Below are 72089 nucleotides of genomic sequence, written 5' to 3' on the forward strand. Positions count from 1 at the left end.
AAACTTCAGAACAAGCCTGTCTTATCATGGAATTCTTTACATCAAAAATAATCCTATGCCTAAAATATATTCAATGCAAGCCACTCCAAGAAATTTCTCGAGTGAGTATAAGGTAGAGTTCACGCTCACTGGTGCTTGTTATTTGGAAACAGTGGCAAATCTAACTTAGAAAATTTTTGTTCACCAATAGAAAGCCTCCCTCTATGAAACAGCCTTGGGATTTGTATTTTATCTTTTACAAACTAATCTTAATACTACCTCAACAGAGAACCAATACAAAGTTTCCTTTCTCCTGCCATATGCCTTTATGAATCTCCATCATTCAGTGCCCAACAGCAAGTTAGCCTCAAATAATTCAAGATGAGAATCAGCCCACAATACAAACATGAAGAAAGCTATTTTTCCTTGTTTATTACAGAGGACCAAACAAAAGGTAATAGCAATGATAAGTAATGAGGAAGCCTTAGGCTGTGAAATCTGGATTAGGAAGAGCTCCTACAAACACGCACACATTTCAAGCATAAGCACCTAGTGCCTGACAATAAGGGCACACAGTTGAAACATTCTTATGATGAGCTCAATGATCTTAGAAAAACATGGAAAGACTTGCACAAAATAACGCAGAGTAAAATGAGCAGAACCAAGAAAACATTGTATACAGTAACAGCAATGTTATTTTAAGAACTTTGAGTGACTAGGTCATTTTATTATAAACACCCAAATTAACTATAAGAACATATGAAGAAAGACACTATCTGCATCCAGAGAAGAAACTGATAAATAGAAGTACATATAGAATGATTTTACATATATAAGTGTGTATATATGTGTATGTGTATACACATACACTTCTGTCTAATGGTAGTCATCTCTAAGGCTGGGGGCGGTGGGGAAGGGGAAAGAAAAGAAAAAAAATTACATGACAACTGCATCGTATATTTAAAAGGAATATAGCAATTTGCACATAATAGATTTTCAATTTCACATGCAATCATCTTTTTGTTATACTGTTATGGAAATGTTTGTTTTATTCAATAAATTAAAAATAAAATAAATAAAACTAGAAAAAAGTGACAACAAAAAAAGAAAAACTCTGTGCACTTCATCTCTAATCAAACGAGTATTACAAGTTCACAAGGACAACACCTATTGAAAGCAGAATATAACTTGTAATTTGACTGCCTTTAGACAGACATCTCTCCTGATGACTAAATTCACCATCTACTGTCTGACTCAGACCACAGTGCCCACTATCTTCAGATCATCTAGAATGGTCTGTGGGTGTAGCATTTGTGTGCACACATACAATAAGTACAGTGAGGCATTTGCAGAAGTAGCCTCAATTCCACAAGATCTGAAACCTAATTCCATGAAGTTTGACAAATCACTCTCCCTTACCTACAGAGGAAGGATGAAAGAAAGAGCCCAAGTATTATGGAGTTCAGATTCCTAAAACTTTGGAGGACTATGATTGGATGATCATTGCTTCATTCTTAGCACCATCAAATGAGAGAGAAACAAACCTGTTAAAAGTTCACTGTGATGTCCCTAACAGGAAAATAATATTCTGAAGTGGGGTGGGGATAGGAAATAGCATTTTTTAAAACAGAAGGGAATAGAAGAAAAGATTGCATAAGCCCTTCATATAAGGCACTAGACATTCCAACAGATATCCCAACCACAAAGACAAGGTAAGGTACCTGCCAAAATTCTTATAAGAAATGGATAGAACTTTGACCGAAGGATCATAGTACTGATCATATACTCTAAGGAGGTCCCATCCATTTTTACCAAAACAATTATAATGTAACTTTTTGTAGTAGTGAAGAACTGGGAAAAACTATAGATACCCATTGATTGAATAATGGTTTACAAGTTGTAATACTTTAATGTAATGCAATATTCTCTGCCCAACTCTTTGTGACTCCATTTGGGGTTTTCTTGGTGAATACACTGTAGTGGTTTACCATTTCCTTCTGCAGCTCATTTTACAGATGAGGAAACTGAGGCCAGGATCACATGACTAGTAAGTGTCTGAGGCTGGATTTAAACTCAGGTCTTTCTGAGTCCAGGCCTGGTGCTCTATCCATTGCTCCACCTAGTTGCCCTAGAAATATCTTTACCCTAAGGTAAAGACTGGCAAGTGCTTGGCTAGGATTACCATTAAGTGTCTTCAGGACTTCACCTCACTCTTGGCTTGATTCACTCATTCTCTGGACTCCACCTTCCTACTTGGATCTTCCTTTTATGTTCCATCTTCTGTCAATTAGAATGTAAAGACATTAAGGACAGGAACTGTTTTGTTTACTTATATTTCCATCCCCAGAGTGCCAGGAAAGAGCCCTGGATTTAGGGTCAAAAGATCTGGGTTTGAATCAAGCCTCTGACATTTATAACCTGTCACCTTTGTCAAGTTCCATAATCTCTTTAGGTTTCACATTTTTTATCTGTAAAATGAGGTAGAGATAGGCAAGGTGACCTCTTTGGTCCCTGTCAGTCAGTGCTGAATCTATGATTCTATGACCTTGGAATATGGAAGGCATCTTTGACAATCCAAGTCAAACATATTTATGGTCTTCTATTTATGATAGGTAGAAGAAAGAATGAATGAATAAGAATGTGTGAAGGAAGGAAGGAAGGAAGGAAGGACGGATGGACGAACATTTCTAGCATGATAATCCTAAGAAACTGGGGTGGGAGTAGTAGAAAATAAATTTAACAATGCAGCATTAATCTTCCATTCCCCATGACCACTTCAGTGCCACTGGTTTGAAGAACAGAACCTAAACCCAAACAAATATTGCTCAGTAATGAAAACATTTACAAGAGAAGGAAAGTAAGAGTGTTTGGAAAGATGAAGAAATTTCAAAACGCTAGTGGCCAACTCCAGGCTATCTTCAAAGCACATGTACCCCAAGGTGCCTAAAGCACTTAACTCACAATGGCTCTGCTTCAACGCTATTCAGTGTTGCATCCTCATAAGGTCAGAGGTCTAAGAGCAGCTAAAGGGTCTAGAACCAGGAAGCCTCAGACACTTCCTAGCTGTGTGACCCTGGGCAAGTCACTTAACTTCTGTTTGCCTCAGTTTCCTCATCTGTAAAACAGGGATCACAATAGCACCTGCCTCACAGGGATGTTTTGAGGAACAAAGAAGATAATATTTGTAAAGTGCTTAGGATGACCAGCCCCTAGTTGGTGCTTAATAAACAATCATTCCCAGCACCTAGTTGGTGCTTAATAAACATTTTTTCCCCTCCCTTCACCCAAAGAAGACAGGTTAGCCACCCTGAAAGTTTTCAAATAATGGACCCACAAGAAGAAATTCCCCCACCGGCTGCAGGAGCTCAAGAAGATAGGATGAAAGTAAATAACAGTACAATAAAGTCCAATAAAGAGACTGCTCGAATTTAGCAATTTACTAAAATAATTTGTCATTTCACTAACCTAGAAAATTCTTTTGAAAACTGAAACCAGAAATACCCAGTTTCAAGCCTACTACTCCCATCCTTCTTTTGAATCACATTTCTGCACAGCTCACATTTTGCCTATAGAAAATAATATTACAAGTACTTAACCTACCTACTTCCTAGGGCTGCCTAACCTTAGAGTCAGGAAAGGACAGCCAGAAGAACAATGGCTACAATTACATAAATAATAACAACCTCAAACAAGACTTAGAGAAAAAGAACAATGAACAGTATTTGCCCTAGATTATTAAAGCACACCGTTCTTTCTTTTTAACAAATAGCAAAATATTTATGTGTAAGGCTATGTGTACTTTGTCAATCATAAAGATGCTATTATGCTTAATTAATTGTTTGGGGGACTGTATCTTGTGGGGGATGAACCCATCAGAGATGGCCTGGCAACAAGAATGCCCAAGGAAAGCCAGATGGAGGGAAGAGAGAAGGACAAGGATTCTCCCCTCCTCCTTTACATTCAGCCCCTTCTGTCCCTGTGAGCTCACCAGGCTAGATGAAATCAGAGTTGATTCTAGGCCTTCCCAAGTGATGGAAGCCTACTAGGCCTTAGTACATGCCAGGCCGCTGTGTTCTCCTAAGGCTCTCCAGGACTTAATATCTGCCCAACCTCTATACCCTGGTACTGGCATCTGACCAACTGATATCCCCTAAAGTCTTATGGGCCTTGCTGCCATTGGAGGCCTAACCCCTCTAACTTCTGAACCATTAGCCCACTAGCTGAACTTTCGTTTATGTATTATATCTCCCAGTTAGAGTGTGAGCCCCTGGAGAGCAGGAAATATTTCATTTTTTTCTACTGGTATCTCAGGGCTTACCATAGTAATCAGCAGTATTTGATCAATGATTTTGCATTCCTTTGTGCTTTTCATTGAGATGTACACTGTCACAGGTAAATTTATCAATAAAAAAGATCCTGTTTTCATGATGTCTGATGTTTATGAAATGACTCAAAACTTCTCTAACCAAGTTGAAAGAATAAAAGCAATAGCATTCGGCAGTATTTGCTATATGTTTTCCCTACAGATACATACCATGATGGTGAAAATGTTCTGAGCCTTGCCACACAAGATAAGTCACTCTTGTGCTCTGACTGACTTAAGATACAGTTGGAAAAGAATGAAAAATAACCATGTACCCAAAATGGCAGCAAGGGCTTTTAAACTTAAGTATCTTCCACATTTGCTGGTTTTGCTGTAGGAAAAATTAACTCTCTACCTAACTTTAGACTCCATAATCAACTGATTTTCATGTTTCCTGGCCACCCTTTTCATAATATCAGAATATTTCTCAAACAATCATCAAAAGTTGCTTGCAAAATGAAGGTGACATTTCACATTTTATCACTTCCCTTTTAAAGAAACTTAACGACAAGAATTCTTGAGCTAACTTCAAAACACTGGGCCAAAATTAGTTGGCAGAAAACTTCCAATCACAACAGCAGTAGCTGTAAAACTGATGAGATCCATTTTGTTAAAAGTTTATCCCTGTACTTCAGCTGAACTTCACCAAGACCAAATCATTAACATTGGAGTTGCAGAAGAAAAAAAAAAAAAGATCTTTTTAGGCTTCTCAAGTTTCAAAGTTTTCTTTATTTTTTTTTAAACACCAAATACAGTATAGATACCAAGTTCTCTTAAAAGTAGGAACTATATGGTTTTGTCCCTTAATTTAGTCTCTGTCTCCAACAATCTTTCACTTGTATGGTGCTGGATATACTATGATTACTCAATAAAGAGAAAGGAGTTTGGAAGAAAACTTCTCACTTGTCAGATTGAGATATATTACAGTTAGGCATTTAAATGCAAACACTAAACATTTTCCCTTGCTTTATTAAGCCCATAAATGGTTAATTAATGATATTTTGGGACACCTACCATGGGAAAAGCAGGGAGTTAGATGTTACAAAGATACACAAAGAAGAAGGAAGCATATTTCATGCTCAAAAACACTACAACCTAGTTGAGAAGGGAAAACCAACATAAAAAAAATTTAAGACAATATCAATTAGACCAAAAATACTGTAGGCATCAAAGAAAGAAAGGTCATTCTTTACTCTTTTATATTAAAAAAAAAACAACCTCCACCTCCCACCCTTATTTATCAATATTATTTTGTTGCAAAATGCTTGAGCTGGAAGGAACTTAAGGTAGTCTAATCTAGCAGTCCCCAAATTTTTTGACCTCAGGATCCATGTACACCATTAATTATTGAGAATCCCCCCACAAAAGAGCTTTTGTTTATGTGAGTCATATCTATTGATGTCTGTCATGTTAGAAATAAAAATATCTTAGTAATATCATAAAAATAGTTTTGACCTCGGGAACCCCTAGGTATCTCTGGACCACACTGCTGATCTAATCCAACCTTTTTTATTTAACACATGAACAACCACCACAAAAGGTAGCATTTATGTAGCACTTTAAACAAAGCATAGTATTTTTCACTTTATTTGGGGAGGGGTGCTTTTTCTTTTGGTCTGTTTCTTCTTTTACAACATAACTAACATGGAAATACATTTTACATGATTACACATATATAACCTACATTAAATTGCTTACCTTCTTAGGGAGGGAGGGAGAAAATTTGGAACTCAAAATGTTTTTTAAAAAATCTTAAAAAATGTCTTTACATATAATTGGGGGGAAATCCTATGCGAACAAAAAAGGGTTAAAAAATCTATATGGCACTTTAAGGTTTGCAAAGCGCTCAATATAATCATCTTACAAAAGAGGAAACTGACTAATGGAAAAGCTAAGTGACTTGGCCAAATTCACATGGTTCACAGGTATACTGGATGCCCTCATTCTACTGAAAACAGAGTATCCGAGAAACACCTGGCCTGACTTCCTAATTTCATCCTTCAAAATGGAAATCATGAATGCAATTGATTCTAGGACTGATTCTAACCAATTAGAGGGAAATGGTTGACAAAGCATACATTATAAGAATCACGAAAGGAAGGTGTTAAGGTATTTTAGAGTTCATGATAGATAATAAAGAGAAAGCTGTGCACACCCTGATAATAGTTCCCACTTTAGGAAATCAGATTTCAAAGAGTTCAGAGGAAAGATAAGGATCCTAAATGATTCTATTGAGGACAAAAAGGAGCAGCAGTCCAAAGATCCTGAGGTGCCTATGGAGGAAACTCATCAAACCACTCAAACTTTAAAATACCTACAGAAGTCGGCAGCAAGGTCAAGTAACTAAAGATGAATACAAGAGGGGAAAGCCAGAGAGAATTGAGTTTTCATGAATGCCAAGAATAAGAAGAGGTGCTTTATAAAGAAAGCTATGTTGAAAACTAAAGGAAAACCAAAGTAAGGACAGGAACAAAATTTGAGGTGGAGGATGTTGAAAGGAAGACAGAGACATAGAACTAGCCCTGGATCTGGAAGTCAAGGATCTCCATTCTACTTCTACCTCCATTCATTTTTACTTATATGACCTGGAAAAGATATTTAGCCTCTCTTGGCTTCAATTTCTTCATTTGTAAACGAAACCATATACAGTACGATTGTAATGAACAATCTTGGCCTCAGAGAAGAGTTGGAAAAAATGCATTTTCCTCTCTACAATGAAGAGGTAAGGGGCTAATGGTATGAATTGGTTTGATTGGTATGATTAGAATCATACCATGAATGGTATGAAATATTGATGTTGGTTTAATTGAGCTGCTTTTAAAAAAAAACTTTTAAAATCTTTGTCCTTAAGGGATAGCTCCCTAAGTAGGAGGACAGAAACATATGTTAAGGAAATGAATATGATTTTAAAACAAAAGTCAAAAAATTTTTAATGTCCCATATATGCCATTTTTTTGGGTGGGGGGTGGTTAGTAAAGAACAGGAAAATAGATGTCCATTGTTTGAGGAATGGCTAAATAAAATTAGCATACAAGAATGTAATGGAATATTACTGCACCATAAGAAATGGCAAAAATTATGAATCCAAAGAAGCATTGGAAGACTTAAACAAACTAATGCCAAATAAATCAACAGAGTCAGAAAAGCAATATACACAATGACTACCACAATGTAAATGGAAAGAACAAAACTATCAAAACTGAATGTTGCAAATTTATAATGACCAAGTTCAGCCCCAAGGAAGAGCTTTGTACACCTTCCCCAACCTTGTCTGCAGAAGTAGGAATCCACAATGACGGAATTTTTCATATCATGTCATACTTTTTTTTTAACATATTGGTTAGTTTATGGAATTTATTTTTTCATCTTTTTTTTTACTTTACTGTAAGAGAATTCTCTGGGAGAGTAAAGAAAGAGGATATAGTTAGAAATATAAATTATATAAAACAAAATATATCAATAAAATTGATTTTTGAAAAGGGATTCATAAAAGAAAAGAAGCAAATTATCCTAGAGCACTTTGTCTCAATCTCTTTAGCCCCTATAACTTCACATTGCATAACACTTGTCTGTGTGTATACAGCGTACCTGTGTGAGTGTAAACAAGTTACTTAATTTCTCTGGGCATCCTCAGCTATGGAATAAAGATGACGAATAGATGACTTCTAAGATCCTTTCCACTATAAATCCATATTTCTATTACTCTCATCGTTCTGCTGCCTTGAAAGGAGGCACCTATGTTATTTTTCATTTTTGTTTCCCAAGCATCTACAAGTGCCTTGAACATAGTAGACGCTTAAATGTGTGTTGAACTGAATTAATTACATAACCCTCAGAGTGTTGAAATGGTCCATGCTCAAAGCGGGACAGGACAACAAATGGTCTATTCTCTGTTGCTATCAATCAGAATTTCAAAGGCCACTGAAGAGAAGCAGTGTCTGGATACAGAAAGAGCACTGGTTTTAGAATCAGAAAGCCAGGGCACCTTAATTTCTTGCTCAACAGGCACTAGCTGTTTGAACCTGCATTCATTCGTCTTTTTCCCCCTCTACTTTCATCTGTAAAATGTAGGGGTTGGACTAGATTACCTTTAAATTTCGATAAAGCTAGGTTCAGAACGTTTGTAAGTTGGTTTTCTAGAAATAAAAGCAGTGTCCAGATCCAAGAGATAGATTTATTCAGTAATACCACAATTCTCTAGTAGAGTTGAAGACATGTGAAGAGGTTCTGCTGGATTACATTTTCCACTTTACCAAAACTTGTCCACCTCCACCCACCAGTTAGTCTATTATGGAAACTTCCCTTGAAAGTCTTTTTGGATGCTTAACTGGTTGGTTTCTAAATTGTTAATTTTTAAACATACTTAAGTCTTAAAAAAATACAAACTTCACCTAAGTACAAAGGAGAAATCCTCACGAAGAGCTGAGAAATGATTGATATTTCTAGATGCCATTTGATTAAAATTCTAAGAAGCTAAAAGTGCTTCTGAAAAATTATGGCAAATAAAAAAGCATTTTATAAGACAATCTACTGATTTTTTTAAAAATATATCTCAGCTTCTGCTGGATAGTTTAGCTACAAAACGAACAAGCCTAGATTGAATTTAGGATGAAATAATAAGCTAAAAGTTTTAAAAGTTCTTGAGTAATGAGAGGGAAATAAATGCGGTTTCAAATAACTATAGCTTCTAATTAACCTAAACTCAGTCCCTTAACAATAGCTGAAGTCCATCCTATCCCCAGCTAAGACTGCTATTAGTCTCTTAATTAACAAAAGTCTTTCCTGCTAATTTTGGGAACTGCTTTTCCTTTAAAGGCTTCAGAAAGGCAGTTTTTAAGTACAAACACTCAGTTTAGGCTTTCTCCTGGCCTGGGGCTCCTTAGGATCTTGTCTGAGTGCCTCTAAATTCTATCATTGGGCATTTTATTCCCCAGAGCAGAAGTGGTTATCACCTTAACAGCTAAGGGTGAAATGTTCAGATTATTTAGGACTCCCTACCAACTGTCCAAAATATATTTTAGGGAAAAGAGGAAGGAAAGGGAGAAAGAACAGGAAGGAGGGAAGGAAGGAAATATTATCTTATTTGATGCCCTATGATATGAAGAGAGGAAATAGAAAAATCACATTCATCCCAGCTAACAGCAAGAATACAATGTCCTTTACCTCAATATAGTTTCAAAATTTAGCTGACAAGAGAGGAACATTAAAATGAATCATTTTTCAAGGATTCCAAAAGCATCAGGAAAGCTGTCAAAATAGTACCGCTACATCCTCAATTACTATAATTAAGAATATTCTTATCAAATCGAATTTTATTTGATAAATCACCAGCAAATTCTGTGGTGGGTCACATACAAAGTTAAGTGAGTCTGAAGTGATTTTAATCCTATAAAAGCCTGACAAATTTTACTGGTTGAGGGCATCCCAGTCCCACTTGGGCCCCAGAAGAGTTCACCCAATTCCACCCAGAAGTGACCTATTTCTACCATTTTCTACAACCCCTGCTGCCTTTCATATTCTAAACTGTTATTCACTTTTTTTTTAGTAGGGTCTGACTCTTCATGACCTCATTTGAGGTTTTCTTGGCAAAGATATTAGAAGAGTTCGCCATTTCCTTCTCTAGCTCATTTGACAGATGAGGAAACTGGCTGGGGGATGGGGTGGTGCAAACAGAGTTAAGTGACTTGCCCAGGGTCACACAGCTAGGAAGTGTCCAAGGCCAGATTTGAACTCCAGAAAATGAGTCTTCCGGACTCCAGGCCTGTCACTCTATCCATTGTCCCAACTACTTGCCCATTTCATTGTAATACAAATGGTTCTACTTATAAAAAATTGGCAGAAGCTAGAGCTAAGCCTTTTTCTTAGAAGACCATTTCTACCACACTTTATTTTTTTACCAGTCATTTTGCAATCATGTCTGATTCTTCACCCCGTGTGGGGTCTTCCTGGCATAGATACTGGAGCGGTTTGCCATTTCCTCCTCAGCTCATTTTACAGATGAGAAAACTGAGGTAAATAGGGATAGGTGACTTGCCCAGAGTCACATAGCTTGGAATTGTCCAAGGCCAGATTTGAACTCATGAAGAGTTCCTGACTCCAAGTACGTCCCCTCAATAAGTCTGACTTCCTTCATGATCTAGTTGTGTGCTCTGTGCTTCCTAGTACTAGCTATCCAAAGCATTCTTAAATCTGCATGAGACCATGGGTTTAGACAGGAGGCTTTTAGTGTTGTCTCTACGTTTGCAAATATTACCTTTATGGTTAAATCCCTTTCACAAATGCTATCTGATTTTTAAAAACTGTTGATACACTGAAATACTTTAGCAAGTACTAAGTCAGCCTTAAATTAAACTTGTGAAACATCAAAATTGGGCTCGTTCTAATGAGTCTATGTGAGACCAAAGGGTTATTTCCCCCCCACACCCTACCCCCAAAAGGTGATTGGCTGTTCAGTTTTCATTTAAAGAGGACAGTTTAGGGGCTTTCTTTCCTGAGATGTCATTTTCTTGGGAAACTTTCACTTAACAACTTATCACTTAAAAGAACAGTAATTTCCCTGAAAAATCAATTTTATTCTTTCTAAATTAAAACCTCTTATGTGGCAAAAAGAGACTTTGCTCAACAGAATCTTCATTCAGTTTGACCCTCAGGCAAATGTTCATTCGAATGAGTTTTTCAAAAGGCACCCAGGAAGCCTCTTGATGACTGTCTTCTTGCTCCTCTGAGCAACTAATTTTCTCTTTGGTGACAAATGCCTCTTTATTTAAGTTTGCTTTTTTTTTTCCTTCTCCCAATGGTGCTATTATTAGCAATGGTGAATGTGCTCAAGAGAGCTAAAGTCAGCCTGGCCATCCCAACCTGCACTATCACCCACCCTGCTATAGCCATCATTCATGTGAATTGCAAAGTGCTTCACCACATTATCAGGACTTTCCTCTAGGTGATTGCTCTGACTCACTGGGAAGGGAACAGGGGAAGACCTGAAGGAATTAAACCTATGGAACACTACGCTAAATGAGTTTTCTTTTTTTGTGCATCAAAGACAACTCATATTCCTTTAGTCTGCTCTTCAACCCTGTTGACCCCTCTGCATCTCCGCTCTCCATCATACTGTATGCACAGGAATGCTTCAGGGTTCCAGAAGAATAATTCTCACATAGCAGAATATCCGGATTTTACTAAAATAATTCTCATTGACCATTCCCTTTTAGATATATGAAAGTTATACTTCAGATTTTGCTTGAATCGCTGCCTTCTTCCTCACCTTTTCTTGATGATTTTTAAAAGTACATAAGTATTTTCAATTCTGCTTTGGTCTCCCACAGCTGACTTTTATGATTGATGGGGATGGGATAAAATTTCAGAAATTAAGTTTTTTTTGACTTTGAAATTAAGGAAAGAAGAATCAAAACTGTGTCATAGTTTACACATAATGGTTGAGTTTTTCCCCTATCCCAGCTCTACTTCCAATTCCCCAGACTTTGCCACCATGACGTCTCAGCTTCTCTCACCCTGCGTCCTCCTTCAGAAGCTCATGGCAGCCCCCTTCTCGGACCATTTGTGAGTTCCTCCTGGGGCTTTGATGTCCGGGAGGGGCCCAGGTTGGCAGCCTTCATCCATCTCCGTGCTCTACAGACCTCAACAATATGCCCCATCCTAGTAATTGATAAATAATAAATGTCAGGGGCAGCTAGGTAGCACAGTAGAGAGAGTGCCAGGCCTGGAGTGAGAAAGACCTGAGTTTGAATCCACCCTCAGACACTTACTAACTGTTGACCCTGGGCAAGTCGCTTAAGCCCTGTTTGCCACTATTTCCTCATCTATAAAATGGGAATAATAAATAGTATCTACCTCCCAGGGTTGTTGTGAGGATCAGATGAGATAATAATTGTAAAGTGCTTGGCATAGTGCCTGGAACATAGTGCTATATAAATATTAAATAGTAAAATAATAATAAATTAAATATTAAAATAATAATAAATTTAATATTAAAATAACAATAAATTAAATATTAAAATAATAATAATAATATGCGGAGAGGACCTTAACAAATGCCACATCGGCCTTAAAGCAGTGAGACATAAAAATATCTCTCAATAATAAATTAATACAATAATAATAAATGTTAATAAATGTTGATTGATTTTTAGTACTGTCTTTCCCCACTTCCTTGCAGTCAGGAGCTGTGTTCATTTTTCTTGCATTTACATTCCCAATGCTTAGCATTGTCCTTGGCATACAGCAAGTGCCTAATAAATGCTTGTTGCCTTGTTGTGTCTTCTACATCACTACCTGTATCCAACTGACCTTCCCAGCTTTACTATACATTGCTTCTTTCCAAACACGCTTCTTTCCCTCTATACTATTTTACTTGGTGATCTCAATAGCTCCCATTGTTTCAATGACCATCTTTATGCAGATGACTCATAGATCTATTCGCCCAGCCCTAAACCTCTCTCTAGATATCCAGTCTTGCATCTCCAACTGCCTATCAGACATCTTGAACTGGATATCCCATAGACATCTTAAAGTCAACATGTCCAAAATTGAACTAATTATCTTTCCCCCAAACCCTCCCCTCTTCCTAATTTCCCTATTACTGTAGAGTAATTGCCTGAGCTCCCAACCCTGGTCCTCTACTCCTCACCCCCATTATCCAATCAGGTAGTTTCCAAGCCTATTGTTTGTACCTTAACATTCCTCATATATTCTAATCGTTCTGATACTGCCACCACCCTGCTACAGGCCTTCATCACCTCACTCTTAAAATAGCTTGTTAATTGGTCTCTCTGCCTCAGATGCCCGATGCCCTACCCCCCACCCCAATCCATCTTCCATTCAGTTATCAAAGTGATCTTCCTAAAAAGCAGGTCTGACTATGTCACTCCCCAACTCACTAAACTCCAATGGCTCCCTATCACTTCCAGGATCAAATATTAAAACATCTGTTTGGCTTTTAAAGTCCTTCATAACCTTTCCTACCTTTCTAGTTTCCTTATACCTCACTTCCTCTTCCCCCCACCCCCAGTACTCTATGATGCAGTGACATTAGCTTCTTTTCTGTTCCTAACACAAGACAATCCATCTCCAGACACTGAGCATTTTCTCTGGCTGACCCTCATGCCTAGAATGTTCTCTCTTCTCCACCTCCTTCTGGCTTCCCTGACTTCTTTCAAGTCTCAGCTAACATCCCACCTCCTCCAAGAAGCCTTTCCTAGACCTCCTCAACCTTAGTGCCTTCCCATTGAGATTGCCTCAGGGGGTAATTTATCTTGTTTCTATCTTATTTGTACATAGTTGATTGCATGTTATCTGCCCTATTAGGTTGTAAACTCCTAGAGGACAGGAACTAGAATTTGCCTTTCTTTGTATCCCCAGTGCTTGGCACATTGTAGTCATTGAATAAATGCTTGCTTATTCAAAGAAACTTGGACACAACCAGATGTAAACACAACCAGAGGAAACTGTTTGTAGCTTATCCTAGAAATGGAATGGTTTAGAATTTCACTTAGTTTGATCCCTCTTGTTATCATAGCTTTTCATGCTGTCAATGCAAATTAACTGACAGCCAATATGTGGAATTATAGGAAACAATTTGTACTTAAGCTAAGAAACTTACTAAATGTCCATATTGTTTGACACAGCAATTCTTTTGCTGGGTATATATCCCAAGAAGGTCAATGATAAAAAGAAAGGTCCCATGACACACCCAAACATTTAGAGTGACAGTATTTTGATTGTAGAAAAGAGATGTAAAAGGTAGGTGCCAATCAACTGGGGAATGTCTCAGCAAATTGGAGTAAACGAATGTAATTGAATATGACTGAAAGAAGATTCCTCAGGACAAATGGGAATTGTAATAATGACAACCACTTTCCCACCATCCAGGGTTCATATAGGAAACACTGAATAAGGTCAAAGTATATTTACTAAGTTTGACCCCAAAGAAGAGACATGGGAACGTACCATTCTCGTTGCAGAGGTAGGGGATTGAAGTAGGAGTGTCCCAAAAGTCTTAGTGCAATTTAAAATTATTAAAAGTTCTGATTTCAAACCTGCAATTTATAACAGGGATTGTGAGTGTAGAATATTTTGTGCCATAATGAACTTTGTTAATATGTAACTCTTTTGGGGAAACGTAAGTTATGTAAAAACCAAAAATATTTATAAAAACCTTTTAAAATAATACAAGCAATCATAGTAGTGGATCTAAGATTTTATACAGAGTGTACTAGCAGAGGAATAGGAAAAAAACCAAGAACTTCTACTTTAATATACTTTGCAGACTTAGAAAAAAATAAAGTCAAGAGGTGGTGATAGTGAGCTAAAATCTGTGTGTGTGCGTGTGTGTGTGTGTGTGTGCGCGCACCTAATTTTCTCAACTTCTTGGAGAATACCTTAGATTTCTGCCAAAGGCTAACCAGTTGCCCCCAAACTCATCCAATTTTAGTCCCTGGAAAAAGGCAGAACTGAACTCTGATTAAGGCACCAAACATGTTTCACATGTTTAAAAAATTGTATTTTCAAACAACCCTAATTCCACAGAAAAAAGGATAAAGGCCCAAAAAGTTCACATGAAATTGTGCTAAATACAAATATGTCAAATATGGCCTGCTACTTATACACACACGCACACACATATATATATATACATACATACACACACACACACACACACACACACCACTTACCAACCATTCATTTTGTCTCTAGAATTTGACAAATTCAAATTAAGATAATTAAATTTTAAGCTGCTAAAAGGAAGCCACGAATTAAAATCTAAAATGAAATAATTGTGGACTAAGTCAATCTCATTCAGTGTGATTTTTTTTAATCTCAGTTCCTTTCCTTATCTGAGCATTATTTTGCTTCTAAAAGCAGAAGAGTTGAGATGAGTTTAGAACAGTAGATTTAATGAATGACAAAGGCAACTAAACTTTGCCTTGTTGTTGACCATTTAATCTGATGGTATTCTTAATTTTAAAACGTTCATCTCCATTATAATGTATGAAAGGCTAGCAGTACATAGGGGATTGCCATTAAATACACAAGCGCACTCATAATCATATTCCCATTTGACTGGAAAAGGAGATTGAAAGAATATCAATCCAGTAAGTCAGCATCTTCTCAACAACAGAAGTACTTTGGTCCCCACATTTTGGTAGACAATGGCTCTGTTAAGCATCAGAGACACTGGAAGGGGAAGAATGACTAAATGAATTTTCCTGGAGTATAAATCACAGGGCAAAGACTTGCCATTTACAAACCTGCTTCTCACAAAACCTTGTTCCTCTGAACAAAATGACTTGTCACAACCTTTGAATAGTTATGGCAGGAAACTATTTGCAGGAGTTGACAAAGAGCATTTTCCATCTGACACTTGTATATGTTTCCATATGCAAGGAAAACATCATCCCCTCTAGACATTAGTCAAATTTTAATGTCTCATCCAAATGCCCATCAGTTCAGTGTTCTTGTGGTTATTGGCACCATTTCTATTGAATTCCCACGTGATCTGATCTTCTGCACAGACTTTCAATACTTTAATAACCACTTTGTTCAAGAACTCAAATTGATGTCAGATTTTCAGTGCCTCAAAGAAGATCATTAGTACATGCCAAAAAATGCTTTGTTGATTGCTAACAATGACATAGACAGAAAATATTGAATGATTTTCCATGTACAATGCTCTTAACAGTTCTCATCTCCCTGAAATTGGATATGAACAACTTCACCTCATTCAGGGGAATGACCGAAGAGGGGATGGACCTATGGTTTCCTGGGTACAGAGAACTCCCAGTAAGGAAACTCCCTCCACCAATGCAAATCATTAACTATCCTGCCATTAGAAAAATCTTACATCTCCAGGGCACTGTTAGGTTAAGTGACTTAGAGTCACAATACCATGTCAAGCCTCAGGACTGTAAGACCAGCTCTCTATCCTCAATGTATTATATCTCTAGTCATTTAGATGACATTTCCCTAGAGTAAGCCAGTGTTTATGTTGCCATATTTTTCTTAATTTAACATGTTATTAAGAATAGATGTTTTGGAGAAGTAACACAGTATATTGGACAGACATCTGGCCTTTGAGTTAGAATCCCTCTGGGTTGGGTTCCTAACACACACACACACACACACACACACACACACTCCTTCTCCCTCCCTCCCTCTCTCCCCCTCTCACCTCCTTCTCCTTCTAAATCAACAGGGAAGATAATAATTACAGGAGGGAAGACAGCCTAGCTAAATGAGTCCAAACATCTCTGAATTATTATTGCAAGATAAAGGGAAATTAATCAATATCCAATGAAGCAGAAAACCCTGCGGATTTCCAAAGGATCATGTAGTAAGTAGCAGGATGTTCCCAAATGATTCAATAGAGAAATAATCACAAAAGCAGAATGTATGACCCACACAGAAGAAATTATTGGCAGAATAGGAAAAACTTGTATCCACATTTGTGTGTCTCAACAAAGAAACAAAAAGGAGAACATTTGGTTTGGAATACATACACAGAATTGAATGACAATGTAAAAGAAGAAGAGCAAAAAACAATCACATTAAAATAAACATGATCTCTATATAAGCAAAATACAATAATCTTAAAGTCAGGATGCATAGAGAAAAGGATTATAGGTTTTCCAAAAGAACACATGTCAAATCTCAACACCAGAATTTGAGAAAAAAAATACAAGTAAATCACCCAGACCTTCTAAACAGCAAAACCAAAGTGCCAATTGAAAGAATCCACTGATGAGTACCAGAAGAAGTAAAAACAAAAACTATGCTGCAAACTCCAAGATACACAGTAATTAACTTTAACAACTCAAAAGACAAAACCAAATTCTGCCTCTGGTTTTGTAGCCCAAGGCAAACCACTCAACATCTTAGTAGCCCAGGTTATTCTGAAAATAAGTTAAAAAGCTATGTCTTTTGGAAAAGGGAGCATCTTTCCAGGAATTTCTTACACTGATAAAATCACAGGTCTGGTCCAAAAACTTTTTTTTAAAAAGGATAGGCATTTAATTCAGTTAGCCTTAAATAAAAGTACTTCGATTTGCTCTAAAATATGGATAAACACTTGTTAGGTGAGTTGAAAAGTTGTCTGTAGCTTATCATCTGCAACAATCTCTTCATAATTAAAATATAACTGTGAACATAGTGACAAGGGTGATTCAATCATCCAATATTTACTGATTGACTACCAGCACTAATGAAATAAGAGAATACAAGAAATATTGAGAATAAATATGAATATTAAAAATAAATAAGAATCTTCATGAAGGACTGGCTCTGAAGAAACCTGACTGAAGCTTTGTCACATCCTTCCTCTGACACTTAATGACTGTGTATCCAAGTTTCTCCATCCAATCTGTCCTCCATTAAGCCCTCCCTCACTATAATCCAATTCATTTGCAAGTCATGGCATCATCTTCCTGATGTCATGGTCCTCTTCCAGAAGGAAGGACAAACCACACAACCATACACAAGTTGCCAAAGAGATTTTCTTGAAAGACGAATCTGACCACGTCATTCCTCTAAAGCAATGAATTCACACCATTCTCCCATTGCCTCTAATAGAAAGTGTGTGCTCCACTGTTTAGCTTTGCCACCTGGCTCCAATGTATCTTTCCAGCCACAATTTATATTACTACCTTTCCTGAACTCCACTATCTAACCAAACTGTCTTTTGTTACTCACACACAATGCTCCATCTCCCACCTCTCTCTGTTCTTTTGCACTGGCCACCCCGTCCCCTTCACGAATGAATTCTCTCCTCAGCCCTGCCTCATAGCATTCCTCTCATCCTCTAAAGGTGGTGGAGGTGGAGGTGGAGGAGGAGGAGGAGGAAGACGGGGAGGAGGGGGGAGGGGAGGAGGAGGAGGAGGAGGAGGAGGGGGAGGAGGAGGAGGAGGAGGAAAGGAAAATAAGCATTTACATAGTACCTACTATGTGCCATGCACTATGTTTACTAAATGCTTTATAAATATCATATCATGTGATCCTCAAAACACTGCTGTACTGTTATTATCCCAATTTCACAGCTGAAGTAACTCTTGAAGTTAAGTGACTTGCCCAAGGTCGCACAACTTGTTAAGTGACTGAGCTAAATTTGAACTCTGGTCTTCCTGATTTGCCTAGAACTCTATTCACTGCATTACTTAGTTTTCTCCAAGTGCAAGTACTAGCTTTTATTTAAAAGAAAAAAAAAAGACAAAAAAAACAAAAACAACTTTTTAATTTTTTCCTAGTGCCTCTTTCCCTAATTAACCACATTGTATTTTTTCAATATAGGCTTTTCTGTAAATATTTATTTTCTATGTACTTAAATATGTACATAATATTTTCCCCAATAAATTAGAAGCTCCTTCTTTGTGTCTTCAGTGTTTAGCACAGTGGTAGGCACATCGTAAGTGTTTAATAAATGTCTGTTGATAAACTGAACTCCAACTTCCTCTTCTGCAAGATTAGAAAGCTGGATTACATGGCCTCTGAGATTTCTCCCAGCTCTAGATCTATGTATTTCTACAGCAAAAATAACCTGGGGGTGGGGAGAGAAAAAGACAGGTACATGGTACAATGACTACACCACTGGACCTGGTGTCAGACAGACTCAGGTTCAAATCCTGCCTCAACCACTTATTAGCTACGTGACCCATCTCTTTCTGTCTCAGTTTCTTAATCTGTAAAACGAGAGGAAATCATAGCACCTGCCTCTCAGAGTAGTGAGTATCTATAAGGATAATGTATATAAAGCACTTTGTAAACCTTCAAGTTCCATATGAATGTCAACTATTACTAAACAGACTTCTGGCCCTGTTCTAGAGTGAATGCACCCTTCAGCTGAGCTCTGAGCTTTTGCCTGTGACATGCACAGGTCCCCCTGAAGTGAAGCATTGCATGGATGAGGAACAATGTCTCTGTGTCTACTTGTGAAATCATGCCAAGGCATCTCCCAGCACAAAATTATGAGGTAATTTAATACAAGACTGGGTGAAATGCCAAGAGAACAATTAAAAGCCAAAACACGTTTAGAAAGGAAAGGAGAGGAGAGGAGGTAAGAAAGGAGAACAATCTCCTATGACTGTTTTTTAGGGGCTTGGTAAAAAGATATTCCAACTTCTGTTCTTGGAATAAGTGAGAGTGCTTATAATTCTAAATGGATTCTCAGGCAGAGAGAAACGAATTGGCAAGTGGTGTAACCAAAGAGAACCAGAGTTATATGTGTTCACTGAGCTTAGTGTAAACTAGGCCCCCAGCATCACTCTGAAATCAGGAAGAATTGGACATCAACTTAGCATGCAAAAAACCCTGGAGAAAAAAAGCATCAGTCTCAAGGGGGGGGGGGCGGGGTGGGGAGGTGGTGAGGGGTGTCACTAGCAATTAATGGAAGAGCCTTTGCATCAGAAAGAGAAGGCAGTGGAGATGTACTCTGACAACCTTGAGAATGATGCCAAAGACAAATCCAGTTAGAGCCAAAACATGTGATTCCAGTGATGGGCCAGAGACCAGCTGGACTAAAGAAAGCAAAGAAAGATACCATACAGCATAGAAGCCGGGGAACAGAAAGCCGACTGAAGTGGGTGACAAATTAGTGCTAAGATACCACAAGCAGTGGGCTTGTTTCAGCAGCAGGAAGATGTAAGAAGGCATTTCGGAGCTGGTGGAGTAGGCAGGAGTTTGGGTAGTTGCTGAGTTTTATTTTAAAGCTAAAGCTGTTTTTATACTAATGGAAACATAGGATAAACTGAAATCTTAAACCTAGTGAGGAAAATGGAGCAGAATCCTAGACCAGAGAAGAAAAGAATCAGACATCAGGGCAGTACATTTCCCTACAGACAGGAAGTATTACTGTACCTTCTAAGGACTGGAAATCAAATGGCCAAGTTGTGGTCACAATGGTGTTTTAAGTCTTTATGGACACATGTGGGAGTTGCCTTCAGATGGCTTTCAAGAAGGCAGCAGCATGGCTATTCTTTCCAGGATGACTTCTGAAAACTAGTTGCCTCAGGCTTACCCAAGTACTCTTCATACAAAGAGACACCGAAGATCTCAGGCTAGAATTGCTATGAAATTCAGCCCACAAACCCTTGGAAATCAATCAAAAAGCATCTTGTCCAGTTCATACTTTATCTTTCGTGCCATCCTTGGTGTTGTGGGGGAGACAAAAAGAAGACCCAAGAAGCTTGTCATCTAGTTAGAAAAAGTATAGTAGGAGTTAAGAAATAAGTTCAGAGAAGGTATGGTTTTAGTTACAAGATTTAGAGGTGAAAGAGACCTTAATTATGATTTATCTACTTCAAGTCCTTTATTTTATAGATGAGAAGTCTGAGATCCTCAATATGTAGTAAGTAGCAAAATCAAAAATTTGACTCTAAATACGAAACCAGTTTAGATGGCTAAATTGGAACCAGACTGTGATAGGATTCAAATGCAAAAAAAAAAAAAAGATTCTATTTTATCGTAGTAGGAATAGAGAGCCCCTGAATCCCATTGAGCCAGGGAGTGACAACAAGCTCAGATCTATGCTCTAGGAATATTGACCTGGATATTTGTAACAGCAAAGAACTAGAAACAAGGTAGATGCCTGGTGACTGGTAAATGGCTAAACAAATCGTGCTACAAGAATGAAAGGTAATATTACTGTCCTTTAAGAAAAAAAAATGAAAAACAGATAAATAGAAACACAAAATGCTGCAAAGGGAAAGAAACAGCCAACAAGCATTCATTAAGCACCTACTATGTGTTGGCACTGGAATATAAACACAAAATTGAATCAGCTCCTGCCCTCAAGGAACTTATATTTGCATATATGCAAAACAAATACAAAGTAACCCAGGAGAGCAGAGGAGAAGAAGGTGAAGGCACTGGAGGCTTAAGGGGACCAAGAAAGGCTACCTTAGTTAATTTCAAGGATCTCCATCAATTGGGGAATGGTTGAACAAGTTGTGGTGTATGGTTGTGAAGGAATACTACTGTGCTATAAGAAATGATGAGCTTTGTTAAGCTGAATCTTGAAGGGAACCAGGATTCCAAGGGAGTGCATTTCAGGTACAGAGTATAGCAAAGACATTGAGATGGAAGATGGCATGTCTCATGTGAGGAAAATCATGAAGACCAATTTGAGTATGAAAATAGGAATGATGAGTCTGGGAGATGATTTCAGAAAAACCTGGAAAGACTTACATGAACTGTGATACACAGTGAAGTGAACAGAATCAGGAGAACATTGCACGCAGTAACAGCAATAGTGTATGATGAAGAACTGTGAATGACTTGGGTATTCTCAGCAATGCAATGATCCAAGACAATCTCAAAGGACTAATGATGAAACATACTATCTACCTCCAGAGAAAGAACTAAAAATATCTGAATACAGACTGAAGCATGCTATTTTTCACTTTCATTCTTTTTTTAGTCTTCTTATAAAAAATAACTAATATGAAAATGTTTTACATGACTGCACATGTATAAACTATATCAGATCACTTATCATCTCAGGGGAAGGAAACAGGAGGGGGGTGGGGAGGGATAGAATTTGAAATCCTAAACTTTTTTTAAAAAAAAATTTAACATTTAATTGGGGAAAAAATAAAATATTATATTTTTAGAAATGAGTCTGGGGCCAGGCTGTGAAGAACTTTAAAGTCTAAAGAAAGAAGTTTAACTAGTTCCTAGCGGTAATAGGTTGTCACAGGAAAATGAGGGCCTCTTATTACACCAAGGACAATGAGGTCTCCTTGAGTTCAAGAAATTCAAAAATGGGGAGACATCCATTTCAATTTCTTCATTTGGTGGTAAATAAATGCCTCTCCTAATCAATGATTATGTGGTAATCCAAGTGTTCACACAAGGGAGGGGAAAAGGAAATGCACAATAAGACTTTCACGTCCAAAGGAGATTTATTAAAGGATATTCTTTATGATCATCTGTGGATGGAAGTGGGATATTGCAAGCCTCCAAATCTGCATTCACACTGGGGTGATGTTGTGGCATTTCCCCAGCTCCAAAAATGACTTCCGAGGTTTTCTTTCTGTGCAGAAAATGTCCCATCCCTGATGTATGTTAAAAATGCTTCCTCCACTTCAGGGATTCAAGGATCCACGATGGTGGGGAAGCAAGGTGCTAATCAGATCCATACTTGTGGATCTTTTTGCATAGTAATTGGTTAAGAGGGATGAGGGCATGAAAATTAAAGTTCCTTGCTTTATTCAAGGTCGGCAAACATGGGGGTGAGGGGGTGGAGGTCTTATCTCTAATGCCAAGTGCTATGGAGTCCATTAGGCCCAGATAAACACATATCTATGAAATTATGTGGCAAAGAGGAAGAGACTTTTTGCAGTTGGTTTAGGTAAAAAGCAAGAGATAGGTAGTACTTACAGAATATATGGTAAGAACATGGCAAGGTACCTGGGAAATACTACAACATGACCTTGGATTATTTTCTAAAGAGAGCACTCAAACACCTCAAAGAGTGATCAGTAGGAGTATGATTTTTTTCCCACTCTGGGATTCAATATAAATTATACTAACTCAGGTGCCATAGAAGAGGAAGAATAAACTTCCCATGCACAAGATCTTATTTAGGAGATTAAGGCCTTACTTATTAATGTAGCTATGTATAAAATTGTAGAATATTCATCTTATAACAAGCAATATTAATTGGTTTAGATTCCTTTGAGAAAGGGCTCTTAACTTTTTTTTGTTTCGTTGACCCCCTTGGCAGTCTGGTAAAATCTATAAGCTCCTCAAAATGTTTTTAAATACATAAAAAACAAAATACATTAGATTTAAAAGGGAACCAATTATGTTACAATATAGTGATAAAATGTTTTTTAAAAACAAAAATTCATGGACCTCAGATTAAAAGCCTTTAGGCGTGATGAAGGATAGCATTTGCTGTTGAAAAATTCTAAGAAACAAAATTATAACTTTATACAGATAATAAGAAGGCATCATAGATATTACAAAGACCAGATATTATAGAATTCAAATTTTGTGGGTCCTGCCACACTTCAAATAGAAGAGCATAGCATCATGCCTGGCATACAGTAGGTTTTTAATGAATGTTTGTTGTACTTTAACCTCTTATTTTGTATTTGCACTCAGTTTTTACATGAGTTATTAAGTTCATTGTTATTAAAATAATTTTAATCTTAATATTTGAAGGTGAATTTTTTATTAGTACAAAGTAGCTTAGACATGCATGAGGACCTTTAGATGGGTAGCTCAAATGATCAAAATGATTGGGGTAATTTGGCATTCTGTAAAGAAACTACTGTAAAATTTCCCCGATATGGGACACAGCTTGTTCAAAGTTGCTGTTATCTTCCTCTGAAACTCTCCACTAACACATAGCAACAGCCTCTTCTTTTCATGTGAATGTCCTTTTTATTCATCTATAGGCTTGTTTTCAATATAATGCACTCCCCAAAGAAAAGCATCATTTGATTGATATCTACAAAAAGTCTATTCTCCAAATTCTACTAAGAAAACAATTACAATTCTTTACAACTAACAATGGCATAAAAATGCTAAGTGTTGTCTGTTGAGGGCAGCTCCTATTTTAATTTTCCCATTAGAGTCCCTATTATTAGATTACTAAGTGTCCTATTTAAAAGGGCCTTTCTGATGACTTCTCATGAGTGTTTAGCTTCAGTAAGAGAGAAAAAATAATTAGTATCTTTCCAGAGTCCACTGATTACTGAAAATGTCCGCTGGATGTTTTGCTTTCATCTACTTCTCGACATACTCAAGACAAAACTATACTCATCATATTCCCTAAGGTTGTGTCTCTTTGAATTCTCCATTTCTGTCAAGTGTTTCTTCCCCCTCTGACTCAGGTCTGAACCTTTGAACTCATAGCTCTATTTTGCCCCACACCCAGGCACCAAGTTCTGTTGATTTCTTCCTCTAAAATGAGTCATCTATTGGACCCTTCTTTTCCATTTTCCACTACCTACTCCACATGCTCAAGCCTGTATGACAGTCCCTCTCTTAGCTTCCTAACTTTACCAGAATCAGTCCTGAATGCTAAGGTCATGATAATCTTCTTTCAAGATCACTTTTTTTTTCAATTAAGTCATTCTCCTCCTTCAGTGGCCTCTTGATTTTTTCTCCTCCATGAGGTCTTTCCTAAACTCCTCCTCTGACATATGCTCCATCTTTTCCAAGCTCATTTATCATTACTCATCATAGTATAGTAGCAATTGCCCAGGGCCAGGAATCAGAATCCTCGGGTTCTAGTTTTAGTCCTATTTTTCTTTCCTTTCTCTTTTTTAGTTTTGAGGCAATTGGGGTTAAGTGGCTTGCCCAGGGTCACACAGCTGGTAAATGTCTGAAGTCACATTTGAACTCAGATCCTCCTGACTCCAGGACTGGCACTCTATTCACTGAGCCATCTAGCTGCTCCTAGTCCTACTTCTTAATCACTGTGTTTCCTTAGGCAAATCACTTCAGCTGTTTAAGCTTCAATGTTCTCATCTATAAAAAGGTGCTAAAATGAGCGTCGTATTAAAGAATTTTACTTACAAGAAAGTGTTTAACATGCAACTATCTTTACTCTAAATAGATTGGTTTCTTTACTGTCCCAAGAAAATGTGTCTAAAATGGAGCTCAATGTTTTCTTTCCCCTGCCCCCAACAAACCCCCTTCCTAACTTTGCTCTTTCTATTGAGGACCTTTTTATAGATCTTGTACATCTCTTAACCTACACATCCAATCCGCTGCCAAATCTTGTTGAATCTTTTTGAGGTTTTTTCCTTTTGTTCTGTTTCTTCTTTCAAAACATGACTAATGTGGAAATATATTTTACATAATTGCACATGTATAACCCATATCAAATTCCTGATTGTTTTAGAAAGATGGGAGGGGAGGGAGGGAGAAAAATTTGGGACTCAAAATTTTGTAAAAATGAATGTTGAAAATTGTCTTTACATATAGTTGGAAAAAAGAAAATACCATTAAAAACAACAACAAAAAACCCCTAATATTCCTCTCTATAATCCAGTCAAACCAGACTCCTAACTATTCATCATATATGGTGCTCCATTCCCATTTCTGTGCCTTTGAAGTGGCTATCTTCCATACCTTGAATGCACCCCTTCCTCCTCATCACCACTTCTTTGAATCCTCAATCTCCTTCAAGATTCAGCTCACAGGCTATCTCCTACATGAGGTCTTTCCTAAATATGCACATGCTATCTCTGTAAGGGCAGGAATTGTTTTCATTCATTGTTCCCCCAGAACCTAAAACTGAGCCTGGTCGATAGGAGATCCTAAATATTTGTCAAGTGATTAATTGTAAACAAAAAAAAATCCAAGCACAGAAAATGCTTCTGCCCTAGGTCCTCTTCCAGATATGAAGTTATACATACCTTAGATCCTATTTCTCCTTCCTATATTAGAAATCTTCCAACCCACACATGAAAAATAATTCCATACCTAATGTATCTAAGACATGGTTATTCAGTTTTTGCTTAAAGACCTCCAGCGATGGGAAGTCCACTAGTTCCCACAGCAAAGGCAATATGAGGTGGTGGGCAGAGAGCTGAAGTAGGAGCCAGGAAAACCTGGCTTCCAATACTCTATCAGCATCTATTCACTATGTGACTCGGGGCACATCATTTAACCTTTCTGGGCCTCAGGTAATTCATCTATACCATGAGGAGAGTGCACTACATGACTTCTCAGATGGAGTCCATCTCTAAATCTCTTTTCTTATAGTTTCCCTTTTCTTTTCCCATAGTTGTAGTCAAAGAGTGTATACAGTTCTGGTTCCATTCTGTTCATTTGCATCACTTTGCATAGCTCATTCCATTATCTCCATTATTATATCATTTTTATTGCATCATAATGTTCCATTACATTCATACGCCATCGTTTATTCAGCCATTTTCCAACTGCTGCACATATTCAATGTTTTGGTATTAAAAATAGAATGAGTAGGAATGGGTATTTAGGTAAATTCCACTATCTATTTCTCTTCTTTTTCTTTTTAAAGATAATATCCTAGCAATAGAACAGATAGGGGCAAAAGACTGAGTTTTGTCTTTTAAAAAATGTTTTAAAGAAAGAAAACTCATATGCTTTCTTGTTTTCTACTGAGTGCAAGACAATGCCAATTTTACCTATGTGTCATTATCATATCAGAAATCAGCAAACACATCCAATTTTACTACCTTGGGTGCCAGAAATTAAAGAGACAGTTGGAAAACTTAAAAACATAATTATAACTGGGAGATTTTGACAGAGGGTTCTGATAACAATATACAAAAGAAGTGCTAAAACTGCAAGAAACCTAAGAGAATGTTCTGAAGCAGTTAACGGGGGGTGGGGGGCCCTTTTGGGCAAAGCCCTAGAAAGACTTTAAGATCAAACACTAACTGAGCTTGATCACTTGTGGCTAGATCTCTCCTACCTGTAGCTCAGTTCAGAACACCATTCTTTATTCCAGAACTTCTTAAACCTTTTCCACTCGTGACCCCTTTTCATGTTTCCCAGAGTTCATTGGCATTGTGTGGGTTGTATGGCCTGAAGGCATGCACAGTGCAAAGTGCACATGCTTTGTGTTCAGAACCCAGGCTACAGTGAAGTCACTGGATGCAACACGGGCAAGCGCTGCCAGAAACATTTTGGATTCATTATGCGTTTGATTTTGAATTAATTTTTGCTTATTGTGCCTTCAGAAACCTTTTTCTGCTGCCAGATTTTTGGCAAAACGACCCACAGTTTAAGCATTGCTATTAAATGGATACTTAAGAGTGATCACTGAATCTCTGTGAAGAATACAGACATACCTCACATAAAAGGAGTCACAAGAATTTTTTGATTTGCTAGTGTATATAAAAATTCTGTTTATACTATACTGTGGCCATTAAGTATGCAATAGTGTTATGTCTAAAAAACAACGTATATACACTAAATTTAAAATATTGCTAAAAATGCTAACCATTATCCAAGCTTTTTGTTGTGGAGCATCCTGCCTCGATGTAGATAGATGATGACTTATCAGGGTGGTGTTTGCTGAAGGCTGGGGTGGCTGTGGCAATTTCTTATAATATGGCAACAGTGAAGTTTGCCTCAGTGATTGATTCTTCTTTTCACTTGAATACTTAGAGGCCATTATAGGGTTGTTAATTGGCCTCATTTCAATATTGTTGTGCTTTAGAGAACAGGGAAGCCCAAGGGGAGGGAGAGAAACAGGGAATCATTGGTGGGTAGACCAGTCACAGCAGGCACAACATTTTTTTTGATTAAGTCCATGGTCTCATATAGGTGCGGTTTGTGGGGCCCTAAAACAATTACATAGTAACCTCAAAGTTCACTGATCACAGATCACTATAACAGATAATAACTAAAAAGTCTATAATATTGTGAAAATTACCAAAATGTGACACAGAGACATTATGTGAGCCCACGCTGTTGGGAAAACGGCACCAATTGACTTGCTCAATGAAGGATTGCCATAAACCTTCAATGTGTAAAAAACACAATATCTGCAAAGTGCAATAAAATGAGACATGCCTGTATAGTAAAGAAGAGAAAGCGAGAAATCTTAAGAGGCTGACCATTTTGATGCTAGCTGACTTTCCCACAAGTATACAAGCCAAAGAAAATACTCTGGGACCTCTTAATAGGAAATTGTCTGAAGAAGAGTCTCTCTTCTGAACCCAGTAATTATAGGGGTGACTCTTGAATGATGTCACTGACTGACATAAAAAGTACAAAGACATAAATATGAAGGGAAGATAAGTGAGAAGAGATTTTCTCAGGACTAGCCCACTCTCTGGCTGAGTCTACGGTATATTAAATTAACAAGCAGTTATTAAGTGTCTACTATGTGCCAAGCACTCTGCAAATATTACTTCATGTGATCCTCACAATAACCCTAGGAGGTCATGGCTGTTATCATCCCAATTTTACAGATGAGGAAACTGAGACTGACAGGTTAATCAACTTGCCTGGGGCTTGTCACACAGTCTGTAAGTGTCTGAGTCCAAACTTGAACTCAGATCTTTACTGTATCCACTATACCACCTAGCAGCCTTAATCCATCAAGACAATTTGTATGAGGGGCAGGTCTGAAGATGTTGGAAGATATATTACTATCTCAGGACCATCCTGGCAAGACATAGACATTAACCTTCTGTAGAAACCTCTCCAGGAAAATAAAGGCAGAGGGCATGAAATACAGTTTCAGCAAAATATTATGTCTGGAGTTTGGTGATCAGTATAGCACAAGATAGAAAGAAGAGCTCTGCCTCAACAAATTGGCATCTAATCACAAATTATCCAACTGTGGTAAGCCATGAAAAGGACCAAAATCCCACAAAGGTTTCAGGCCACCCATAAACATCAATTTAATTGCTGTTACTCTGAATGTGAGATCTCTGTTCAACGACCAAAGAATTGATAAACTATGACAAGACCTGAACAAGAGCCATATTGATATTTTCACTAGGAAAAACAACCAGAAGTTGGTGCTGACCCAAAAGTTAGCTTTCAAGTTCCCCTCAAAAATGCAAAGAAATGAATGGGCAGAGTTGGTTTCTTCTTGGGCACAATGAATGTCCACAAAGACCATCCTGAAGTTAACTGTACCTTAAATGTCAATATCTGTTGCACAGAAATTTATGTGAACTTGATTCTCTTAAACCAAGTCAATGCACACCTTTTAAAACTATGACTTTGTTGCAAAGGGAGCACAAGGGTGATAGTGAAAAATACATGCAAAAATATGGTTCAAATTAATCAGTGAAAATTAATAAAGGCTTGTAGATGATTCAGAACCCTGTTATCTCTGTATTATGAATATGGTAAGTGTCCAACATTATCAGAAAATATGACATTGACATGACATAAGAGGCTGGAAATGATTAGTTACTAATGGGAATCATTTCAGAATCAGCAGTTTGCAAGATTTTTCTAGGTGGTACAGTGGATAGCACACTAGGCCTAGAGTCAGGAAGACTTGAATTCATTCAGCCTCAGACACTTACTAGCTGTATGACCCTGGGTAAGTCATTTAACCCTATTTGCCTTAGCTTCCTCATCTGTCAAATGAGCTGGAGAAGGAAATGGCAAACCACTCCAGTATCTTTGCCAAGAAAACCCCAAATGGGTTCACAGAGTTGGACACAACTGAAATAAATGAACAACAACAACCACTACCACCACCACAAGTTGAAGCAAAGATTAACTTAACAGATTAGATACATGGACAAAGCCACACTAGTACAATCCAAACTACTTCAACAAGCTATTAACTGGGGGGAAAGGGGAAATGGATAAATGTAAAGACATTAGCTCTGATGATCACAATTTTTTTTGGCCAAAAGAGCCACTAGAGGGCCTCAGCCAGCAATTTCTTTAAAAAGATTTAACTGGGAAGAAACAGACCTGCCATTACTTTTTCATCAGTCTATTCTCATGAAGACGGTGAAGCCATCCACCACAATTGGACTAAATAGCCAGTGTAAAGCATTTAGCACAGTGCCTGGCACATAGTAGGGTGATATATAAATGCTACCATTATCATCATCATCGTTTCTACAAGAGATGACAAGCAACAAATTAACAAAATAGAAAATGCAATGAATGAGACGGTCCAAGCGCAGGCTTGGAGAAGTGACATTTGAAAGCAAGAGAGGAGCCAATAAAAAAAAATTATAAAATTCAGACACAAAGACCTAGTTAAGCAGATCTGGAGCCATTTAAAGAAGAGAGAGAGAGAGAGAGAGAGAGAGAGAGAGAGAGAGAGAGAGAGAGAGAGAGAGAGAGATGATGGAGAGAGAGATATAGATATATGCCCATAGCTCTTGAAGACATCACTATGTCAGCATTTTACAATAAATGAAGTTCATAGATTTTTTTTTACATTTCAGTGCTTAAAATGGCAAACACTTAGCTGCAAAACTTATCTCCCCAAAAAGATTCATTTCTATAGGGTTTGATATAGCCAGGGGTATATTATCACCCATATGACTAGCTTGGCTACCTGACTCCACTTTCCTTGGGCCCTTTATAATAATTACCAAGAAGAGGCTTCCCGGAGTAACTGGCACAAGACATCCTCACGTAGTTTTAGTACTTCTAGGACCTCACCTGGAACATGTTTATGTAACACAAGAAAAAAAAAATAGAGAGCATCTAATTCATGCAGAAGAGCCACTTGAAAACCCCAGAGATGTGTTTAAAGAACCTTGCCCATTGCATAATTAAGCTATAGGTCACCATCTGTTTCTAAGTCCTCATAAAACTAACCATATGTTGTTTTCAACAGTTGCTGAACAGGAGTCATACCCCTTTGTCCAACCAAAATGCTACAAATGTGCACATTTTGTTCCCCAAATATTCTCAAGATGGTAGTGGGGAAGGTGGGGTAAAGCAAGAGAGAGAAATAAATGCTGGGTAGCTTCAATTTCCAACACATTCAGGAGTTCACGCTTTCTTGTTTTTCTTGTTAAAGAATTTAAATCAAGCTCTGATTTGGTTTGTTCCATCCTTAGAAATAACTATATACCCTAGACATTGCTACTATTCATAATCCAGAAAAGTACACAGGAAAATAGCCATGTAACTAACATTTTGCAAAGATTTCCAAAATGTATACTACTTAGGCCATTTATTTTTGAAGTTTGTTCAGGATAAACTTTCAAGTTGGGACAACAGAGAGAATTTCATAGAATTAAATCAGGTGTCTCTTCTTGGCCAAATAAAGTCTAAACTCCTTAACCTAGCATTCAAAGCCTTCCCTTTTTCTACAGCCTTATTTCATATACTACCCTGCCATCCCTAGATATGTTATGCTCTAGTACTCTCCCAATACAAGGAATTTCCTGCTGCCATATTTCTATTTGCCTGGCCTCCACACCTCTACTCTCATTTCAACTGATTGAAATTCTACCCATCACTCCCAATGCAAACGCATTGGGTACCTCGGTCAGAAATGGTATTTCCCTCAGATCAGCAAGGTGCCACAGTACATAGAACACTGGACTGGAAGTCAGAAAGAACTGGGTTCAATCCCAGGCTCAAACGTTACTTTCTGGGTGATTCTGAGCAAGTCATCCTCTCTCGGTCTCAATTTCCTTATCTACAGGAACACTCCCAGGGTTGTTGTGAAGATAAAATAAAATAATATTTGTAAAGCACTTTTTAAACCCTAAAGTTTACAAACCTTAAATGCCACCTATTACTGTTATTATTATTATTCAGATCTCACTTAGCACTTCCAAATTGGTCTATTTTGTAACAGAGTTATTTATGTATAGTTTTGTCAAGCATTTAGACAGAATATCAGAGATTAGCAAGAGCCAACATGACTTCATCAAGAATAAATCATACTAGACTAAATTCATTTTCTCTATTGATAAATTTACTAGACCAAGGGAAATGCTGCAGGTTTAATATAACTAGATTTCAATAAAGCATCTGACAAGTCTCTTATGCAATGCTTATGAATAATAATAGCTTAAAATTGCACTAAGTCTTTTGGGACACCCTGTAATAGGGATGTGGGCTAAATGACAGCAGAATTAAGTGAATTCAAAACTGGTTGAATGAATTGAATTACCTTGAGAGTAATCATTAAATGGGTCAATGTCAGCACAGAACAGTTTCTAGTGGACTGCCCAAGGGAACTCCATCCCTGGCCTTGTGTTCTTCAACATTTTTAATGATGTCTCAAATGAAGGTGTAGATGGGATGGTTAGCAAATTTGCAGATTACACAAAGCTAGGAATGCTTGCTAACACACTGGATGATGGTAAGATCCAAAAATTTCAACAAGCTAGAACAATGGGTCAAATTGAGTGAAATCAATTTTAATGAGGATTGTGTGGGATGAAAGACCCTCACCAATTGAAAGTTAATTTATAATAAGGAGCCATCTCAGGGTGGGAACAGAAATAAATTTTATTCCATTCTCGAAAATAGGGCGTCCCCTGCTAGCACAGAGCGGAACCAGCAAAGGAGGTGCTTTACAAGGGGCAAAGCACCAATAATTATACCTAACACAAGAGAATTCCCACCCACCTCTGACCCTTCTCACCATTGGCTGGGAGGCGGGCTTACAATCTGAGCATGAAAGCTAGACAAAGAACCGGGAAATTGAGGCACAGAAACTCCAATTCCCATTCCCTTAGTTAATGATTACCACTAAGGTGACATCTATAAATCTAAAGAAGGAGAATAGGATATAAGGGGAGGGGGAGACCCTTTCTATTCTCTTACAGTAAAGGAAAGCAGGTCACAGTCACCCTATTCTTACTAAGCAAATCTTTAAACCAGGAGCAGAGGAAAGAACAAAAGTTTCAGGGTAAATTGTCCCAGAGTCTGAGCCATCAGACTCTCACGGCCTCAGAATTTTCCACTTCCCTATTTCCCTATTTCTTGATTTTTAAACACGTCTTAGTATAGATATAGATATATATTTATACATATCATCTCTGTGAAGTCTTTGCATTTTATTTACCTCACACAGGATGAAGCTAAAGTTCTATAAATGGGCACAAAAATTCAACAGTACAGGTAAGAGCTGAAATGTTATTATCTGATCTGAGCCTTAGAACAGCCCTGGTAAGGGAAATTCAACCAGTATTATCTCCATTTTACAGATGAGGAACAGCCCCAGAGAAGTTAAATGACTTTTCCATGGACTCATATAGCCAATAAGTGCTGGTAGCAGGATTTGAATCCAGATTTCCCTGACTTCTGAACCACTCTATCCACCATATCACATGGCTAGATAACAGCTCAGGCTCTAAATTCTTGAGGGGTCCGTGCAGTCTGTGGACTGTATCATCATCATAACAACAAAAACTCATATTATTATAGCACCTTCTACGTACCAGGCACTAACTAAGCACTTTATTCTAGAATGAAGAACCAAAAGCAAACCAAAGCACATTCAGAGCATGTTAACCAGGACAATCAAAAGAATTGAGAATGTGTCATATGAGAATCCGTTAAAGGCACTGGCAATGTTTATTCAGTCAATTGATATGCTTTTTTATTAAGTGCCAGACACTGTACTAAATGCTGGAGATACAAAGAAAGGCAAAAATAGTCTCTGTGCTCCAGGAGCTCCCAGGCTTCTTTTAAAGTGTAGCTATCATGGGAAAGGGAGATAAGATTTGCTCTGCTTGTCACCAGGAAGTAAAAGATATGAACAAATACTTGAAGTTGCAAAGAATTAAATTTTGATTAAACATAAGGGGGAAAAAAACTATGAATCAGAGCTATCAAAAAATGGAAAACAGCAACCTTGAATTTTAGAGAGTTCTGCATTACCATTGGTTGGGACCAAAGGTGTCAAACCTGTGTCTCAAGCCTGAGCGCAGCCTGAACCAGATTAAAATGTAGGAATTGTTTAACAAAATGAAGTCAACACAACACAGGCAATGGTAATTTGTGGTTTTTATAAGTTGATACCGAGCTCAGAGATCCCATTCTATCTGAGTCTAACACCACTAGTCGGTGGATTCACCAGGTATCCAGGAGGGAGTTGTCTGTTCAGGTGTCCTTCGAACTACATGACCTCTCAAGTTCCATTCAACTTTAAGATACTGTGATCCTACCCTCATCTCCACCCCACAAATGAAAACTCTTTGAAGTCAGGGACCATGTCTTATTTATCTATGTACCTCCCACAACACTCGGCACAGTTCTCTACACTTTGCTGGTATTTAATTTGTCAAACTGAACAATATAAGATCCTCCATATGTATTTTACACCAAATTTCTAGAACTCTAGAATATCTGTAAGCCTACCACATCATTCATCACCATGATTTCAGAGAAACTGCATTCTAAAACGAATAACAATTCCAATTGTATACATCAATCTGCCTTGTAAAACCATGTGAAAACTGTAAGGAATGGACATGAAATGGCATTTTGACTTTTAAGAGTAATACATAATCCTAAACTGCCAAATGTGTTCTCTCCCTCACAAAAACACCCTTCCCAAGAATGACTAAACAATCTGAATAAGAAACAGGAGAACAAAACATTCTGATTTTTTTTAACCAAAAGACAAACAAGAAAAAAAAATTATCTTTGAACTGTGTCTAGAGTTTAAAGCTTCTAGGCAAAAAGAAAAGAAACATCTAAATAACAGAAGACAGTATAAACTCACAGAAACAGGTCATTAACACTTCTGCCAAAATTAATAAGGGATCTGTTCACCTATCTCCTAACATCCTTGAGAAGTGAACAAACTCATCTGATCTGTGATCTACTCACAATAATACGTTGCTAATTTATAGCATTGGTTCCAACTCCTTAGTATGGAACAAAAATAATCCCATAATGCTAGATCTGGGTAAAGTGCTATACCCAAGTCTCAGAGAACTTGGATAGTGTAGACATGAAAGAATGGACAATAAGTCATTAACTTTTAATTTAATCTTTAGTCCCCAAAACATTTGCTCTTTTAATACTCTTGCAGCATTGGGGTCCAATGACTACTAAACGTAAAAAAGCACTTTTGGGGAGTAGTGCTAATGATGAAAAATGTTCTGGGCTCATATGATGGAGAGTTGTTCTGACAAAGAGGATAGGTTAATATCCTCTTTGCTCTGAGTGGCTTTTTGTCCTGAACTTTTCTCATTCGGGGGCTAAACGGTACATGACCTTTGATTAATAAGTTTTATGAGCCATGGTTTACTCACCCATGAAATGAGGGAATTGGATCATTGATGGCCACAAGAAAGAATAAATAAAAAGGGTATTTTTTTATATTTTATTTTGAACTTAAATACAAAATAAGAAAAGAAAAAAGAAACAAACTTAAATGCTAAAACTAAAATAATACAAAAGAGAAGAAAAAAAGCACTGCCATGTGAACAGCAGAATGTGAGCGAGGATTCAAAATATACAGCAATAAATTTCCATTTCAAGAAAGCCTATGTAATAAATACTATATATTGTGTTCAGAGCTGTCCATCTTTTCTTTGCTTCTTTTGTTCTTCGCTGTGCACTTTTTACTTTGTTCTTTTTTTCCCCTTCCTTCCCCCTCCACTCCCAAGGCTACAATTAAGAGTGGATACATATACACACACATATACATACACATACATACACATATACATGTATACATACATATATAGATGTATGCACACAAAGATATACATACATATATCTGTACATACATGCACTTACACATACGTATACTCAGATATATAATTGTACTCATATGTAGACATATACATTCATATGCATCTGTGTAAGACCGTACTAAACTTATTGATCCTCTGAGAGTGGATAACTTCTTCCTTTATAAGTCCAAGTCTTTCCATATTTTTCCAAGTCAACCAACTCATCATTTCCTACACCACAGTAATATTCCAACCTTATACTGTCTTGTTGTTTTAAATAGTCCAAAACAACATTGATGAAAGGTATTTATTTATAAAGCACTTACCATGTGACCAGAACCCATACTAAGCAATGGAGATACAAGCACAAAAGCAAAAACAATCCTTGCCCTGAAGCAATTTATACTTCACATTTCACATAAGGGAGGGACATTGTGCTCTGGTAATTTCCTGGGGAATTGAATGGGACAATGGGAGTAGACAAATGTACCCTTTCCAGGAACAATGGACAAAGTTGAACTAGAGGGATTATAGTAAAGAGAGTATGGACATAAAAAGATGGCTAAAGGATTAGGGAGTGAAATGAGGCAGAGCTGGTGCAATCAGACTGAAATAGAAGACCAGCTGAGACATTCACCAGTCAAGACACTGGGCTCCCAGAATGGAAGTCCCAGAGATGAAGGCAGGGGGCGGGGGCAGTTGTAAACATCTGCTAGTTGCTCAATTTCATGGCTTGGATGATTGATGCCTTAATCATTTGGGCACCCTTTCCCCAAATACAGGTAACACTGCCCATCACATCTCAGAAGATGGGCTCCCTGAAATGCCTGGAAAAATAATTACATGGTAATCAGCTCTTGGAATTTCATGTGATTAATGGATCCCCAAACTCATCTTCAATGCCTATAACCCAAGAATTGTTTTCAAAGGTCAATGAGATTCTCCTCTAAACAACATTAAAATAACTCCTCAAATCAAATTTTGGAGTGGCAGAGTGAAGAAAAAGTCAGAGTGAGACATTTTCCAAGCCTAAGACAACTTAGGAAGTTGGTAGGCAAGGTCTGTGCCATCTACCTAGCCTTAGAGGCAGCCCAGAGGCAGTAGCAGCTTTAGGAGCTCTCAGACCAGAGAAGGTAAGGTAGTCGGACAACTGGTCAGAAAGAGATTACAGAGGACCCTTTGCTGGCACTGGGTGCATCTGGTGCTTATTGGCAATCCTATTGCCCATACACAGTTCTAGGTCACAGTTCCAGGGTGAAGAGGCCCGCTTGTGGTCAGTCAAAAGGGAGCCTGGTCACAGTTCCAAGACAGAGAGGAGCACCGGAGCTTACAGCTGCAGTGGAGCAGGGGCATTCCTCAGTAAGGACCAGGAGAGCAGTATCCACATCTCTCCCCAGATCGCACCACCTTGGAAGCACCAAAAACTTGCAGACTCTCAGAACTAGCTCTAAAAACAACAGTATAAAAAGGCCTAAAGCTTGGGGGAGCGCCTCCCCACTCCCAGGTGAGTAAAGCCCAATTTCAACATAAAGTTCAAAATCAAGAAATAAGCTGGGGAAATGAACAAACAACAGAAGTTTCTCTGATAAAAACCTTATCTCTCTAATATATAGGAAACCAAATCAAATTTATTAAAACAAGAGCCATGCCCCGATTGATATGAACAGATACTTTTCAGAAAAAGAAATCAAAGCATCTATAGTCGTATCAAAAAAAAAAATACTCTGAATCACTCTTGATTAGAGAAATGCAAATTAAAACAATTTTGAGGCACCACCTCATGACACCTCATAACAAATGCTGGAGTGGATGCTCATCAATTGCGGAATGGCCAACAAGTTTAGCATATAATTGTGATGGAGTACTAGTGTGCTGTAAGAAATGACAAGGGGGATGGTTTCAGAAAAAAACACAGCAAGACCTATGTGAACTGATTGCAAAGTGAAGTGAGAACCGGCAGATCACTGTGCACAGTAACAGCAGTGTTGTAATGATGATCAACTGTGAAAGACTTGGCTACTCTGATCAATACAATGATCCAAGACAATTCCTAAAGGACTCACGATGGGAAAAATGCTGTCCACCTCCAGAGAGAGAACTGATAAACTCCAAATGCAAACTGAAGTACATTTTTCTTGCTTTCTGTATTTTTGGGTTTTTTTTGTTTTTTTTTTGCAATATGGACAATATGGAAATCACATGTATAATTATTTTGCTTGCCTTCTCAGTGGGTGGGGAAGGGTTGGGAGGGAGGGGAGAGAACTTGGAACTCAAAATTTGAAAAGAAAAGAATGTTGTAAATAAACAAATAATTAAAAATTAGAAGAAAAGAAAGTGATGGAGAAAGTATGAATAATACAGATTAATTTTTTAAAAAAAAGGTCAGTGAACTTGATTTCTAATTCTAGATAAATTTAAGACTGTATAGGAACTAGAAGGAATAGTTTCTGAGCTTTTAGGTATCTAGGTGGTACAGTGGATAAAGTTGGATCTGGAGTCTGAAAGACCTGAGTTCACATCCAGCCACAGATACTATTTACTGGCTGTGTAACCCTGGGTAAGTCACGTTAGCTCTCTGAGCCTCAGTTTGCTCATCTGTCAAATGAGAATAATACCAGCACCTACCTCAAAGGGTTGTTGAGAGGATAAAATGAGATAATATTTGTAACGCAATTTTCAAATCTTAAAATGCTATATAAATGCAAGCTTTTTTTAAATGAAGCAGCCATGAAAATTCAGTATTACTTCCAAGTATTATTTGAAGTTCCTTCCAATTACTTCCAAGAGTTATGCCAAACTACATTTCCTTTTTTTTTTTGATTGTCAAATTAGAGAGATCCTACACATGCACATGGACGGACACACACACACACACACACACACACACACTAGAGAGAGAGAGAGAGAGAGAGAGAGAGAGAGAGAGAGAGAGAGAGAGAGAGAGAGATCTGGCCAGGTATCGAGTGTAAAGGGGAAATTGAGGTATTTTATTTATGTATACATATATGTACATGGTCAGTGGGGTTCTTAGGAGGAGGGGTGATGGTGCAGAAGAGGGTACAAGAAAATAGTCTAAAAATGTCACCCCTAGACTGTATTAATTAATAAAATCATGGTGTCCAGGGAAGGGAGCTCTCTTAATTCTGTCTCCTCAGCCCTGGGCAGACCACATCTGAAGTACTGTATTATAGACTGGGTATTATATTTTAGGAAGCACACTGACAAACAAGCACATCCAGAAGAAGGCACTCCTCATTAAAGAGGCCTATAGCATGGGCCATACAAGCATAGATGGGTTAAAGGAACTCAGAACATTCACCAGATGTGATTAACCAGCTCTCCAAGTACCTGAAGAGCTACAATGTTGAAAGACCTGTTCTGTTTGATCCCAGAGGGCAGAACTAGGGGAAAAAAGGGGGGGAGGTGGTGGTAGATATCACAGAGAGACAGTTTTTGGATCCATGTAACGAAATATTTTTTTTAAACAATTAGAGCTATCCAAAATAGACTGCCTTGGGAGGTAGCACATTTCACATCATTGATAGTATTTATGGGCCAGTCAGAGCTGAACTGCCACAGGGTAAGACTTATTGAAAAGGAATTCTTATCTCAGAGCAATTTGAATTAGATGGTCTATCAGATGTTGTCCACTCTGAGATTGTGTGGTCTTTTTTTCTACCAACACAAATCACCTCAACTGAAATGCTACTATACATGGAGTAGGACAGAGGGAATAGGGGAAATCGCAATGGGAGAGATCTGGAGTTAGTTACAAGGAAAATCCTCTCTTGGATAAAGGCAGTCAAGACAGGTCATAAAGAAAGATTTCTAAGAAGAAAGACAGCCATCTGCCACAAACAAATTGAGCAATCTACTGAGAGTCAGGGAAGAAAGATTGGATGGCCTCAGAATCTTCCTCTATGATTTTCAGAAAATCAGCTAAACACTAAAAACAGAAATATTGGGATAAAAACAGAGGGGCAGTCTCTTACCATACCCTCCCCTCCCATCCTCTAAATTCATAAAGACCAATAATAATGGTCCAGATTTCACAAGCAGAATCAAGGAGAAAACAGGAACTGCCTTTAAACCTGGTGGCTAGGTGGCACAGGGGATAGACAGTGGATGACTTGGAGTCAGGAAGACATGAGTTCAAATCCAACCTCAAACATTTACCAACCATGTGACCTTAAACAATTGGTTTAATTTCTCTGCAATTTACCATATTCCCCATGTATAAGATGCACCTTCATTTTGGGCCTGAAATTTGAAAAAAAAATGTATTACATAAAGTTATTGAACTCAAGTTTTATTCTTCTACTCTTAGCTTTCAGGCATCTTTTGGGCAAGTCTGGTGCATGTACACGCATGCTTAGTCCATTCCGTTTCATGAATCTGAAGTACCCATTGTGTCCTCCTTTGAAATCAGTAACTTCTTTTTCATCAGCAATTCTTCTTCCCTCATGCTGAACCGTCTTTGTGGACACATGAATTCCAATTGCCCTTTGCTCTTCAATCCATATCTTCAATTCTCTCTCTAAATCAGGCCATTTTGCTGACTTGCCTCTCACAGCCTTCTTCTGCTGTGGCGTTTTCAGTAGGGTTTCTTCTTCCCGTAGCTCATCTCGGATTGTTTTCTCAGTTGGAGGAGGACCAACCTTACGTTCAGTAGCATGACTTCCGTTCACTTTTGCAAACTGGATCACTTTTAACTTAAATTCAGCACTGTATGAAAATCTTTTCTGAGCTGTTTCTGGGCAGAATGTGGCAAAACGTAACATAATATACTGGTAACAAGCGTAAAGACAAGAGGCTCGAAAAAGCAGGAAATGCAAGTAAAAGAATCTACAGCAATAAGCAGAAAAACAAGTGCAAAAAAGTGGGAAAAGCAAGTAAAAAAATCTGCAACCACTGTATTAGATGCACCCAGTTTTTAGACCCCAAATTTTTCAGAAAAGGGTGTATCTTATACGTGGGGAAATACCGTAGTTTTTCCTTATCTACAAAATGGGGGAAAGAAGAGCACCAAACACACAAAGTTATTGTGAGGATAAGATAATATAGACCCGGAACAATCTATACACATACACAAACACACACACATAAAAATATATCAAAATCCTGTCCTCCAGGAATTTACGTTCTACTGGGGGAATATAACATGTTCCCAGTAAATGAATGCCTGAGAAGCACTGGCTAAGTTCTTACTGGGTGCCAAGCACTGTTCTAAGAGCTGAAGATACAAATATAAAAATATTATACACACACACATGCACATACATGGAGATATACATACATATATACATATACACATACACATACAACACATACACATACATACATAAGTACATATGTATGTATCTATGTATGTATGTGTGTCTCAAGATGGCTCCTGAAAAGTGGCTAGCCAGCCAAGGGAGTTACAAGCTGCAAAGACAAACATCTTGGGTGGCACAGCAGGGCAATTGATGGTCAGGCCATTTTCCAGAGGCAAAGTAGTGTTGATTTGATTACAGTTTCCCAGATCAAGAAGTAGAGAAAGGTAAGGTGGGTAGAAAGGGGCAATGGGGCAGTTTATTGGTAGGAAGGATGAGAAATGACTAGGCTAAAGATGAGGACCCATCATCCCCAGGGTCTTCAGAAGCCAGTAGCTTAGCTCCTCCTAAGCCAATGTCAGCCTTCCAGCAGTAGTCTATATATTGTTCAAAATAAAACCTTGATTGGTGCTTAGGGAAGGAAGTGATAATGGGAGTGGGGTAGAAAAAGAGGAATAGGCTTCTTAAAGGAAAAACTGAGATTTCAAAGGAGTTTGAGAGTTCCAAGAGACAGAAATGAGAAGGGACAATATTCCAGTCATGCAGGACAGCTTCTGCAAAAGGATGGAAATGGAAAATGGAACATTATATATGAGGAACAGCCAAACCTACTTGACTGGAACACAAACTACTTGATGAGGAGTAATGTGCCAGGAAAGGCAGGCTAGAGGCATCTTGAGAAGGGCTTTCAATTTTAAAATAGATGAGTTTGTATTTTGTCCTAAAATGGAAAGACACTGAAGCTTCATAGGCAGAGAAGTGACATGGTGAGATCTGCATTTTAGGTATATTAAATTAGCAGCTTTGTGGAGGATGGATTGGAGAGGGAAGATACTCCCTACTGGGGGGCCGGACACCCTAACTTCTGTCACAGCTGCCCCTCCTAACTCTCTGAACTTCTACATCTCGTCTCTGCCCAGCTATCACCACCCCCTCCCTCTTCAGCTCCTTCCCTATGTAGTGTCTTCCTCAAGTAGGAAATAAGCTTCTTGAAGGCAGACTGTGTTTTTGCTTGCATTTGTATTCTAAGTGTTTGGCACAACGACTGGTACATAGTAAAGGTTCAATGAACACTATATCTCTCAATCTATCTATCTAGAGAGGGATGGACAAATCCCTCATATGACAATTCACACAAGTGATTCACTTAATTAAGGTCACACAGGTGGGCTAGTAGCTAGGCTACAAATCCACTTCCTTGAACTTGAAGCTTAATGCCTATTCCTCTGTACCAAAGTAGTCCAGATGGGAGATGATAGCCTGGACTAAGAACAAAAGGAAAGGTCCCATAAATATTTCTCCCAGCAACCTTAATTTCAGCTTTTGATTCATCTAGTCTGGCATTTTGTATGTTGTACTCTGCCTATGAGTTAAATAAATAAGGTGACAATATACAACCTTATCATACTCCTTTTCCAATCTTCAACCAATCAGTTGTTCCATATTTGATTCTAACTGCTCCTTCTTGGCCTGAATACAGGTTCTTCAGGAGACAAGTCAGATGATCTGGTACTCCCATCTCTTTCAGGACTTGCCACATTTTGTTGTGATCCATACCTTTGTAACCAAAAAGTGTGTGATCACATCTTTGACTAAAGACTTTAGTGTAGTCAATGAAGTAGTAGATTTTTTTTCTGGAACTCCTTTGCTTTCTCCATAATCCAGCTGGCAATTTGGTCACTAGTTCTTCTGTCTCTTCAAAAACCAGCCTGCCCTTCTGGTCATTCTCAGTTCAGCTGAAGCCTAGCTTACTGAATCTTAAGCATAATCTTGCTAGCATTTGAAATGAGCTCAATTCTTTGGCATTACTCTTCTTTAGGACTGTGATCTTTTCCAATCCATTGGCCACTATTGTACTTTCCAAATTGGCTGGCACATTGAGGGCAGCACTTTAACAGCATCATCTTTTAGGATTTTAAATAGCTCAGCTGGAATTCCATCCCCTTCACTAGCCATTGTTAGTAATGCTTCCTAAGGCCCAACTGACTTCATTCTCCAGAACATCTGCCTCTAGATCAATAATCACAGTATCATGGTTATCAGTAATGTTAAGATCCCTCTTGTTTAGTCCTTCTGTCTATTCTTGACACCTCTTTTTAATCTCTTCTATTTCTGCTAAGTCCATACCATTTTTATCTTTTATCATGCTTATTTTTTCATGAAACATTTCCTTGATATCTCTAATTTTCTTTTTAAAAATTCTTGTTTTTCCCATTCTCTTGTTTTCTTCTATTTCTTTGCATTGTGCATTTTATTAAACCTTCTTATCTCTCCTTCCTTTTCTCTGGAATTCTGCGGAACTCTTCACTATGACCTGTCCATCTTGGATAACCCTGCATGGTATAGTTCATAGTTTCATTGACCTACACAAGCCCCTCTGCTATGACAAGGTAGTAGTCCAAGAGGGGCCTAATTCCATATATGGAGTGTTCAGGTAGGACAAGCACCTCTGATGTCAGCATCTGCCTAAGCCCTTTTCAGGGGTCTTCATCCACCTTTGGTATACACCTGGCATTCAACTCTCACCTGTGGTGCCAAAAAGCTTTAGCATGCACACACAACCCAGTGAACACACCCCAGTAAAACCATCTTGGTGGATGGGCTAAACCAGGTTGAGGGTAACTGAGGGTAACTCAAACCCATTAGTAAATTAGGGGGATGTCTACCTCTAGCATGTGAAGACTTCCCCTAGTGGAATGAGCAGATGAGAACAATTTGTTCCAATGGCCAAGCAGGCACTGTGGAGTGCTTGGAGCTTGGTTAGACATCGTAGATTCCAAGGTTATCCACCGCACCCCCGGCCATCACCAGTCATCTTGACTTTTGTCTAGCCACTAGACTTTGATGGCCCTGAAGAGAGAGGCTGATGAATTTGGTTAACTCCACCTCACTTAAATCCAATTCATCCACGAGTCTAAGACATTGCCTCATGACGTCATTGGTCCTCTTCATAAACAAAGGATGAACAACAACTACCAACAATTCCATGGCCATCAGCTAATGGGAAGGTAAAATGACCAATCCTGTATCAGAGGCTCTTTGGATGACTTGATGATTGTTTCTAGGGCAATTTGGAGAACCAATTCACTGTGGGCTCAACTTCTTATTGAGAGTTTAAAGTAAACTTTCTGCAGAATTGCCTTCACCCATGAACATGCCACTAAATGAAGTGCATTTAAGGTTGGGCTGAAAGAGCCCAACACATCATAGGAAGCAAGGAAGCCAACATGACACATAGCTGAATCTCAACCATGAAAATCCAAATCTTCAAATAATTTCATTCCAGGGACCCAGAACTACATATACATCACAGAGAAAATTGGAAGTAGAAAAAGTAAAGTGGAAGTGAGGGTGGTGTCTAAGCCAGCAGTCTCCAAATTTTTTTGGTTATATAACCCCCAGTAAGAAATTTCTGAGCATATACCCTCAATTTATATATATTTACTTTTTCATAAATTATATATATTTACTATGCTAATTTTACATACATTATAAAACACAAAAATAGCAATTTAAATGAGATGCAAAGTGATTGAGATATTTATTAACAATATAAAAACATTTTGTTCTGATTAAAAATATTATTAATAACACTTTTTAGCAAAAGCACTAAGATAAAGTATGCTTCATCACTTCTTATGATCTTGATTTAACACTTTGTGTTAGACAAAACTAGATCTCTGAATGACCTTAAGTTCAGTTTATTTTGATATTTGGTTTTAATGCCAGGGAGGAGCAGAAGGAGAAACCTCACAAAGATACTCTAGTTTAGTTCTTTTTTTTTTTGTCCTTTCCATTTACCAATTATATAAGTCTTGTTGAAAGTTAACTAGCAAGTATGTGTCTTCCTTGATGTTGATAAGTGGTTCTTACAAATTTGTCCAAAAAAGGGGGGTTGCATTTTAATATTTCTAACAAATGGATTCAAAATATACTAAAACCTTTTATTTGGAAGACTTTTTAAACATGTTGGAAAATTCTGTTCTCAAGTCTTTTTTTTTAAGTGTACAGATGGGAGAGTTTTGTAGCTGATACATTTACATCATTTTTAGCAACCCAGAGAAAAGAGACTAAATCTAGAAGGAGAGGCTAGTCAACAGTGTTAAAGGCTACAGAAAGATTCAGGAACTCCAGGACTCAAAAACATCCATCAGATTTCATAAATATAAGATCATTGGCAGCTTTGGAGAGAGCAGTTTCCATTGAGTGAGAAGTTAAGGATAGTGAGAACCTGGGTAATCACAAAGACGGCAGTATTCTCAAAAGAGATAAGAAAATTCAGAAGAAGAACAATTTCTTGGGAAAAAACAATATGAGATCTGCAATCTCACAATCCACCTATGTCTGCTCATGTGGCACATCCAAAGTGTGTGTCCATGCATGGAGAGGGGGGTGTGGAAGGAAGAGGTTACTCATCTCCCACTTCCCTAAAGCAGAGTTCTTTTACCTAAAAGTGCCTCAGCAGTCATGAAGTAATGAAGGGCTGCGTTTGGGGGTAGGGGCAGGGTAGGTTGAGGATTTTATATGTTCCTAGGGTGAGTGCCTGGCATTTTGAACTATACTAGATGAAAGGAGTGCATTGGAAATAAGCCCAGGATCACCCTCTGATTGGCAGGTCACACACTTCTTGAGGTCCCCACTTGGGAGACTCCTCTAGTCTAAGCAAAAGAAATATCAAAGACTTTTTAAAAATCAAACAACATCCATACTCACCAGCCAAAAGCAAAGCTCAGTTAATGAAAACAATATAATTTCTCATCTGCGAGGCTAATCATTTAATGAGAGCACCACAATATTATCTTACACAGCTCATCACCCTACTTCACAAGCTCATTGCAAAAGCATATTGTTATGTAGTCCACAAGAGATTATGATGAAGGATATTATAAAAGGCATATTTAGGAGAGATGGCATCAAACACAGGCACCAAAAACACAGGCCTGCTCAAAAATCAGGATGAACTTTTTTTGAATGAACAAATCCAAGGCAGGGAAGGAAGAAAAGGCTCGAGATCCCAATGACAACTTTTAATGTGTCAAGCACATGCCCTGCCATTGGTCATACCAGGTCAGAAGACACAGGTTGGCTACCTTCTGGCACTTTGTCAATGACAGAGGTTTCCAGAAGTGAAATAGACTCCAATAAATTCATTTAGTCAACTCTTCAGAGTTAGGCAGAATTCAATAATATTTGTAAAGCACTTTGCAAACCTTAAAACACTATATAAATGTTATATAATAATTATTATAATAATTATATTTAACATTTAATATCTATGGTATTTAATAATTGTAGTTATAATATTTAATAACATGAAAATTATATTGTTATCATTGTTGTGACAATTATATATAATTATATAACACCATCATGTTTATAATAAAATTACCAATTTTACAATTACCAATACAATTACAATATAGTTATATATTATATTTATGTTATAATTAACATTGACAATATGATATTTTATCACAATAATTATATATTGTATATTTATGTTATATACAATATTAATAATGTGGTATTTCATCACAATATAATTATTATATTTAATTAGCATATACCTATAATGATATTATTGTGATGATCATATAATTATCATCATAACTAGTATATAGATAATGTTTTAAGGTTTGCAATGTGCTTTACAAATATTATCAAGATAAATCCTGACTGCAATCCTGACAGGGGCTTTTATTATCCCCACCTAACAGATGAAGACCTATGGATGAGAACTTGAACTAAGGATGTGACTTGCCCAGGGTCACATAGCTAGTGAGTGTGTAGCTGGATTTGGACTCAGGTCTTTCTGACTCAAGTTCCCCTTTCTAACTCTATCCACCTCTATACCACCTCACTCTCTGATCATTATTTTTAATCACCTCAACCCTATCCCTACCCAGTTCATACCCTCCTCAGCCCTCTGATATCCTACCTCAGTCATTAACAAATTCTCCTTTACCCCAGATCTCTTCACTATACACACTCTTGACATTTTCTTATTAACAGAAACCTGGCTCTCTCTAAAAAAGAGAGTGAGATCCTGGACAGCACCCCCCCCACCCCACCCCCACCCCCGCTGCCAAGTCTATCCTTGGGTGTTCTCATTTCTCTAGAGCACTGCGCCTGGAGCAAGGTCAAGCATGGCCCTGGCTCCTCAATGTCACCTGTAGACTTCCCTGTTCATTACTAAGCAAACTTGCCTCCTTTGATCCATCTTTTAACACTCTTATCCAACTTCTTGCTCCTGTATCTGAACTCTCATTATTACCCCCTCCTTTTTCAAGGAGTTTCACTCAGGGAGGGTCATACCCTTGACCCAATAACCATCCCTCAGGGTAGAAATCTCTTATTCCATTGTTGTAGCCCTAGAACCAAGGTCAGTGCCTCGATCATAACATGACTCTTCCCTCTAATTCCACTCCTCTTACTTCTCAATTGTTTGCAATCCAACTTCTGATATAATCCTATTGAAACTACTCTATCCAAAGCTACGAAATTATTTCTGATTGCCAAATCTAATGGTCTTTCTTAGTCCTTTCTCCTTCCTGATTTCTCTGCTTCACTGCTTAATTTAAAAGGCCTTAAGATCTTTCTGTGGGCTGGGCCTTAGGCTTAAAACAAGTGAGACAGTCCCTGCCCTCAAGGAGTTTCTATTCTAATAGAAGACAACACATATAGCAAAGCAAGAGTTGGAAAATGGGTCAAGGAATGCTTGGAAATGGTTCTGGAATGTTGTGGTAAGCCCAAGATAAGAATAGTTCACCAATCAGAACCCAGATTCCCAGCGTTAGAAGTACCATGGGAGGATCTTCACTGTATCTCCCCTCCTGGATACTCTATCATCCCTGGAATTTATAACATAGCTCCTGGTTCTCCTCCTACTTAGTTGAACACTTCTCAGTCTCCTTTGCTAGATCATCACCCATCTATCACACCTAGGAGGTGCAGATGCCTCTTGAGGCTCTAACATGTTGTTCTCCAGACCGTAAAACCAAGCAGATTAAATTCAGCAAAAACATTTCATGGAAATCTATCCCTTTATTTAGTCTTCCAGGGAGGTGATTCCAGCTCATCTGTTATCTTTTCCATGATATGCTGAGCTATTCTTCATTAAGCAGTAAAATCACCATAGTTTCATACCTCTAAACCAAGCTGGACTCTGGCTATGCCCAATTGGACAGGGACCTGCAATCCTTTTTTTTTTCCCATGGCCTGGGACCAGTTCATGTTTTTCTTGGAGGCTCTTGGTGTAGGCTCTTGCACTTTATTGACTTCTTTAGGCTGTATGTTTTGGTCTTCTTTGTCAGCAAAGAAAGAATGCAAAGTCTGAGACTGAATCTCAGTGCGTTTTCGCTGCCTGGCCATATTCCCAGCCAACTAACTTGACCTTTGAGTTTTTCAGTGGGGTATGACTGCTTGTAGACTAGAGAGTTCTATGTTCCACGTTTGGGGGGGAGGTGCCAGCTCTGCCACACCAGCACTGCTCCTTCCCCAAGAACCCCCAACCCGAACTGGGCTTAGATCTTCAGTAGGCTGTGCACTCCTGCTCTTATCCACCACTTAATTCCTCCCACCAGGTGGGCCTGGGGCCGAAGTAACAACAGCTGTAGCTGCCCCACCTCCGCTGCCCCGGGGCTGGAAACCTAACCGCGAACTCCTTCTACTCCCACAGCTTTTTCCACTAACCTTCTCCGCAGTCTTTGATGTTTGGGGGTTGAGAGGTCTGGTAACTGCCGCAGCTCACTGATTCAGGGCGCTAGGGCATGCTCTGCCCGGTTGCTGGTCTTGTTGGTCCACACCACTCAGGCTGGGCTCTGCTCCACTCTGTTCCCAGCTCCGTGTGGGACAGACCTCACCCAGAGACCATCCAGGCTGTCCTGAGCTGGAGCCCTGCTTCCCTCTGCTGTTTTGTGGGTTCTGCCATTCTAGAATTCGTTCAGAGCCATTTTTTATAGGTTTTTGGAGGGACTCGGTACAGAGCTCACGCTAGTCCCTGCTTACCAGCCGCCATCTTGGCTCTGCCCCCCCAATCTTTTTTTTTTAAAGTAATAAACAAAAACAAAAAAGGAAAGGTAAAAACCTAAAGTTGAGAAAAAATAGGAAGGTGTGGAGTACAAAGAGGGAGACAGGGCTCTGATTACAAGAGAACTTAGTATTTTTTTAAACCACAGTGAAAACAAAAAAAAAAATAGGACAAATCATTTTTAAAGCTACAAAATATTTTGCAGAGTCTATTTTACATACAAAATAGAAATATTTTATTGTGAATCTGGGTGCCAGGATTTAGCTTGAAACTTCTTTTAAAAAATTCCTAGCTTAACTATTCCTAGTATACACTGTGTTTCAACTCCTAGCCATGAAGATGCAAGCAAAAACCAACATGAGGACTAGTAGGAAAGGCATCAACAGAGTAGGTTGTCTTGCTCTGGTTTGGCATGTGTGTGCGTGTGAGTGTGTGTGTGCGCGCGTGCGTGCGTGCATGTGTGTGTGTGTGTGTGCGCGCGCGCGTGCGCATGGGAGCACCCATGTGTGAAGTTGTACATGTGAATAAGAGGTTTAAAAGTGGTATCATGGTCAGAAAGCTGGCCTCAGATCCAAGAAAACATGGGTTCCAGTACAACCTCCCCCATGAGGACCTCCTCACTTGATTCCTCAGTGCTTCTGACAATTCTCCCAAGCAATGTTGCAGAAAAGATGCAAATCTGAATTGGTTGAAAAAGTTCCTCACCTGGAGCTCCCCACACAGAGGACATCACAGGCTTGCTTAAAAAAACAGAAACATGGACATAAACAAGGTGACTCAGGCGTGCACATACCCACATGCCCTGAAAACTTGCCCGAGGGGTCACATTCATTTGCATTAAAAGGATGAAAAAAATGGAAGAATTTTTTCATTGAAGTTTATCTCCATCTTTACAGGAAAGCATACATGTGTGTATATAATATACATAAATATGCAACTGCTACATTCATATATAAATACATACTATATGTATAATTTATGTATACAAAATAAAACTTTGCTTCCTTCCAATGACGCCCCCTCTTACTTTCAAATTCCTCCATTTCCAATTTAGAGACCAGCTGAAGGCTGGAGGCAATAGACTTTTTTCTTTGAGTTTCATTTGAGACTCTAGAGACAAAGGGAAGAAGAAAGGGAAGTGACATTCAGGTAAATAGTTCCCATTATATGGTACAGAACCAGGAACCTCATGTTCTGGAATAAAGGTAAGATGCTCATTTGGGAAGCGACCTCCCTTATTTGAGGCTTGCAGAAAATTAAGGATGCCTAAAAGAGATTCTTTTAATAATAGAAACCATGTAAGTGGGTCGAGATCAGAAAAAGGTATCACTTTTCTGTGGCTTTGGCAAAACACAACTCATCACATGGCCGCTTTGGCAGGGAAGAGAGCAAGTATTCATGTGGTACCCGCACTGTGCTAGGTGTTTACAAATATTATCTCATTTGGTCCCCACAACAATCTTGGGAGGTAGGTGCTTTATTATCCTCATTTTATAGTGAGAAAACTGAGGTGGGAAGAGGTTAAATGACCTGCCCAGGGTTACTTCGCTAGATACATATTATGTGAAGCAGGATTTAAATTCATGTATACCTAACTCCAAGAGGCACCTAGGTGGCGCATCGAATAGAGTGCCAGGCCTAGAGCAGGAAGACATCTTCCCAAGACTAAACCCAGACTCAGACACTAGCTGTATGACCCTGGACAAGTTGCTTAACCCCATTTGCATCAGTTTCCTCATCTGTAAAATGAGCTGGAGAAAGAAATGGAAGTGCACTCTAGCATCTCTGCCAAGAAAACCCCAAATGGGGACACAGAGAGTCAGACAGGACTGAAAAACAACTGAACAATTGAAATTCCTGACTCAAAGCCTAGTGTTTTATCCTCCCAGCTACCTGATAATGGTCCATTGGTAAGACCATTATCACAACTTCCAGACCTTGTACTTTTCCCTAGGGCTTTACATTTCAGAACTAGATCATTGTTGTGTCTTTGGACAAATATTCTTGTGGCATCTAAATTACTGAATTACTAGTCATTAGTGAAAATGAAAATGAATAAACTCACAGTCTGAAAAAGAGACTTTTAAAAAAGAAAATCTCTCTGAAGGCAATTCTCCTTGTGTAGCTTTTTCCTAAACCCCTTCTCCCAGCTTATTTTCTTCCTCCAGCCTTACTCTTTCAATTCTCTATCTTTCCTACTAATCCCTCAGAAGGGATAATTACCCAGTCAAAATTGTGTCACACTACAAACGAGGCTCAACTCCATGCAATGAGGAAGACCAACATGAATTAATTCCTCATTTGTTGCATTAACAGCTCAATATACTGTAAACTGTATTAAAACTGCTGCACATTTTGCTACTAGCCTACGCTTAGCAAAGAAAAGGATTCTTTCTTTTTGTTCTCAGCTTATCTGACATCCTGATTCAAAAAGAAGGGGGAAAGGGGAGTGGGAAGGAGGAGAGACAACATTTTTTTCAAAGTAAAACTTGGGCAGTGGGGAATGTGCTTATAAAAAATGTGAGTGTGGCTTAAGGGGCATATTGCAAATAAACCAGATTATGGTTGATTTCACGAGAAGTTGATGTCACTTAGAGACCCCTTGGGGAGCGAGCTCATATGCTGACAGAAATTCCCATCCTTGCTGCTAGTTCTGAATTTTTATGAAAAAAAAAAATGTTGCCTAGCACTGAATTGAAATAAATCGGGAAAGGAAAAAAAAAAAAAGGACAATATGTACCACTGGGGGAAAAAAGGGATGAAAAAGGTAGAAGAATTTTTTCATTGAAATCTAACTCTCTCTTTACAGGAAAGCATTTTGCCCTTAGATAGCCATTTGAATAGAGTCCCAGCAGAGTCCTGATGATCGAAGTCATTGTATTAATGGCCAAAAATCCCTGGGTAAACAGTTTTACAGTACAGAGCTTTCTGAGGAATTCCTTGGGCCAAAGAGAAAATGTAGCTGAAATCTTCCCACTAGTCTATTTTTCACATTGTTATTTAATGTTTAGTGAGTCCCAATATTAAATTAAGCTATGTGCTTAGCCGACTACCCACAAAGGACACAGGATTACAAATAGCTTTGAATTCACTAGCTGAGAAAGGAGTTCAACATCTTTTTAAAAATACATCAGGGGAAGTCTAAACTGACAAAGTAAAAGGATGTACTACTTTATGAAGCTAGATAATTCAAGCAGACCCCAACTCTACTCGTTTAGAACCCCACACCTTAAATATCCAGGTAACTAAAAAAGCAAAATTATTTATACAGCTGATTTGGCTTTCCAATTCATGTTGCTAACAGACTTCCAGATTTATGCATTCTTGTCACAAAGCTCTAATATTACCTACATTAGCCTTCTTTTGGCTTTACAGGAAAATGAATTCATATACATAATCTTGAGCCAATATTCAGAATAAGGATGAAAATTGAAATCATCAAAATTACTGCATGTTCTATCTTAATGTAAAAGGAGAAAAATTAAGCCCATGTCCTTGGTCAAATTCCAATGTAAACTTATTTCATTCAGCTAATGTCTTCTCTCTTTATCCACTTGTTCTCCTCTACAGATTCACCGGGCTTTTATGTGCCATGTTTATGTTTCCCAAATGGTTGGCACAGTGCTAGGCACATAGTAGGTCCTTTTAAATAAATGCTTGTTGACTTGAGTTGATTTGCTCAAAGAAATATGTGACTGAGGATATTGACCTGGAAGTTAAATCCCATAGAACCCATGGTTATGTATGGGTCCAATACTTAAAAATGATCCCTATGAAATCTGCTTTTTGTTGTTTATTCATTTGTTTGCTTCTTGAATTAAATAGGTTATGAAAGGCTAAAGGAACTGGATTTGGTTGGGCTTTTTTGTTTTGTTTTGTTTTTTAGGCTGAAAATAAAACGAGTGAGTCACGGTTTATTAATAGTAGTCAGGTAGGGGAGCAGCTAGGTGGCACAGTGAGTAGAGCACCAGCCCTAGAGTTAGGAGGACTTGAGTTCAAATCCAACCTCAGACACTTGACACACTTACTAGCTGTGTGACCTTGGGCAAGTCACTTAACCCTAATTGCCCTTCCTTCCCCCCTCCAAAAAAAATGTATACATATACACATACATACATATACATATATAACATATATATACATACATAACATACATATATACACACATATACATATATATACATACATATATACATATATATATACATACATATATATTTATATATATATATGTATGTATACACAAATAGTAATCAGATAGGGCATACTATCAGAAAATGGCCAAAGCTTCCTCATCTCCAACAGAAGTACAAACAGAAGGGGCTTAAACAGAAGCAAAATAAATCTAATTTGAATTTTAAAATGTTGACAGTAATGGCAGAACTGGTTACAGTAATTTGCATCGCACCTTAAAGTTTTCAAAGCACTATATATAATTATCATGTGACCACCCTATGACCACCATTTGTTTTACAGATGGCGAAACTGAATACATGGTCATACAGTATTGGAGACGAACTTGAACTCAGGCCACCTTCCTGATGTTAGGCTTTATAAACTAGGATTAAACTCTCTTCTTTGGGAGAACCCATCTCAGGAGGATTGAAGAAGCTATAGGGCTACTGTTTAGGGTAGTAGGGATGACAAATCAACAGAGAGAAGAAAGAGCTGATTAATTCATATTTTGCTTCTCTTTTCTCTGACAAGGAGACCAATCTTTGAACTGGAAAGAACAGAACTAAAATGGTTGATACAAAAAATAAATAAGGAGATTGTTTGTGTGGTCCTGTCTGGAAGTGGGGGAGCTGGACCACCTAAAATGCTGTCCAAGTCGATTTGGTACAGTGGTTCACAAGCCAGCTGCCACTCCGCCCACAGCAGTGAGAATCATTCCAATCTCTATACTGTCCCTGAGAGTAAGCATGGGGCTAGCTTTTAGTAAAGCAAGCAGATAGAATAGGTTAAGTCATTAGGTAAGGCTTTAGAGAGGAAATAATACCTAGCTAGTATTGATCTAGCTCTTTACATACATTATCTCATTTGATCTTTTTCCCCAGGCAACATTTACTGAGGATCCATATAAGCATACTACCTCCGGTGGTACAGAGAAGGCTGTACATCAGCTCCCACTGGCAAACTAAAGGAAATATGGGCTAAGAACTTAATTCCTTTTTCTCTCAGAAAGGATAAACTGTCTTCTGTACCCCCTACTTACACTTCATTGAATATAAAGATAAATGAGTGAAAGGGATTTCACCCTTCATAAAAGAACAAGCAAATTCATGATTTTTACTACTGTTTTTAATGTCTGAAGATTCTAGAGACATAGGCTACATAGTAATCATTCAATATCTCTGAGCCTCAGTATCCTCCTTTGTAAAATGGGAATGGAAAATAATGCTGGAATATACTTAACTTCTTAAAAGCCTTCAATCATCAAAGGAGATAAAGTACATAAAGTATTTTGTTTTTATTGTAAGAGTTTTCAGAGAACATTTCAAAAGCCTGGCATAGAGGTATGATGAAGTAGGGACTTGAGAGGCAGTGTGCACAATGGAAAAAATAGTGGATTTGGAGTCAGAGAACCTGAGTTCAAATCCACTTTCAGACACCTACTACATGTGTAGCCTTGGGTAATTCATTTAACTTCTCTGAGACTCAGTTTCCTCATCAAATTAGGAATGTTTGACTAAATGGCCTCAGGTCCCTTGCAGCTCTAAGTCTATTATCCTATTACTTCAATTATTGACACATCTGTTGGAGGCAACTGAGAGAGACTCTCTCTCTCTCTCTCTCTCCCCCCCCCCTTCCTCCCTCTCCCATCCTTCCTACTTCCTCCTTATCAAATTCAAGTCACTTAGACTGTATGAACTGTGTTCTTGAGTACAGAAAGGAGTGACAGCTGAGATTACAGAACACCACCTGATATTTCATAATACATGGAGAAAAGAAGAGATTGGAAGAAGGGATTTGAGAAGAGTATGTGTTGTTCCAATTTTTAAAAAAATGAGAACAGAATCCGTAAGCTACAAGTCAACGACCTTGACTTTAATTCCTTTATTCACTCTTCTATAAGCATGTAGCATCCATCTCTCTAGTACAGGGCTTCTTATTCTGGTGCCCATGGACAAGGAAAACATTTTAATAATTATTTTTTCCTTTTAAATTAATTAGTTTATTTTTAGTTTACAACATTCAGTTCCACAAGATTTTGAGTTCCAAATTTTCTCCTCCTCCCTGTTTTAATAATCCAGCTAGCAGCTCCTGTGGGGGCATAAGATCCCCCCACAGCCAGCACCCAGGAGGCTGCTGGCATGCCAGGAAAGCACAGGTTCTTTTTATCTGCTTAAACAAGGAAAGCACGGTGAAGGGGTTGACCAGCTTACTTTAATCCAGCATTCACTTAGCATACAGACAACATTCATTTAGTTCTGGGGAAAAACACCAGCATTCAGTTAGCATTCAGTTAGTTCAGGGTAGCATACAGACAAGCATCAAGAGACAGACCAAATATAGATTCATTCACTTACTTCAGGGGAAAAAGCCAGCACCCTGAGGTTCAGAACATTCATTTAGTTCAGGGGAAACGAACCAGCACCCCGAACTTCAAAACAAAACACAAACAAATTACAAATATCAACAGACAGACCCAGTACAATTCATAGTTACCAACATCTGGGCTCAGCCCGAGAGCAAGGGCTGGCCCAGAGTCACACTTGCCACTGCTCCCGTGCCAACAGGAAAAGGAAAGAGGGCTCTTCAAGCTGTCCTCTCCCCTCTTATAGAGTTTTTGACATCATCAAGCACTGCTTGAATGACCAGGGCCAATTTGTTCTTGAGTTGGCCCCTCCCCCTAGTGTAGACTAGGTTAACACCCAATAGGGCATGGCTCTGGAGTTAACACCTCCCCTCAGCCAGCCCCATGACTCATTACACAGGAAGTTCTCTGCTTCCTGGCATGGTCTCTGGGCTTCCTGTCCCAGAAGAGGAGCAGCAGACCCAGCAAGGCCCAACGAGGTAAACTGAGCCACCCAAAGAAAACAAAGGCCATTCTGGTTACACTCCCTCTCCTCCCCCCCCACTACTGGATGGCATGCAATCCAATATAGGTTCTACATATACCTTCACATTAAACATATTTTCACATTAGTCATGTTGCAAAAAATTATAACCAATAGAATGAACCATGAGAAAGAAGAAACAAAACAAAACAAAAAAAAGAGAGAGCAAATAGTTTGCTTCAATCTGCATTCAGACTCTGTAATTCTTTCTCTAGATGTGGATAGCTTTTTCCATCATGAGTCTTTTGGAGTTGTCTTATAACCTTACATTGCTGAGAAGAGCCAAGTCTATCAAAGTTAGTCATCGTACAATGTGTCTGTAATTGTGTACAATGTTCTCCTGGTTCTGCTCCCCTCACTCAGCTTTTGATAACTATTTCAGTAGAATTGGTTTCCTTTGCGATCGTATGCATTTAAAACATTATTTTAAGAAGGGGTCCATGGGATCCACCAGACTACCAAGGGTTTCCATGACAGACAAAAAGTTAAGAACCTTACTCTAGTAGAAAAGAAGCTTCTTAAAGGCAGGGACAGTCTTACTTTTCTATTCATAGACTCACCACCTAGAGTATTCCTGGGAGTAGCTGGTTTATAAATGCTTTTTGATGAACTACGGTTATCTCAATGCTGGGTATCTTCTTGTTTCTAAGGTGGTATACAAATAAGCTTTCTGTTCAGAGCTTCTTTTTAGAGGCTTGTCTTCCTCTAGAATCTAGAGTCTACTGGGAGAAGTACAAAGCATATCAATGACTCTCACAAAACAAGGACATACCACAAATGCAAGGTGAAGGAAAGTCATGGCTCCGGTGCTCATTGGCCCAATTTTCTAAGCTTGCTACTAGATCATCCAGAAAGAATGTCCTGTCCAAACTATTGCCTTGTGGAATCAAGCTTACTTTTAGCCCAGGTGAATGGTAGACATGTTGATAATCTACTGTAATTGCTTTATTTCAATGTCAATAAACTCATTCTAGGGCTAAACATTAAGTTCTTTTACTAGGCAGCACTTAACTCAATTTTTAAAAAAATGTACAAGCTGTTCTGAAGTTTAAAAATCTACACAAATGTTTGCTGTAATTACTGGGGAAATTTAGGCAAAACAATTTTGTATTAATCTTTTTTCTAGTAAAGCTCTGAACATTTTACTAGAAAAACATATATCCCTCCTTGTTTTTCTTCCCCTCTCTGATAACCAATGAAGACATTCTGGAAAACTACAATTCTCTCCTTTTGCTGTTTTCTCGAGCACAAAAGAACAATATACCATACACACAGTGGCCCTTATACAATTGCTTTTCGATAAACCAGGGTATCAGTTTCCTAGGTTACAAGCAAAAAAAGCACAGATATGTCTAGCACATTTAATATGTAAATGAATTAGGTCACACCAGTCATATTTCACTAAACAGGAGAGAAAGCCTGTAAATCCTTCTATTTCTCTTCCTGTAGTTAATAGGTGGAATTTGTTTTGGAGCTATTGTAAGCCATGTAATGATTCTCCTATGGCAACATGGTTGCCAAAATAAATTCCAAAAGAAAGTTTGGTACAGTTAATCAAGTGAAAAATTAATTCATGTCAAAAAGGTTAAAATGAAGAAAGAGAAGCAGACATCCCTGACTCTAATCCTACAGAGGAGGGGTTCTTAATCTAGGATCCATAAATTTGGGGGATTTTTAAATAACTATTTTGATTACTATTTCAATATGGCTGGTTTCCTCTGTAATCCTATATATTTTGTTTTATACATTTAAGAATATTATTCTAGGAAAGGTTTTATTGGCTTTACCAGCCTGCCAAAGGGGTTTGTGACCCAAGAAAAGGCTAAGAAACCCAGGCAGTGTTTCTGCAGCTACTGTCTGTACCGAGAATAGCCCAGTACACCCACCCTTGCCAACTCTTAGGAAAACAAACAGCTGAAGGTCCCATTTCTCCTCCCACTAAGCCAGTGGTTTATGTAAGAAACTCAAGGTACATGGCAGAGAAGAAACGGGCTTCTCAAAGCCAATGGGAAGCCAAGTAAAGCAGGGCTAATGTGATCCTGGCATCTTAGACAAATTAGAAAGAATCTTGCGTATCTGCCATTGGGAGGCAGAGAAGACCAGTGGCCAGGAGTGGGAGGCTCACAGGAAAGTCACCATTATCCCTTTGAACACTATCTACAAGTCACCAGAAAGTAGCCCTAGCACCCAAAATGCTGGCAGCTGCTTCCCAGCCTTCAAGAAAACTGGACTGGAGCCAAAGCAAGGGGAGCAGGTCAATTCCTAATACAATAATAAAAATGAATGTGTGCATTTTGGGAACAAGAAAAGGATAAGGAAGAATCATCTCTTTTGTGCGCTCAGCTCCAATTAGAAAACTGTGCTCGTGTGTAAGCCCAACAAGCACCCTGACAACTCTGGAATGCTGGAGTAATGAGACACAATGATTTCTAGCTTTCTTAGCTGCAAACAAAGCTCCATTGTCTTTTCATGGGCATTTATGTTGCCAATACTTCTCATAGGCTACAAAGCTGCCTAATTATCAGTCTGTCCCAATCTCCCTGACCTATTTCCCTTCTTCTCAACCAGACACAATATTAAATATGTATTTAAATATACATTTAACACTATATTTAAAAATTGGCCTGGCAAAAACCACTTGGGGCAGGCCCAAAAGGGGGACCCTGAACAAAAGCATTGCCTCAGCCTGTTGTTAGTTTTGTCTCATTTACAAAGAAGATTTTGAGGAAAGATTTTTTTTGTCCTCTGTTGTGTTTATTTGATTAACATGATATCCTGGCATGCAATAGGTACCTAATAAATGAATGTGTGTATGTATGTATATATACATATATACCATATATATTATCTTCTTAATTATGAAATTTATTGTTAAAATATATTTAAGTAATATAAAGTAAAAATATATCATGATGAAAAACCTTTTTAGTTCAAGAGAAAATATTAAGAAATAGATATTACTCCAGCCTAAAGTCCTTTCCAAAGTTTTCTCTTAATAAATCTTACAAATATATATATAAAACATATAAATTTGTATATATAAACTTGTCTTTTTTACAATTATGAAACTTATTGTTTAAATATATTTAATTAATATGAAGTAAAAATATAGTTTGACTAAAAACCTTTTTAAGTTCAAGAGAAAATATTAAGAAATGGATATTACTCCAAACTAAAATCCTTCCTAAATTTTCTGTTTTGGAATGTGTGTAGAAGATCGAAGGTCAAGAACAAAAAAGTAAAACCTTGTGAAAATGGGGGGAGTGGAGACCAAAGTTAAAACAAAAAGTACCCTTAGTCTGGTTATGCTCTTTGCTTCCCCCATTCCCTAAGGGGCTATGACATACCTAGGACAAGTGACCACTTTCTATTCAGAAGGAATTAAGAAGACAGATCCCAGAAAAGAGATGAGGTTTAAAAAGAGTGGTTCAAATAGTTTTCCTAGGTGATTAGGCTATTACAATGCTCTACAACAGAGTCAAACTATGATAGCCTGAGGGCCAAATCTAGCTCCCTACTGGTTTTTGTTTAGTGAATCATTTTTTCATTTTTCAACACAATAAAACTTTAGTGAAAAACATAAAAACTATTCTTAGCCTGCAGCCTTAATTTGCCAACCTGGACCTAGAATATCAATCCCCAAACATTTGAGGGCATGGAGTCAGTCTGGACATCATTCTAAGTTAGAAATGCTTGTGTTTAGAAGAAAGCTAAATTAATAGAAATTGTTTTTGCCAGACTGGTACCTAAAATGCAGAAAGTCCAGAAATATGAATTCTTTTTGATCAGCCTTCAACAGGGCACAGTGACCAAGCCAGAACTGTAGGACATGGTAATATTTGGGACCAGGTCAGACACAGAGAATATCTGTGACTTTGGAGGTCAACAAATACATTGTTCTCACATTTACAAATGAGAAACCTATGTGATCCCATGAGGCCAGAGAAAAAGATGTGACTTGTCCACAATCCATTAGTCCACTCAGGTTCTACATTTTCTAATAATAACAAGTCTAATTAGCATTTTTCCCTTTATCTTTTCACTTTGATCCCTTAAACCAAACATGAAGTAAATTTTAACTCCCAGGGCTCCCACCCTGCCTTATGAAGAAACACAGGCCTTTGACTGTGTACTCTACAAACCAAATAATCTGTAAGCTGTTTTGCTGAGGCCTCCCTTTCATTTTCTTATTTGTAAAAGTGATTGTTCCTCAGAAAGTTAAAAAGGAATTAATTTCATCATGGCCTGAGGGATGAAAACATTCTAATAAAGAGGCATTAGGGGTTCCAACAGATCACTGAGCCTTTTAAAGAACCAATTGAGCCAACTTGGCACAAAACAAGGTGATTGTCATTAACAAAAACTGTACAGAACTGCTGAGATCTGTTTCCAGCATAGTCCCCCACCTCTTTCCTCCCAAAGTTAAAAGGCCAGGGTTGAGGATTAATTTCCATTTAAATAATTCACTGACTCTGCTTTTCAACTTTTTTTCTGATTCTGTTGCTTTTGAAAAACACCACTGATTTTTTTTAATAGCTTGTCCTCTCTTCTTTCTTTTTTCTTTGGGAGATCTTCCTTTTACAGCTTGAAGCTGTGGTTTCCAGATTTCTCTTTTCCCACCGGTTTTTTGACCAACCTACCTACAATTCAGTCCTGGTCTTCACATATCCATAAATCTTGGTCATTTCCTCTCACTGAACAAATGCCCAGCTGAATTAGAGACAGGGCCTCCTGACTTCCCTTTTTTGTTCAGTCATTCTGTCCTTTATGACTCTTTGTGATTCCACAGACCATAGTATGCTAGGCCTTTCTGTCCTCCATTTTATCTTGAAGTCTGTCCAAGTTCATGTTCATGGTTTCCATAACACTATCTACCCATCTCTTCCTCTGCCAGCATCTTTTCCTTTTGCCTTCAATCTTTCCCAACATCAGGGTCTTTTCCAATGAGTCTTGTCTTCTCATGTAGCCAAAGTATTTAAGCTTCAGCTTCAGTATTTAATCCTCCAGAGAATTAATTTCTATAAGTATTGACTGATTTGATCTCCTTCTTGTCCAAGGGTCTTTCAAGAACCATAATTCCAAAGCCTTGATTCTGTGGTGCTCAGCTTTCCTTACAATCCAACTCTCACAGCCACACGTTGCTACTATAAAAACTATAGCTTTGACTGTACAGACCTTTGTCCCCAAGATGATGTCTCTGCTTTTTAGTATGCTATCCAGATTTGCCATAGCTTTCTTTCCAAGGAGGAAGCATCTTCTAATTTCATGGCTGCAGTTGCCATCTGCAGTGATCTCTGAGCCCAAGCATATAAAATCTGACACTGCTTCCATTTCTTCTCCCTCTATTTGTTAGGAAGTGATGGGAGCCGTTGCCAAGATCTTAGGGTTTTTTGACAACAAGCTTCAAGTCAGATTTTACACTTGCTTCTTTCATCCTCATCAAGAGGCTTCTTAATTCCTCTTCACTTTCTGCCATCAGACTGGTATCGTCTACACATCTGAGATCGTTGATATTTCTCCTGGCAACCTTAATTCCGGCTCTTGATTCTTCCAGCCTGGCATTTTCAATGATGTGCTCTGCTGGCTTCCTTCAAATCCCAGCTAAAATCCCACCTTATACCAGCAGCCTTTCCCAATTCCCTGGAAAGATGGTTTCTTTCCTCTGTTGATTATCTTGTATTTAACTTATTCGTAGATAGTTGTTTGCATGTTGTCTCCCCCTCTCCATTAGACTGTGAGCTTCTACTGGGCAGGGACTGTCTTTTGCCTTTCTTTGTATCCCCAGGGCTAGGAACAATGCCTGGCACATAGTAGGTATACATCTACTATGTACCAAGCATTGTGCTAAGCCCTAAGCTTGTTGACTGACTGGCTAGGATTATTTGAAGCACCACAGGGCTAATATTTAAGAAGCAACTAATTTCAGTTATATAATTCAAAGGGATTTCTTTACACTGGAGTGTGTTTGTCCCTCATGATTCACCAAAGGACCAACAACTCTTTATGTGCTGCCAGAAAGCCTGAAATTTTCTAATAGGAATGAAACTTCACAGAATGTCTATGATGTTATTTTTGTTCTATAGAATGAAGTGTTCTGAATCTGAATTTGACATAATTACTATTTCAGGTGGATAGAACACTGGGCTTGGATCAGGAAAACATCTTCATGAGTTCAAATCCATCCTTGGACACTTATTAGCTGTGTGACCCTGGGCAAGTCATTTAACCCTGTTTGCCTTGGTTTCTTCATCTATAAAATAAGCTGGAGAGGGAAATGGCCAAGAAAACCCGAAATGTGGTCATGAAGACTCAGACAGGACTGAACAACAACACAGTGAGAGATCCATTTTTGGACAGGAGTCCATTTTAAGCCAATGAAGCAGCCCGGGTAACTTAAGATATGTCACTTTCTGTGTGTGCTCTGTTTGAGAGATACAAATGTTTGACATTTGGGAAAACAGTCCTAGGCATTTTCTGTAAAAGCATCCTTATCTGCTTTCTTGTCACACTTAATAAAACCCTGATCCAGAACCTCAGAACAGATACTAGATGATATATTTGGTTTTACTTCTCTAAGATGGGAAGAGGTGAACAGGTTTTTTTGTTGTTGTTAGTTCATCTTCATTTTACTGTAGCTGTCTTGACTTTGAAGGACTAAGAGGGAGGATAGGGATTAGATGTATTCTTTGGGGGCCCAGAAGGCAGAAGAAGGATTTAATTAATCAATAAGTATTTTATTAAATGCCTACTATGTTTCAGGCACTGTGAATACAGAGATAAAAAGGAAACAGCCCCAGACCTTAAGGAGGCTACATTCTATCCATAACAAGATAACTGGAGGAGAATGAGGAAAGGGAAGAAGGCAGCACTGAGGGAGATCAGGAAGGGCCTCCCAAGCAATGATGTTCTTAATTTTGGCTTTGATGGAAAGCAGGGTGATTCTAAGAGGCAAAAAGTAGAAGTCATAAGGAAACAGATTTTGGCTGGATTTAAGGAAAAATGTCCAAACAACGAGAGATAATAAGAGAAGAAAGAAATAAGAAGAGAGAATTTAAGCTGCCTCTGGAGGAGGGGGTTCCCTTTATGGGTTAAGATTTAAAGAAGGGGCTGCATGACCCCATCAGGGATTCTTATATGAGGGGATTCCCATTCAGATAATGTGGCCTCAAAGCCACAGGTTCCCCACCCTGGCTTCTGAGGTCTCTTTCAACTTGAGGATTTGGTGATTCTGGATCTACAATATTAGAAGGAAAGCAGGTAAAAATAAGTGATCTGCTCTCATCCATACTGCTTTTAGTCTCCATTAATCTCCAGGCTTTATGGCACAAAATGAATTGTCTAAAATTGAAGAGATTAAAGTCATCAATTTGTGACCAGGACGACTTCAAAATGTGATGGTTCCCATGTAAGCCACTAGAATCAGAAGTAATTTCTCACTTTAACCTGCATTAAGATACGTGTTTTATTTAATGGGAAGGATCGTTAGTGTATAGGCTAATGACTTCTACTTAAAGCCTCTGATGATCATGGAAATCACACACAATAATAATGGTAAAGTAGAAAGCTGAGGATTTCATTACCTATAAAGATCTATTTGGGTGGATTTGGAAAAAAAAATTTAAGACCTTTTTCACAAATTGTGACACTATAGAAATTAACTAGAAAAATCCTTCAACTGCCTGATTCACTGAGCTGTCACCAGTTCTGGCACTGGTACAGAATCCACATACTGTTGCTAAAACTGTTTGACAATAACCAAAAAACTAAACATTCGTGTTGCCTGTAGCCTCAAAACTAAAACAGTAATAAGATTTTTAAAAACACAATGTCAGTCTTCTGAAGAAAAAAATAATAAAAGGTGTTTTTGTCAGATCACTTTATACTTTCTCCAAATGTTTGAGCAAAAACAAAGTAAATCTTACATTTAGTATTACAGACTCACAACAATGTATCACAGAAATGTCCCCAGAAGGGTTTGTTTTGAATGTGTTTTCAAAAGGTAAAAGAGCTATTTGTGGTATTTTAATAGCATATTTACATTGTTATACTTCCTCCCTGTCTTCTCCCTGCTCAGTAATGACAGAAATTAGGCATTAGGGCCCAATGACCAGTTCATCATTAGCTTTCATGCCCCATTCCAGTTACACCATTTCTAGAGGAGAGACAAGGCACAAGGGAAAACGAAGGGATTTAATTTCCAAATGACTCAATTTCTAATGATACCATGGCTTACAGGAAAATTAACATGCCATCTCAAAGTCATCTCAACAGACTCTGATGAGTTAAGCTAAGTTTTACATGGCACACAATTTATCCATAGTATTTGTCTACTGAACATGTAAATACACATATTATCACTGAGGTCTGGCCTACTTTTTTCCAATCTTGAAGCCTGGTTATGAAGAAATACTGAATCCAGGATTTGTCCAGGCAGGGCAGAGGTGAATGACCCCTACAATCATCCACAGAAGCTGCCTGCTCTCAGAACTGTAGTTTTACTTATACTCTGGTCATCAGGTCACAAGTCAATCCTAGACCTATTGTTGACAATGAGAGCCAGAGTGATTTGGTTTAAGGCATGGTCTTTAAGACAGGAATCTAACCAGTAAACCCCAAGATATCAAGGTGGGTTTTAGCCATCAAAACTTACCTTCCTCTGGGCAGAGCACCCTCAGATAAGGGCATGATATCCCATTTGGAGAGAGGAGAGGAATGAATGTAAATAGTAATTGTTTCTCTTTTGGCCAGAAACCCTTGGGGTCTTCCCTCTCACTTTGATTTTTTTTATTAAAGAAACCATCCCTTGGCTCACTTCTTAAACAGTCCTAACTACTGAATGAGCATTGCCTCAGTCAAAGTGAGAACTCAGAAACACCTTGGCTCAAAAAGGCCACTGCATCCTGGGCAATCTCCAGTTGTCCTGATCTATATCTGGCCACTGGACCCAGATGGCTCTGGAGGAGAAAGTGAGGCTGATGACTTTGCACAGCCCTACCTCACTTAAATCCAATTCACTTGCAAGTCATAGCAACATCTTCCTACTGCTGTTATGATCCTCTTCAAGAATAAAGGACAAACCACACACACAATCCTAGACCACTATATATATTTATACCTAAATGTAACTCAAACTGATTTCTGCCCTCCTTCTGATCTTTCAATCTAGGAAGGCGGGAAGAGGGGAAGGGGGATCAGAAATTCACCAATAATTCGGACACGAGTTAGAAAATGCTTAAGACCATGGGAAAGGTTAAAAAAAAGGAGGGGCAGGGGCAAATAGCAGTGCTGTTACAGATATGGTACAATGGAAAGAATGTATAGATTTCAGTATTCTGTAGCATAGTGATAACAAGGTACAGTATAAAATGGTGGTGTCAAACCCAAAATAGAAAGGGGGGGCCACTCATATGTGGGGATCTCTGCTGCTGCATATTGATTTAGAAAACTACATATTAACATATCTATGTTCTACTGTATTTTTATTTATTTTGTTCAATATTCCCCAGTTATATTTTAACTTGGTTGGGGGAGGGAAGTATTTAATACTGCTGGTATAAAGAATGTTACAGTCAAAGGATCTGTGATCAAATCCCAAACATGTTTTCTTTATCATCTACCTGTGTGACTGTGGGCATCACCTAATGGGCCTCGGTTTCCTTCTCTGTGAAATGGGAGGGGGGAGTGGGGGGAGGGGACTAGATGGCTTCAAAATTCCCACTCTACTCTTGTACCCTCCAGTGCTGGGAGGGGATATTATCCCCAATTCACCCGTTCCTAGGAGCCTAGGAATAGCTTGATTGGAGTGGAGAACAATTATGAAAAATAAGGTCACTTAGGGAGGCTGGAGCTAGGTTTCAGGGGTCCTTGAAAAGTGGGCAGAAGCCTCTAGACCTGACAAAGTGAGCAGCAGGGAGCTATTACAGATTCTTAAGTAGGTTAAGAGTATAAATAAAGGGCTCCTTTAGGAAGATTAGTCTGAGAGCTCACACTTAATAATAATAGCACTTCATATTTATATACTTATTTAGGGTTCACCAGCTGCTTTCCTCAGAGTGGCCTTATAATACAATCATCATTATTCTGCTCTACAAATAAAGAAAATCAGTCCCAGAGAGGTCAAACAACATACCACAGTCACCCAGTTAATAGCAGCCAAAGCCAAATCCTCAAATAGCAATCGTAGAATTAAGAGGTGGAAGGAACTACTGAGATCATTTAGTTCAAATGGCTTATTTTACAGATGAGAAAATTGGGGTCTAGAGGTTAAGTGATTAGCCTGAGGTCTCTGTACTAAAGGAGACGGGGAAGCAAGGTAGCAAACTATAGCAGGAATGTGGGGACCAGGGTCTAATTTAGAGTGATTTCGAGGGCAATGAACCTATTCTAGAATAATAAAAATAGCTAATATTTACACAGGATTTTAAGGTTCAAAAAGCTCTTTACATGTTGGATTCTTCACAATAACCCTGTGAAGTAGATGCTAGTCACATTTGGCAGACAAGGAAATTGGGGGGGGGGGGGTTAAGTCACTTGCCCAAGCTTAAAGAGCTAAGTAGGTGTCTGAGGCAGGATCTGAACTAAGTTCTTCCTGAGTCCAAGTCCGATACTCTATCCATTGAGCTGCCCATGATATGATTAAGTCAGAACTGTATATGCCCGGGGTATATCCTAGAGTGGCCTCTGCTGGTTACCTAGGGCAACTAAGTGATGGAAACTCTGGTCCCCATTGGAGGCTGCAGCTTCGGACCTTGATTCAAAATCAGGCACTAAGGAGAAGCTCTATGTGGAGCATAGGAGAAAAAGCCTTAGATGATGAACCCAGAAGACTTTGACTTAAAGTTCAGTTTTGTGACCTTTGGCAAATCTCTTTAGGTCTCTGGGACTCAGTTTCCAGATCTGTAAAATGAAGGGGCTATACTAGATAACCTACAAGTTCCTTTACAACTCTAAATGCATTAGAATCCATCCAATTCTATTCACTTTCTTTACTATAGCCACTGTGAGACAGTAGGTAGGGAAAGTGGCAATATCCTCTGGGTAAGAAATAGAAAACTGAGGAAAACAATTCATGTGATAATAACAGCACTGTCAAAATAAACAACTGTGAAAGATTTCAGCCAGGATTCTAGATGACCGATGAAGCATACCACCTACTTCCTAACAGAAAGGTGCAGAAAGAGACATTCAGTTGTTTGGACAGGACCAATATAGGAATTTGTTTTGCATATTTATTGCAAGAGTTCTCTTTTTCTTTTTCCCAAATAAGGCAGGATAGGAAAGAAAACAGATTTTTCTTAATTAAGAAAATAAAAACTAATTTTTTAAAATGAGGCTCAGAGACACTTGCCTATTATCACATAGCTAGCAATGTGGTCTGATCTGTCAGAACCAGAATTCAGAAGTCTCTTGCAACTCCAAGGTTCAGTGCTCTTTTTGGACTAATCAGGTATCAGCTGGAAAAGGATGACTGACTCAGGAATATTCACATGTTCTATACCCAAACTTAGCTACAGAAGGACAAAAGGAAATTCATCAGTCTTCTAGTTCAATCCACACCTGAAGAGGAATTTCCTCTCAAAAAGATCCCATCAGGCCTCCCTCCACTTGAGAACACCTTCATGACATCCTAAGGCAGTCCATTCACTTTGGGGGCAGCATGAATTGTTCAGGTCCAAGCAGAGTAACTCAGCCCTCTTCCACTTGGTGGCCCTTTAAATACCTGAAAACAATTTTCATGTCCCACATCTAAGTCAACACATTTCTAAGCTAATAATGCTCAGTACTTTCACTTGACTACCAATGGCAAAGTTTCCAGGCTTCTCGCTATCCCACAGTCTCACTCCTCTGGGTACACAACTCTTTGTTAATGATTGATTAAACCCTATATCCCTTAAGTATCCAACGTGGTTATTCCCTATACTGATGCACATCTCAAACCACCCTTGACTTCCTTCCACGCAAATAGGCTACATCCAGCTACTGGAGGACAGATCCTCCATCTCTTGGCATGGCAAGGCATGGCATACAAAGAGCATACAGGCTATCCATTGGTTACCTGTACTCTCACAATATGGCCAACCTATTATATATCTCTTTGATGAAGACCATTACACGACTTTCCCCCGCACACTTTTTTGTTAGTAATGCGTCTTAGCATATTCATATCTACCATGTGCCTTTCCATTGCCTTTTGGTTGGCCCTTTAATGCTTACAAGACCAACATTCCATAGCTCATAACTATACAGTATGACTGGAATAACTGCTGTTTAAAGGATGGATCTGATTTTTTTGAGGGTAGGGGTGGGGGGAATCCAAATTCCATCAACCTACATACTGACTGTCCTTCCCACAGACGTCATGCCATCTACAAATTTTATATTTGTTGTTTTTGTCATTGTCCAGTTGTGTCTAACTCCTTGTGACCTCATTTGGTGTTTTCTTATCCAGAGATACTGGGGTGGTTTGCCATTTCCTTTTCCAGATCATTTTACAGATGAAGAAACTGAGGCAAACAGGGTTAAGTGACTTGCCCAGGATCACATAGCTAGTAAGAGTCTGAGGTCAGATTTGAACTCAGGAGGAGTCTTCCTGACTCCAGGTCCAATGCTCTATCCACTGCACTGCTGCAAGTTTTATATACATACTAATTATGTTTTCATTCAAATCAAATGAAAGTGATAGCCAGAACAGTGCCATAGGAATACTTCTAGAGACCTCCATCTAGCCTAATGCCAACCCATTAATCATAGCACCTTGAGTTGTACCATTTAACCAATTTCACATCTACTATCGTCTAGCTAGCTCCAAACTCATCATCTTGTTCACAAGGATATTATGAAAGATATTGTCAACACCTTTCAGAAATCTAGGTGTACAAATGTAATACCCCAGTCATAAAAGAAATAGTATAGCATGACCTATCCTTCATGAGGCAATACTAGACTCTGTGATGACTCCCAGAATCAGATGTCTTCAGTAAGAATCACAATTCTGACATTTACTAGCTGTACTATCACTTATAAGTCACTTACCAACCTGACACCAAGATTCTTTTTCATCTCTAAAATGGAGAGAATACTAATCCTACCAGAATCCTCAGGATTATCATGAAGAAATTACTTTGAAAATGATAAAGGATAATACTGGGCATCCTAAAAGTCTTAGTGCAATTTCAGGCTACTAAAACTCCAACTCCATCCCTTGTAAGTGGGAGGTTGGTCATATTATCCTCTTAGATATTCTGTATTGAGGATCTTCCCTTAATTTCTAGCACAGAAAAAAACCTGAACTTTGAACTCAGGAAAAGAGAAAGGACCATCATGGATTCAAAAGTTGCTTAACATACAAGGAGGAGAAGGAAAGAATCTTCCAGTACATAATTATCTTGCTGTTTTATACTTAGTGCAAAGTGTGCCAAAGTTCTACAGGAGAAATCCTGTTCAAAGAAAAACTTCCCCCAAAATCCAAGTTTCTTAAAATAAGATTTTTTAAAAATTAAATTTAAAAATTACATTAGTTTAATGTAAAACTTTTTAAAAGACTCAGAATGTAAAGTATCCACATAACATGGACAAAAAAAAATGTATCAGGTCCAGAATTAACTAATGGTTGAAAAACATCCATTTGCAAAATGGTAGTTTAGAAATTACAAAGTATTTTCCCAAAGAAACAATGTTATAAATGCTGGATGGATTCCCAAGGTAGCCCCGAAAAGCCTATTTAACCCATACTTCAATGCATATATGATCTGTCTTAGGATCACAACTAGTTCACATCTTTTCATCCTATGCAATATTTGCATTGCATGTCTTCCCACACTTCTTCCACGGGGAGTCTCTACAATGTGCTAGGGGTCTTTTGACATGGCATAGATATCAATGAGATATACAGGGTGTCCCAAAAGTCTTAGTGCCATTTTATACTGCTTGATAGCCTTGGAATTGTAAAGGCTATCCATTAATTATCCCTTATACTTGCTATGTAACTCATAATATAGATGAAATTTACTAATAGCAATACCTTGAAATCTAGGTCTTGGGGTGGGGCGAAAAGGTTTTAGTTTAGTAGGGGGAAGGAAGGAATAAAGAGAAGTGCTTTTCCTTTTCCTAATTGCAGGATTCACAAAATTTGAAACCAGACAACTAACTTGTCTTTGGTATCCTTTGGATTCCTTTCTTCTAATCAAAACTTTGATTCCCTCTATGCAGATAAACTCAGCTGGGTGTTGTGAAGAGGGCAATCTGACTGAAATAGGGTTAAAAGCTGGAAGGGACCTACCTTCTAAATCCCAAACCTCCTTTGCACAGAGAAGGAAAATTAGTTCCAGAGAAATGATCTCACACACAGAAACTAAGGACCAAAGCCTGGATTTGAATTAGAAGTCCCCTGAGTCTAAATCCAAATATCCCTCAATTCTCCTATGCCTTATCTTTGGAATGAACTCCCTTACAGTCCTGGCTTCTCTCCAATATCAGCCCCAATACCACTCCCTCTTCCATAAAACATTTCCTCATCCCCCAACTAGTTTCTCCCCCCCCATTACCCTCTAGCTTTTAGGTATCTATGTATTATATGTGGACACATCATTCCTCCAGTAGAACGTAAACTCCTTGAGGGCAGAGACTGTTTCCATAGAGTACAAATGAATAAGGATTTATTAAGTGCCTGCTATGTGCCAGGCACTGGCAATGGAGATGAGGCATCCTCAAAATTTGGATGTTATCTCATTATTGTAATGACAATCTATAATAACATCATCTATTATTTCTAAGATTTGTTCTCTGACTCATTCATTCTTTAGGATTAAGCTATTTAGTCTCCAATAAATTTTTAATTATTTCTTTTAAAAAAATGAGAGGGAGGGGAAGCTAGGTGGCATAGTGGATAGAACACTGGCCCTGGAATCAAGAGGACCTGAGTTCAAATCTGACCTCAGACACTTGACATGTACTAGCTGTGTTACCCTGGGCAAGTCACTTAACCCCAACTGCCTTGCCGAGAGAGAGAGAGAGAGAGAGAGAGAGAGAGAGAGAGGAAGGATCCAGAGAAAGGCAAAAACAAGACCTACCCTCAAGAAACTCTGATTGACATTTTTGCATTCTTAACAGTCAATGCTTATTAACCCAAACACACATTTACGTCGTAAAGCCTCAGGCAATATAAGAAAAGAAAGTGACAAAATGCTGGCAGTACAGGTTAAGGTATCTGGCACAAGTGTGTTCCATGAGGCAGGTCCCTTAAGCCACCACTGCCTTGCCAATTTCTTTCTTTCACTTCTTACTGCACAGAGTCTCCCAAGATTCTGACTTTTGTCATAATGGATCTCTTAGCAGGAGCCAGTGTGGTTCTAGAATGTGGACAGAAAGGTCTTATTTTTTTTTTGCCTTTCTCTGTATCCTCTCTCTCCATTGGGGGGGGGGGGCAAGGCAGTTGGGGTTAAGTGACTTGCCCAGGGTCACACAGCTAGTACATGTCAAGTGTCTGAGGCTGGATTTGAACTCAGGTCCTCTTGACTCCAGGGCCAGTGCTGTATCCACTATGTCACCTAGCCTCCCTCAATTTGGAGTATTCACCCCAAATGTTCACATGGACTCTTTGTGCCTGACCTGTAGTAGAGCATTCCAAGATTGTATTGGTCTGATTAGCCACAGTCAGACACACTGAAACTTGATTCTAGCATAGTGATGTCATTTTGGTCCTCTTTGAGAATGAGGGACAACAACCAGAATATGGGCCAGAAGAGGAGCAATGCCCTACCAAGGGCTGCCCATGAAAAGCCCCTGTGGACTGTAGCAAAGCATTCCAATAGACACCTGACAGTTAAGTAATCCTTACACAGCCTCTTTAACTTGCAAAGTAATCTTTCTATTCATTCCATCTTCTCAACCCTGGGAATCAATACCCACACTCAGCATGAAGGCGATGCAAACCCTGTTATTTACACCTCACGGGTTAATTCTAAGGCTAGAAATAGTTGCCACAGGCCCTCCTGCAAAAGATCAGGTTTCAGAAACTCAAAGACTTGTCCTGGTCAAGACACTTGGTGTTTGAAAATCTGGGCAGATGCAGCATGTGTGACCAAAATGCGTGATCAGTGAATCAGTCCCTGCTGGTGAAAGGAAGAGAAAGATGTTGTTAGTATCTCTGACCCACCAGGACAGCAGTGGCTTTTGTCTTACACTATTTATCAAGAGAGCTAATTTGGAGCTGCACTGCTAATAACAAAATTAACCCAT

This window comes from Trichosurus vulpecula, chromosome 6 (assembly GCF_011100635.1).
Source record: "Trichosurus vulpecula isolate mTriVul1 chromosome 6, mTriVul1.pri, whole genome shotgun sequence".
NCBI classification, from domain to species: domain Eukaryota; kingdom Metazoa; phylum Chordata; class Mammalia; order Diprotodontia; family Phalangeridae; genus Trichosurus; species Trichosurus vulpecula.